Genomic DNA, 60948 nt, shown 5'->3' with positions numbered 1-60948 from the left:
TAGGTAAATGATTATACTGAGAGGGAAGCATCCAGGCAAATTTGTACTTTCTAAAAGGCCCAAAGATCCTGAGAGACCAGGAAGGGGAACTTGACCTGAGTGCCCAGAATGGCAGTGGCCAACAGTAAGGAAGGTATCTTTGCTGGTAATGGGTAGATGCACACAGCATGGATATATTCAGGGAGTGTGATTCTTCATGGTGGAGAGAAGTGCCAGCTTTGTACTCAAGAAAGGCACAGAACCTTGGAGCCTGACTGAACTCCCTTCATACTAAAACTGAACCTAAGGAGAAATTTGTAATGAAAGAAAGCATTTCCAGTCCTAGGATCTGTTACTCTTTTCGTCACGTGTATTCCCTATATATGTGCCTCACTACTCTTGAGTTCAATCTTCCTGTAGATACAGTGTGTATTTGTGAGAGTGAGTCCCAAATTTAGGGGGGAGGAGAGATGTTTTAGAACAATCATCTTAAGAAAGGCCTTTGCTGAAGGTTTATTAAGTCAGCTGATGAATTTAATTATCAGCACGAAGGTAGGGGCTCAGGAGATGTATTAGTATCCACAGATTACTCCTAGAACCCCGAGCGTTGGACCCCAAACCTCAGGTTTAAATGTTAAGACTGGAAGTGACCCAGAGTGGGTGTTAACGATCTCTGTTCCAAGGGATGGCTTTCTAGGTAGGAGATGGGAGTATATATTCCGAAATGGTGATGTAAAATCAAAAGGTGTCAATAAAAAGGTTTATAAAATAGGTATTTTCTATATATAGTGTTTGTCTTAACATAAACTTGAGACTTGCAGTCCACACCCTTCTTCCCCGCCAAAAAAGAAAAAAAAAAGGCTTTCTAGCTAAAATAGATTAACCCCCTGAAGTATTCAAAGAACCAATTCATTTTTCTGTTTACTCTGAATGACAGGAGTTGAAATGTAAGACTAAGACGAGGAAGGTAGCCCGACAGCTTCCGGATCGTAATTTATTCCGCAGTGAGGGGGCGGGGCTTTCCGGACTCCTCTTTTTCCCGTTGGCAGCCGGGGAAGAGAAAAACGGGGCGGGCGCCGTTACCTGTAGGAGCAGCTGACCGGAACCGGAAGCTGAACTTGTAAAGTGAAGAAAAACCGGAGCGCCCCGCCTCCACGGTTGTTTTATCTTCTGCTGTGCACCGAGGCTGACAGCTCCGTGTAGGAGCAGCTGCTGTCACCATGGCTCTTAGCGACGCCGACGTCCAAAAGCAGGTACGTAGCCCACATTCTCGATCCAGCTTCAGCTTTCCGGGTGTTGGGTTGAATAAGTGGTTCTGCGAACGCGAGGACGAGGGGATCTGCATAGCCTCCGTGGCCTTTCTCCCTGGGTCCTTGGGGTCGCCTGATGTGGGGGAGGTCACTGACTGCAGTAATTCTCCCACCTCCCGTGACCTCTTAGCCCCTATCCTGCCCGGGATCTGAGTTTCTGGGACCGAGGATGACCCTTCTCTCGGCGAACGCAAGGCCCCTTTTGCTTAGTAGGGGTAGAGGGAGGGGAAGGGGTGTTCTCCTCAGGGATTAGAAATTCGCCCTTTTCATCTCCGATTGGATTTTTTAGCTTTGCTGGGGCTTTAAATGTGATTCTGTGAAATTTATCGGGTTTCCCGGTAGAGCAATCCTAAAGTGTTCCGCCGTGGTTACACTTAATTTGCAAGAAAAAAGGAAGTATTGTGGGAAGAGCGCTAGACTGGGAGTCAGGAGACCTGGGTTCTGTTTTTCTCTCTGCCCCGTGATCTTGGGCAAGACACTTTCCTTCTAGGACTATTTGGTTTTCAGTACGATGTGAAGATTGGTTTAGATAGAAGAGTCTTAACTTTAATGAAATTGGTTTCCTTTGTAATCCTACGTGTTTTATTTTATGAATTTAAAAACATTCTGAGAAAGGTCGGTCAGTAAGCTTCACTAGGCTGCCAAAGGGGAGCTATGGCACGAAAAAAGATTAAGAATGACTTCCAAGGTCCCTTCTATTCATAACATTCTCTGATTCTATTAAAACCTACCTTGTGGGTTCAAAAACAACACTTAAGAATATTTGCCTTGCCTTTTTAAATGTTTGTATCATTTGGTGATTTCTTTTGAAAAAAAGGATAGACCTATAAGTAATTTCCATTTGAGTTCATAGCAGTGAGAAACCAGTATCCTTTCAGTTAAGTACTCTTGCCAAAGGAGTTTTTACAGACAAAGAAACTAAGATCATATTAGCAGGTAATGGTAGAAACAAATTTAGAGCTAAGCCCCTGAGTTGCCATATTTTGAGGTAGTTGGAGGATTATCTGACTAATATTCACAGATTGGTGAATCTGCTGGATGAGGAACGGCTAAAATCACACTGGAATATGGAATTTTTTTCTCTCAGGCTTGGAAATAACACTATATATTCTTTACTATCTTGATTGTTACTCCATTAAGTAAGAGGGAGAGCAATCTTTTTTAGCTTTAACTGCTGCTGATTTCTAATTAAAATTTAGTTGAGAAAAACTTACAGGAAATCTTGTATTGGTTTGCATTGAAAATGAATTGAAAAATTGAAAATGAAAATGAAGGGGGTATATAGAGTAAAGGTAACAAGGGGAATGTGTTTTCTTCATTACTGAAGGGAGCCAAAAATCTTTGAATCTTTAATTAATTAAACCTAAGACTCGAAGGCTGTTCTCCCCTCTTCCCCCAGATCCCCAGAAGTCTCTCTAGTTAAAGTAGATTTACTCCCAGAATTATCCAAAGAATCAATTAATTTTCCTATTTGTTTCTGCCAAATGACAGGTGTTGAAATGTAAAGGTATTTGGATACAAAGAATCTAGTTAGTTGTCTATAAACTTAATTACTTGGGGGGAAAAGGGGAAGGGAATAAGCATATATATAGTGCCTACTGTGTGCCAGGCTAAGTGCTAAATACTTCATAAATGTTATTTCATTTGATCTTATAATAAATTATTCATTTATAATTCAGCCAACATTTATGATTTATTGGGTGTTAAATTTATATTCTAATTGTGTAATGCTTTTTTGAGTAATTTTTTAAAAGATTGCTATTATACTAAAATACTTTGTTGTTAAAATATAACAAATTCTATTTTGCATATTTTGTTTAGGCAGCCTCTTTTTGCTTAGGAAAATATCTGTTGTCTAGGTTTATTCTACAGTGAATTTATGTTTGTGTAGAGAGAAGAGGTTTGTTATCTTTCAGAAGGCCAGAATTTTCTGCTTTGAGGCTAGAATGTATTCATCCCTTTGGCTAAACTTTCTTTCCAACAAATCTCTGAGATAGAACACATTGTCCTCTTGACAGTCCCCTGGACTCTTAAGAGATCTGCACTGATCTAGTCAGAACCAGTTGCAGAGTCCCTCAGATAATGAAGGCAGATAATGCAGGTTTGAGCCAGGGGACAATATTATGTTAAACAAGGTTTCTGTAGCATTTATAAATACCTACTTTTTTTTTTTTCTTTTTTTTTGCTGTTTTAGTTAAGGCAGTTTAAAGCCTCAGGAACAAGCAGGCTGAACAAGTTGCTTCAAATTGCATAATACCAATCATATCCTCAAGGTCCTTTGAAGAGGTCCCTCTTACAGTCACAGTATTTTTCCACAAGTATAATAAACTTAAGAGTAATGATATTGTAATCCTGAAAATTCTAAGACTTGGAACTTAAAGTCTTTTGTTCATGTTTAAGGTACAAAATTTCATACATAGATCTTTATAGATTTTTTAGATATATGAAAAACCTACTTTTAAAGATATCTGTTTACTAAGACTTAGGATCCCTTGGGTAGTATTCCTGGTTTACTTCAATATGCAGGAATGGTATTATATTCAGATGGTCAAAATATATTCATAATGTATTCTTTGTAGAACATGCCTTAAGAAATAAGTAGTGTGACACTATTTCCAGAGTTAAATCCACAAGGGTTCCCTGGCTACCTTGTACTTCTACAAAGTATTTATGTCATAGGACATAATGATCTAGGAAAAAAAAAATAGTAGGTAATTTCTTTTTTAATTTTTAATTTACCAGTTACTGGTTTTAGGCCCAATTGTTATCAATAAATTTGATTAAATGGGTTGGCCTAGAGTCTCACCCAAGACTGTAAAGAGTTATTTAAAGTGTTTCAGATTTGGATGTGAAAGGAAAGTTGCTGTACTTTAAAGTATTTCTAGAGCCAAAAGAAAATCTGATTTTTTCTTCTTATAGATCAAACACATGATGGCTTTCATTGAACAGGAAGCAAATGAGAAGGCTGAAGAAATAGACGCAAAGGTAAAATTAATGCTTTTTAGTGCAGTATAAGTACGTTTTTATTCTTTATACAACTAGTTGATTTAGGGGAAATAAGCATTTATGCTGTTAAGTGTCAGTGAAGTTCAGAAATCACCTTACTAGAAATTCTCAGTTGCAGATGCTCTGATAAGGCCATCAGAGAGGAGTAATTTTCCTATGGAAACTTGGAATTTAGACATTTAATGCCTTTGAATAGATCATAGCCTATAGGGCCAGGAAAAATGTGGTCTTTGTATACAGAAAACAGTCAGTTTTGTAAGCACTATCTTTTTTTTCCTCGAAAATTAATTTAGGCTATGAGAAATACCTTAGGATTCCTCTAATGGAAATTAGATAAATGTAGATTTTTCACTTCTGAAAACCAGAAACGAACAGCCATGCTTGCAGTATGAATATTTTGTTTCTATTTCAATATAATTGGTTTACTTGGTAATCCTATGAAACTTACTGAAATTATTTTTTCCAGGTCAAACAATATTATAAACATGAATAATGCATAAAGGTTCCATGTGGAAAGTATACAAATAAAATGATGAAAATGAGCCACCTGATAAATATTGTATGATTAGTAACATAAAAGACAGCTTTTTTTTTTCCTTCTATAAACAAGAAACATCTGAAATTAAATTGCCATGATAAGGTCTCATTAAAAAACAAAACAAACCCCCAAAAAAACATTCTGAGAAAGAGTCCATAGGTTTCACCAGCTTGCCAAGGGAGTCCATGACATACAAAAAAGGTTAAGAACCCTTGCTTTAATCAACCAACAAGCATTTATTAAGTGCTTACAAAATACCAAGTGCTAAGCCAAGCTGAGGTTACAAAGAAAAAGCAAAAAAAAAAGATTCTGCCTTCAACATAAATTAATCAGAATATAAATGTATAGTAGATGGATGCTAAGAGGGAATGTCACTAGCAGCTGGGGTGACCAGGAAAGTCTTCCTGGAGTAGGTGACCCTTGAGCTAAACCTAAAAGGAAACCATGGATTCTAAGAATCACATGATGAGAAACATCAAGTAAGCCAGTATAGCTAGATAGGAGAGTTTGCAGACAGGAATAGAATATATGAAGATTGGAAAAGTAGAAAGGGGCTAGGTTATAAAGAGCTTTCAATGCCAAACAAAGGGCTTTATATTTGATCCTGAAAGTAGGAGAAAGCAACTGGAATTTATTTGGTGGGGGAGAGTGACATCTTTAGATCTACACTTCAGAAAAATCACTTTAGTATCTAGGTGGAAGATGGATTGGAGAGGGAGAAAACTTGAGGAAGGGAATTTAATTAGAAGACTATTATAGCTGAGGTGAGAGCTGTTGAGAGCCTGCGCTAGAGTGTGAGTGGAGAGAATGACACATGTTCAAGAGATGTTAGTTATGAAGGTAGAAAGATTTGGCAGTGGATTGTGGGGTGAGTACAAGTGAAGAGTTGAGGATGATACCTAACAATAATTGGGAACTTCAAACCACTGGAGGATTTTGGGGAGGAAATCTCACTTTTGGACATTTTTGAATTTGACATACATATGAGATATCCAGTTTGAAATGTCATACTGGATGTTGGTGATGCAAGATTGGAGCCATGGAGAAAAATTGGGCTGGATAAATAGATCTGGTAATTGTGTGTTTTAGGATGAAACAATGGGAAGTGATAAGATTATCTAGTGAGAAAACACTGAAAGAAAAGAGGGGACTGAGTCTTATTTAAACATACTGTCTGCTAGCCACTTACTAAATTCCTTACAAGTTTATCTCATTTGATTTTCACAATAACCATGTGAGGTAGCTGCCATTATTATCCCGATTTTACTATTGAGACACTAACCTTTAGTGAGCATTCTGGGTGATATTGAGGAAAAGAAAAGGAATGATCAGACAAAAAAGAAAGTAGGGAGTAGTGTCAAAACCTTGGGCCACAGAAAGTATCTAGGAGTTGAAGGTGGTTTGTAGTGTCAAATATTGGCAGAGAAGTATGGGAATTAAGAAGAGGTCATTATATGTGTCAGTTTAAGAGATCAGTGGTAACTTTGGAGAGCACAGTTTCAGTCGAAGTCAGAAGCCAGAGTTTAAAAGAGAGTTTGAAAAGAGACAGTAGAGGCACAGATAGGTTGCTTTTTCAAGGACTGTAGTTGAGAAGAGCAGGAAAGAGAAATGGTTAGCTGGTGGGTATGATCACATCTAGCAAAGGTGTTTTGAAGAGGGGGGAGATAGTAGGTATATTGGAAGAGACTAAAGAGGAGAATAGTAAATGAAGAAATAGAGATGATGGTGGAGGTAGTTGGCTAGAGAAGATGAGGGAATAGGATCAAAGGTACATTTTGGTGCATTGGCCTTGGCTTTAATTATTTAAAGTTGACTTCCCAATATTTTTTTGTGCTCAGGGAATTCCTGCTGTGAATTCCACCTATAATTTCTGTAATTAGTCTTAGAATGTTTTCTGGCACACTGAGCTTAAGTATCACAGATAGTATGTGTCAGAGGCAGGACATAAATCTATATCTTCCCAACTCCAAGGCCAACCATTGACTACATCATCTATATCACTGTCCCAACATACAGATGCAGCCTTAAAATTGGCCATGTTGGGTTTTATAGACACGAGAAAAAGAAAATCACTCTAAAACTTTGACACATATGACTAACTCAATTTTACAATTTTAGGAAAAGATTTTTTTTGTTGTGTGATGGTGTTTTGATGATCACACGTGCTACGCCCTTTTATATTTTACTGATTACAATGTTCATTTCTTCTTGGACCATTATCTATCTGATGTTCTTCAGATATAGAAATCTCAGGATCATCTGCAACATCTTCATCTACCATGATGGGAAAGGAGATAAGCTGTTGTTTTTTTGTTTGATTGTTTCAGAATGTGAAGACTCCATTGCTATTTTTAAATACTAAGCCATTTTAATTATAAATTTTAGCTCATTTTTTCAAATCTTCAATTTCAGTTGTTAATCATAGACTTCTGGTAGACAGAATAGGAGGAAAAATCAGAATTTTATGGCCTTATATGAGAAAAGTAAATTTGAATTCGAACTTTTAACATTTTACTTTTTTTTTTTTTTTTTTTTGGCTAGACAATGGGGTTAAGTGATTTGCCCAGGACCGCACAGCTAGTAAGTGTTATGTGTCTGAGGCTGGATAACTCAAGTCCTCCTGAATCTAGGGCCAGTGCTCTATCCACTGTGCCATCTAGCTGCCCCATTTTACTTTTCTTGAAAGAAAATTCATCTCTTCTCTGGAAAGAATGTTTTGCAGCCTAATTTGCATGCAGATTCTTGATCAAATATTTTTAGTTTCTCGGGGTCAGTTATCTTTGTCCTTAATAATAACTGATATTTATGTATCTTAAGGTTTGCAAAGCAATGGACATACATTTTTCATTTGATCCTCATAATTTTATAAGGTAAATGCTTATAAATATTATTGTCTCCATTTTACAGATGTAGAAACTAAAGTTCAGAAGTTAATTAGTAAAGTGTTAGAAGCAGAATCTGAACCCCAGTCTCACTTAAGTTCAATGTTTCTTCCTGCCTTACACTGTCTTTCCTGTATGTATTTGAGAATTTTTTTCAGATATTAAAACTAAAAAAGCAGATTCTAATGAGATTAGCAGAGTAAATTTCAAGTTTTCCACATGGAATGACGTAGTTATGACAAAACACACATTACTCAGGAGTTTGGACAACAAGTTTGCTGCTGTGTTGGAACTTTTTTTGTCAGTGATTAGTGCCTCTTATCTGAATGTAAATTGGTTCCATATAGGCAGAAGAAGAGTTCAACATTGAGAAAGGTCGTCTTGTGCAAACGCAGAGACTGAAGATAATGGAGTATTATGAGAAGAAGGAGAAACAAATTGAGCAGCAAAAGAAAATGTAAGTAGCTTCTACTTCCTGGTCTATTGAGTAAAGAACTTGAGTAATGGCACTCACTGAAATCATTGGGCAAAACATAGGTAAATCTTAGCTCCAGTAAAGCGTAGGGTGGTCTTTAATAGTGAGAAAAGCATTTACTCTTTGTCCAGAATGTATAGCAGCTTCTGCTGCTGTTAAAAGCACTCTGTACTGACTCTTATATTTCCATGCAACTTCCAGTCAGATGTCCAACTTGATGAATCAGGCAAGATTGAAAGTCCTCAGAGCCAGAGACGACCTTATTACAGTGAGTATCTAGCCCCATGGTAATTTTTTTTTTAAAGGTAATTTTTTTTTTAAAGGTACTTTGCTTTGATAGGGATTGAATTGACCCGGTTTATTCCATTAAATAGTTGATGATTTGATTTTTAAACAGATAGAATGTCAAATATGTTTAGGTCAAATATAAGTAACTTAGCAAAAGAATTTCTATAATTGCTATTCAAATTATAGAGAACAGCTCTTAAATTAGAATCCTTTATCACTGGCTTGCTGACCAGTTATTAAATTGGATAATTCATCCTTTCTGCTGCTGAGCTCAGAGGATGGGAAGAAATTTATGATTAATTTAGTTTGTCTAATGGAACAGAAATACAAAATGTTCATAGCTCCAACCAGCTGATAATTTATGTCTTAAACAATTTTTAGCCTTCTGTGAATAATGGTACTTTCCCCCTAGAAGAGAATTCCTTTATCAAATTAGATTGATTGACTCACCTAGTTCATTAACTACTTTCAAGAATAGTAATCCTTTTTGGTTATAGTTAATGTAGTTAGTTACAGTATTCTCCAGTATCACAAAAGGTGTAACTTTATTGCAGGTGCCATTTACAAAAATCAAAGTGTTAGAGGTTTGTGAATTTATTACAAATGAAGAATTGTGCAAAAGATGTGTCAAAAGATAACAAAGAAAGGCACTAGCAGAAATGATCAGTCATACAGCAAGAGTGGAGAATAACATGGATAGCGTGCATACTTCATTGGTACCCATGCGTCGTCAAGAGATGTTGAGGAAGACCTAGTACTTTGGGAGGAAATGGACAAGAGTATTACAAGATGAAAAGGCATGAATGGTTTGTACTTTGCAGCATTGGAAGGAGTAATCACAAATCTATACTATAAAGTATCAAAGAAGTTTATGATATAAATGCCATAACATTTTTTATGTTTTGTTTTGTTTAGTATTAGTGCCAAGTGTTTTACCACATTCATATAGTTATGATCAAATACTAGTTTTTATAATTTGAAACATCTAGTTTATTTCTTTGTTCTATTTATTGAACACAATCTTCTTAGAAGTGGAAAATGCTGAAAAAGATCTAGTTTATTCTAGAAATACTTTTCATAACATATCCTTTAATAACTTAATTGTTTTAGATGGTAGAGTGTGTGTGTATACACACATATATATGCATATATATGTATATGTTATATGTACATAAAAATCAAGAACCTTTTCTCAGTAGATTCAATTGATTATGAACAAGCAGCTCTAAAAAGAAGAGAAGCAAGGTATCAACCATATGTAAAAATGTTCCCAGTTATTAATGAAATATAGAAATTGGAATATGCCTCAAGTCATTAAATTGTGCGTACCCTTTAACCCAGCAATACCACTACTTGTCACCTACCTCAAAGAAGAAAAGGGAGAGTGTTGTGTGTGTTGTGTATGTATGTGTGTATTCCACCAACAGTGCACCAGTGTGCCTATTTTCCTACAATCTCTCCAACATTAGTCATTCCCATCTTTTGTCATAAGTGCTTACTATGTATCAGGCACCATGCTAATTGATAAAAATATAAAGAAAGACAAAAGACAGTTCCTGCTCTCCAATAACTTGCTGTCTAATAGTGGAAACAAAATACAAAAAACAACTTGCAAATAAGATATGATAAACTGGAGATAACACAGGGAAGATGTGAGCATTGAGGGGGAATTGGGAAAGGTTTCTTTTAGAAGGTGGGATTTTAGCTGGTTCTTGAAGGAAACCAGGAGGAAGAAATGAGGAGGGAGCAGAGAATTGGCAATAAAGTGAGTACCCTGTCAATTGGGGGATGACTCAGCAAGTTTTGTATATGAATGTAGTGGAATATTACTATTGTGTGGTAAGAAATGGCAAAAAGGATGGTGATTAACTGATGAAGAATGAAATGAACATAACCTCAAGAACAATGTATAACATAACATAAAGAAAAACAACTAAAGAAAGATGTAAGAATTTGGATCAGTTCAGTTGCCAGCCTGTATTCTAAAGGATGAAACATGTTCCTTATTTCTTGACAAGGAGATAATGGACCATAGATGCAAAACCATATACTCTCAGATGTAGTCAGTTTGTGAATTTGTTTTGCTTGACTGTCCTTCAGGGGAGGGCTTTTATTTTGAAGGGAGAAAAGATTTGTGAGTCAGGGGAATAGGTAGTAATTATGATAATGCAAAAAAAAAGAAATATCAGTGAAGCCTTAAATACATGGAAGAAAGTAGAAGGAAGGTCAGAATGGAACTCAAGACAGTCTGGACAATGTTGGTACTATTGTCTTAAATTTAAAATATGCTTTTTTTAAAAATATATACTTTTTTTTGTTTTGTATGCCGAAATAGTACCTGTCTTTTTTTCTTATAGTATTTTATTTTTTCCAATTACATGTAAAGACAATTTCTATTATTTTAAAAATTTTTTGAGTTTCAAATTTTCTTCCTCCCTCCCCTCCTTAAAAAGGTAAGAGTTTTAAATTATTTTTATATATGTGCAGTCATGTAAAACGTATTCGTTGTGTTGTGAAAGAAGAAACAAACCAAAAGGAAAAAGTAACCAAAAATAAAGCAGGTAAAAATAGTATGTTTCAATCTGTTTTCAGGCTTCATCAGTTCTTTCTCTGAATGTGGTTTGTATTTTCCATCATGAGTCCTTAGGAATTGTCTTGGAAAAATATACTTTAAAAAAGAGCAAGATGTAGATAATAGAAACTCATTGTTTTATATATAAACCTGTTCTCTGTTCCTGTTCTCTGTATATGGAAATGTTTGTGTCTGTCATTAAGTTCTTAATTAAAAAAAGAAAAAGGATAATGTCCACAGATTAGGGAAGTAGTAGTCTTATTGTACTTTGTCTTGAACATCTGGCCTATTGTGTTCAGTTCTGGTTGACATGTGTTAGGAAGTAAATTGATGTGCTGGAGATAATCTAGAGAAGATGAAAATCTTGATTCCATGCCTTGTGAGGATTTTAATAGAAGTGGGGGATGGGAGGAAGGGAAGGGTGACCTGAGGAAGAGAAGCCTTTGGGGGAGGGGAGATAAGGCAGGAGAGAGAGCTTTATGAAGCACTGTCATTTGGAAGAGTGGTTATACTTATTCTCCTTGCTAAGAGCAATGGGTAGAAATTGAAGAGATAAAATTTTGCTTTACAAGGAAGTCTTATGTATGATCAGAGCTCTCCCAAAGTGGAATAAACTGCTGTGGGACATTGTATTTTTAATTCAGTTCAACAAGCATTTATTAAATTGCTCTGTGCAAGGCACTGTCCTAGTTGCTGGAAACACACAGATAAAAATGAAAAAATATCTCTTATGCAGCTTACAAACAAGTAAACAGATAAATACAAGAAAATTTGAGAAGAGAACATTACTGTATGACGTGACAAGAAGCTAGGGATTCTTTGAAGTAAGGGAGAAGAAGACAGTACATTCTAAGCATTAATGATAGTTTGTGTAAAGGCATGACAGTGACAAGGTAAGATGTTAAATCTGGTTAACAGCAAGTAGGCAGTTTGGTGGGAATGTGAGAAGAGTCATATGAAACAAATATGGGAATATTCACTGTAGCCTAATTAAGGAGGGCTTTAAATGCCAAACTGAGGAATCTGTATTTTTATCTTAGAGGCAGTTAGGGATCCACAAAAGATTCTTGTTCAGAGGAGTGGTAACACAGTCATATGGCAACTGATTGATTATGGAGAATGAGGAAGAAGGAAGAATTTAGGTTTCTGAGGTTACAAAACTGAGTGACTTTCAGGATGGTTTTGTTGTTCAATTGTGTCCTGTGAGGGACTGTCTGATGTTGGCAGCTACCAGGTTGGGCGCTGTGACAAGAGTAGGGTAAGATCTGGGTATTTTGGAAGTCGAGGCAGGGGCTGTGGTAGGCAGAGTCGTGGTGAACTGGGATGGGCTGGATACGGAGAAGCCCTGAGGCAGTGGGCAGTGCTATGTGAGATAAGCTGGGTGCAAGGAAGTAGCAGGAGCTTGAGCTCCTGAGGCAAGGGGCGGTGCCACGTGGGAGTGGGACGGCAGAGGACTGAGTTCCCTTTGCTTAGTCCCCTCCCTTTATGCAACGTCATCCCCAGACGCCTCTTGTGACCTTCCTGACTTCCTGGGTCCCTTTGTGCAGCACTGACCCTAGACCCCTCCTCCCAGTGTCTGAGTCTGACTTCCTAGGTCACGTACTCTGTCTATGCACTAATCCCAGATGCCTCCACCCTGTATCCGGTCCTAGCCTCCTACGTCACTCCCTCCCCCTTGGTGTGCTAAACTCAGACAGCCCCTTCCGGTATCTGACCCTACAATCATTGGCTAGTAAGCGGGCTGGGGAGGAGGGGCTAGGTAGGTATTTTGGAACGAGCGTGGTCAGAACACGCGCTCTCTCTCCTGGCTCCTGTTCTGTTGCTCTGGCCTTGCTGCTTGGGCTTGCTGTGATGGCTTGCTGTGATGGCCTCTGAATAAAGCTCTGGTGTTGGCGCCTCCCGATGGCTCATCTCTGTGTGTTTATCCGGCTGAGGACCAAAGACTCGGAAGTGAGTATGACTCTGGTAGCCTGCTCCTTATAGGAGGAGAAGGTACGGCATGCGGCCGGCAGAAGGTCGGCTCGGCCAGTACAAGTGGCGCCCAACGTGGGGCGGAGGAAATAGGCCAGAGGCCCCGTGGATCAGCTGGTCTGGTCACGGGAAGAGAGGCGAGACCCTTAGCCGATAGGGCGAAGGAAGAAAGATGGGACAATTGTTTGTTAAGGTCCCGGATCGGGAGGTGCAAGGGAAAGAAGTGTATAAAAGAGTGAAAGAAGCAGAAATCAGTAGTGAGGAAGAATCAAGGAGTGAGACAGACTCAGGGAGTGAGACAGAGGACACTGGAAACAGCGAATGGGAAAATAAGCAAGAGAAAAGAAAGCAAGGCCGGGCAGGGGGGCGGGAGCGGGAGGGCAGGAGCCGAGAGAGAGCAAGAAACCGTAGCAAGGAAAGCTACGCGGAGGGGTGGCCCCCTCCCCCAGACTTCCCTTTTGAGGAGAACGGCTCATCCGCTCCTCCGGCTCCCTCTTATGGGGCCATGGGGGACCCCCCAACCAGGCTAGGACAAATGCTCCAGAAGGCAGTGGCAGAAGGAGATATGGACGCCAAGGCATGGCTAGATGCCTGCCCGGTGTTTGAATCCGACAGAGGGAGGACCTGGGCCCCTTTAGAATGGAAGAAGTTTAAGGAATTAAAGGAGGCAGTTAGTACTTATGGAATTGAATCCCCTATGTCAGGGAATTGATGGCCCTTCTGGCCGATAGTCAGGTACTGACCCCGAATGACTGGAAAACCATTGCCAAGGTATGCCTTAAGCCAGGAGAAACCCTGCAATGGATGACTTTGTTTGCAGATATCGCAAAGAGCTTTGTTAGAGATATGCAGAGTCGCACTCCCCTAGATGACTTTCATAAGATAGTGGGGGCAGGGAAATATGAGAAAAATGAAGATCAGATGCGATATGAGGTGACAGTATATGCAGCTGTCTCCCAATGTGCCCTACGGGCTTTTGGTAGGATTCAGGTTTCGGGGAAACAAAGACCCTCCATGATTAAACAAGGTCCTGATGAACCCTTCCCGGATTTCGTGGCCCGCCTACAGGTGGCTATTGAGAGATCCGTGGGCAGGGGAGAAGCCGCAAGCCTCATTATACAGAGGCTAGCACGGGACAATGCCAGTGCAAATTGCCAGAAGGCCATGCTTACATTAGATAATGATGCTGGCCTAGAGGAAATGATAAAGAGATGTGAACATGTGGGATCCAGTGCCTTTCAAATGGACGCCCTCGCTGCGGCTTTTTCGAAAGGGCTATCAGAGGTGCTGAAAACAAAACAGACTAAATTGTGTTATCAATGCGGAAAAGCCTCCAGAAACCTAGTGGAGCCTGCCCTAAGGTAATTTGTTACAATTGTAACAAATCCGGCCATTATGCTAAGGAATGCCGTAAGCCAAAGTCGGGAAACGGGGAAAGGGGCCCCTCGAGGGCCCCTCAACAAGCTTACCAGATGGAAGCCCAACCCCCTCAGAATGCGCCCTCGGGGCTGCATCAGGAGTACCTCCGACTTCTACCCAGTGGTTCGTATTTCCCCTTCTAAGCAAAGGGAACTCAGTCCTCTGCCGTCCCACTCCCACGTGGCACCGCCCCTTGCCTCAGGAGCTCAAGCTCTGGCTACTTCCTTGCACCCAGCTTATCTCACATAGCACTGCCCACTGCCTCAGGGCTTCTCCGTATCCAGCCCATCCCAGTTCACCACGACTCTGCCTACCACAGCCCCTGCCTCGACTTCCAAAATACCCAGATCTTACCCTACTCTTGCCACAGCGCCCAACCTGGTAGCTGCCAACATCAGACAGTCCCTCACATACATACATACAAAATAAAATCTTAAGACAGCAAAAGCAGTCTTAATTGCAGGTTTATCAAACACTATGCTATTGTATTTGTTTGATTCTGTTTGTTGTAAACCTAAATTCTTCCACTAATCACCTCCCTCTTTTTTGAAATAGTACTAAATCATTTTAATAATTACTGCTTTGTAGACATCTGGTATTTTTTATAACTTCCTTCCCACAGCTTTTCACTATTAACTGTGAGATTCTTGGTCTTTTCTTCTTCCATATGAATTTTATTTTTTTTTCTAGCTCTATGAAATATTCTTCTGTGAATTTAGGTAGCATTCTTATTTTTATTATATTGGCTAGACCTACATATGAAGAATTATGATATCCCCAATTATATAGGTCTGTATTTAATTCTGCAATGAGTGTTTTATAGTTAAATTTATATAATACCTGAATTAATCTTGGTAGATACATTCCCAAACATTTTATAGGTTATTATTTTAAATGGATCTTCTTCTAGCCATTTCTGCTGGGTTTTATTGGTTATATATAGGAATGCTGATATTTTATGTGGATTTATCTTGTATCTTACAACTTGGCTAAAAATTATTTCAATTAATTTTTAGTTGATTCTAGAGTTGTTTTAAGTATATCATCTCAATTTTCTTCTTTGACTATGCTTATTCCATTTATTTTTCTTGTTTTGTTGTTATGGCTAGCATTCCTATCTAGCACTACGTTAACTAGTAGTGGTGATACTTACTGGATTCCTTACTGGAAAGTCCTCTAATTTTACTCTTATTATATAAAATATTTGTTCTTAGTTTTAGGTAAATATTATTTACTATAGTAAGAAAAAGCCTTTTTATTCCTATGAGTTCTGAAAATCAACGGTGAATTTTGTCAAAACCTTTTTCACTATCTATTGGTATAATCATATGTTTTTTTAAAAAATTATTTGTTATATTCTTTCTTATATTGAACCAACTGGGCAGAGCAGTCTTGGTGTAAACCAAACCTGACCATAGTGAATAATCTTTTTAATATGCTGTCACAGCTTACTAGCTAATATTTTATCTGAAAATTTCTGCATCAAATGTTCTTTGGGAATACTGGTCTGTATTTTCTTTTCTATGTTTTGTCTCTCCCTGCCTTTGGTATCAAGACCATATTTAATATTTACATCAAAGAAAGGGACTAGAAATATGCCTTATTTTCTTATTACTGTAAAACAGCTTACATAATATTGGAATCAATTGTTCTTTGAATGTTTGATACTCACTTATAAATCCATCTATTCCTGATTTTCTTCTTTGGTAGTTCATTTATGGCTTATTCAATTTCTTTTGGGTTAAATAGTATATTTCTTTTGTTGAATATTTTATATTTTTGTTAGTATTCATCCATTTTCTCCCCACCAGCTTTGACAGTAGGGCAAAAATCATTTCTGATTATTTCCTCTTGAATCGTTCTAAGTGCTCTTCTTGACATGAAAAATTTGGCTTTTTTTTATTATCAGGTTGGATAGCTGCTTATCTATTTTACTAGTCTCCTCCCACCAAAAAAAACCCCAACAGATTCTAGATTTATCAATTCAATGGACTTTTTGCTTTTTGCTTTATTAAACTCTTTAACTTTCAGATTTTTCTACTTTGTTACTTAGTTGAGGATTTTTTGATGTTTTTAAGTTTTTTAAATTTCGTACCCAATTCATTTTTTTCCCTTTTGTTGATAAAAATACTTTAGATATACATTTTCTTCTAAAAACTGCTTTAGCTGCATCAATCTAATGTGTTCTCTCATTGTCATATTATTTGATGAAATTTTCTATACTTTTTTCTTTGATCCCATCAGTTCTTTGTATATTTAGTCTCCAATTTCTTTTTAGTTCTTTAAGGACTTTTTATTCAATCTAATTTAATTGCCTAAAGAAATAAAGACTTGGGGCAGCTATAGGTAGCGCAGTGAATACAGCACCAGCCCTGGAGTCAGAAGACCTGAGTTCAAATCCAGCCTCAGACACTTGACACTTACTAGGTGTGTGACCCTAGTGGGCAAATCACTTAACCCCACTGCCTAGCAAAAATCAAAAACAAACAAATAAAAAAGAAATGAAGGCTTTAGTATTTCTGTTTTTCTATATTTTCATGAAGTCTTCATGGGATAGCTAGGTGGCACAGTGGAGAAGAGCACTGGGCCTGAAATCAAGAAGACTCATTTCCCTGAGTTAAAATTCAGCCCCAGACACTTACTTACTAGTTGTATGAGCCTAGGCAAGTCACTTAACATTGTCTGCCTCAGTTTCCTCATCTGTAAAATGAAGTAGAGATGGAAATAGCTAACCACTCCCATATCTTTGCCAAGAAATCCCCAAATGGAGTCATGAGGAGTTGGACACTGTACTGGCTGCGCCGACCTTCTGCCGGCCGCACGCCGTACCTTCTCCTCCTATAAGGAGCAGGCTACCAGAGTCATACTCACTTCCAAGTCTTCGGTCCTCAGCCGGATAAACACACAGAGACGAGCCATCGGGAGGTGCCAACACCAGAGCTTTATTCAGAGGCCATCACAGCAAGCCATCACAGCAAGCCCAAGCAGCAAGGCCAGAGCAACAGAACAGGAGCCAGGAGAGAGAGCGCGTGTTCTGACCACGCTCGTTCCAAAATACCTACCTAGCCCCTCCTCCCCAGCCCGCTTACTAGCCAATGATTGTAGGGTCAGATACCGGAAGGGGCTGTCTGAGTTTAGCACACCAAGGGGGAGGGAGTGACGTAGGAGGCTAGGACCGGATACAGGGAGGAGGCATCTGGGATTAGTGCATAGACAGAGTACGTGACCTAGGAAGTCAGACTCAGACACTGGGAGGAGGGGTCTAGGGTCAGTGCTGCACAAAGGGACCCAGGAAGTCAGGAAGGTCACAAGAGGCGTCTGGGGATGACGTTGCATAAAGGGAGGGGACTAAGCAAAGGGAACTCAGTCCTCTGCCGTCCCACTCCCACGTGGCACCGCCCCTTGCCTCAGGAGCTCAAGCTCCTGCTACTTCCTTGCACCCAGCTTATCTCACATAGCACTGCCTACTGCCTCAGGGCTTCTCCGTATCCAGCCCATCCCAGTTCACCACGACTCTGCCTACCACAGCCCCTGCCTCGACTTCCAAAATACCCAGATCTTACCCTACTCTTGCCACAGCGCCCAACCTGGTAGCTGCCAACATCAGACAGTCCCTCACATATGTATATATGAAATTATACCAAGATAAGCTCTAAAATGGATACAGGAACAAATTAGAGGAATAAGGAAGACTTTGCCTTTCAGATTTTTTAGATAGAGGAAGACCGTGATAAAATGAACAGGGTTTTCGAAGAAAGAAATCCAAGCTTTCAATAATCATGAAAAAATACTGTCACTAATAATTATAGGAATCCAAATTAAAGCAACTTTTAAGAATCCACCTCATACCTGCCTATGACAGTGGCAGAGATGACAAAAGAGGAAAATGACAAATGTTGTTAGGGCTACGGGAAAAAAGGGTACACTGTTGGTGGAGCTGTGAATTGGTGCAGCCAATTTGGAGCTATGCCCCAGAAAGTTAACAAACTGTATATATATACCCTTTCACCCAGGTATAACCCTACTGAGCCTATGAAAGAAAGAGACAAAAATTTTGATAGCAACTAATTTTGTGGTAGCCAAAAATTGAAAACAAAGAGGACTTCCTATTTGGAGAATAACTAAACAAATCATGATGTATGAATATAATGGATTGTTGTTGTGCTGTCATAAATGATAAAATGAATAATTTTAATGAAAACTGAGAAGACCTTTTTGAACTGATTAAAAGTGAAAAAAGTTGAAGTAAGAACAATTTATGAAATTGGGCAGTAGCAGGAGGAAGAAATTTTTAAAAATACTTACTAAAAACTGAAAATAAACTATTCTTTAAAAGAGGATTGTTATTGAGTCGTTTCAGACATGTCCAGCTCTCCATAACTCCATTTGGGATTTTCCATTTCCTTCTCCAGCTCATTTTACAGATGAGGAAACCGATAAACAGAGTTAAGTGACTGGCCCAAGCGCACACAGTTACAAAGTGTTTGAGGCTCGACTTGACCTCAAGCCCTCCTGACTCCAGGGCCAGCACTCTATGCACTGTGCCACCCAGCTGCCTCATCTTCAAGCATGTGGATTTGAAAATGACTTTCCCCTTTCCTTTATTCTTTCTCTTCAGGACTTATTAACTGAAGCGAAGCAGAGACTCTCCAAGGTAGTAAAAGACACCACCAGATATCAGGTGCTTTTGGATGGTCTGGTCCTTCAGGTAATTTTGTCTACTATATAATATGGCCAGAGGCCCCACCCTTTCTAGTAAACATTTCCTACTAAGTATTACCTCCTTTAGTATTAGAACTTATTAATCATGAAATAATCTCATTTCCATCAGCTTTCTTTTAATAAAGCTTTCCTTTAATTGATTTTTTTTCTCTTCCTTATCTAGTATGGAAATCTGTGCTATCTAGCCTAATAATGGACCTCATGGGCATTTTTCTACAAATTTATCCTAAGGCCTTACTATAAATGTGGCCTTTTGACAATTTGACCAAAGAATCTATGTGCTTATTCATTGTCTGACACTATATCATGTAATTATCTTAATTATATTAAGGTATCTTAATTACAGTAAGACTTATTCTTTCATTGCCTCTAGCCAGTAAAAAACAAAAACTGGGTTTTGTTTTAACCTGACTCTCTTATCTGCATTTTTATGTTACCAAATAAAATTTTAACTTCACTTTTATTGTTTATGTAAATACTGTTATCTCTTGGAAACTTTCATTTATCTTTTTTCCTAAGCTATATGAAATAAGTGCCAGAAAAACTTTCTTCTCCTGCTTTTGCTGTCTTAAGATTTTATTTTGTATTTTCTGCCAGTTCTGTCTATTCTTATCTTGCACAGGGTTTATACCAATTGCTGGAGCCACGCATGATTGTCCGTTGCAAGAAAGAGGATCTCCCTCTGGTCAAGGTAAACAATATGATGCTTATAAGAGAAGAACACTTCCATTCTTTAAGAGGGAATTGTTCGGACTTCTGGCTGCCCTTAATCAGGGGAGTTGAAACATGGCATGTAGAAAGTATTTGTATTTACTATCATCTCTGGGGAAAAAACTATATATTCATTTTTCTGGAGCATTCAATTATTACGAATGACTGCTCCTCTAAGATGGGTTTAATTTAGCAGTGGGATTGAGTCAGTCTGTTACAGAAAAATATGAAATTCGAAAAATCAGTATGTAGGAGGGCTCGCTCATGCAAAACAAACAGTTAAAAATATAAAGGTTTATTGGTGCCCTACAATGGAGTGGTCCTAAAAATCTAACTGCATATTGATCTCCTACTGTTTAGTATCTTTTTCACAGAAAGTAGATTACTTACAAAAATAAGCAATACATGTAAGTTAACATAAAATCAATAAAAATATCGCAACAGTTTATATCTTTATTCTATAATTAATAACTGAAATTTCAGATTCAAAAGTAGAATGGTAAAATCTCTGACATCTCCAACCTAGTACACAGTGTTCACTTAATTCTTAAAGAAAATGGAGAGGTTGCTTGAGTGGAGGTGTTTCTCACTGTGCTTCTTACACTTTGAGCTTTTGATGTGTAAAAACAGTAGCATTTATTCATCACTTTACAATCACCGTGAACATTCACATGTTTTCTTATTTGTGTATACTCCAAAGTTGCTGCCAAAACCTTTATCAGTATTCAATATTGTCTTTTGTTTTCTAGGCTGCAGTGCAAAAAGCAATCCCTATGTACAAGATTGCAACCACAAAAGATGTTGAGGTCCAAGTTGATCAGGAGGCCTATCTGCCAGAGGAAATGTAAGGAGCATTATTATTGCTTTAATATCTAACTTCCTAGATTAAGGACTAAAGATGAATCCTTTTGCTTAACATTTATTATGGTATCATTTCTCCAAGACACTTAAAACCCCATGGGAGAATTGGACAGTGAGCTTACAACTAACAATGCTGTGACTTTTCTTTGTATGCTTTTTTATATTCCTCTCCTGTGTTCATTACTTGAAAGATGTCCCAAAAGTCAGCTTCCTAGGGAATAAACTGTGGATGTTATCCAGCAGAGAAGTGTGTGTCAAATGTGCCTTAAACAGAGCTCCAAGCAGAAGTAGAAATCAAGTAGCTACTGTATACTAAATGCTAATACTGTGTGCACTAGGTGCTAGAAGGAATAAAAAAGAGAAATAAATAACACAATCTCTACCCTTGAGCAGTATATCATAAAAGAAAATCAGATCACTGTGGTGGCCCTTTCTGCCAGCAAGCAGTTGGACTGGACCACAAGATGTGCCTGGATAAAGACAATGGAGCCTGATTCATTGCCTTCACCGCCTTTGTAGTATGGGATGCTGATATGGCAAGGACAGTCTTGAGGTGTAGTCAGCATTGTGATCCCCACTGCTATAAAGCAGGTCTTGGGGACTTAAACTCATTCCACATTCTTTGTTAGAACTGTCTCTGCGATTACAGTTGAGAGCCCTCCATTGTACATAGCAGTAAAAAATAAAGGATATATCTTTCATTCTCAGGGAATTCAATCTAATCAGGGTGACCAAATGCAGATGAAATAAATAACTAAAAGACAATTATAAGACAATAGATTAAAACATTTTCAAGATAATATTCAGATTAAATTCCATTAAAACCTAATTATTACAAAATAAAGGCTTGTAAAACAAAAATTTCCAAGTCCCAGCTTATATTTGATATTAAAGAATTTTTGTGCACCAAAAGAATTTTTGCCCTTGGGTTTCTTTATAACAATATTTGATCTCCAGCCTATGTAGGGAGGTGCTACGGTCCTGAGGGCTTGGGAGTGATCAAAGTGGAATGTTGGGGGAGGAAGTGGGTTTGAAGTCAGGACTCATTGTTCCACTGCAGTCCAGCCCCTAGGGCCCTTCCTGTTCTGCTTGCTTGGCAATGGACAACACTATTTTCACTGAATCAGGTGTTACATTATCAAGCGAAATCCTACTTGTACTGTAATTTTATACCCATTGTGTGCTTTTTTTGCACTAACTTACTATTATATTATTATTTATTGCTTAGAAGAGCAGGGTTCTCTTAAAGTGCTGGTATTTTATGCCCAAATACTATCTTGTCAAGAATATTTTTTGTACGTCTTGAATCTGAAAATTATTACTATCTTTTTTCCAGAGCGGGAGGTGTTGAAGTTTATAATGGGGATCGTAAAATAAAAGTTTCTAATACCCTCGAAAGTAGATTGGATCTTATAGCCCAACAGGTAAGCAGAAGTAGTCATTGATATTCACTTTTCCTATTTACCAAATTCAAGCTTTGGTGGGGAGGGGTATAGAGAACAAATGTCCTCGGCATGTCTGGAAACGAGGAACACTGATATTTGGGGTTTTGTCACTTTGTTTCTAGAATAGGTCAGTATAGAAGGGTCTCTGGAGCTGTATCTAGCCAGTGATCTTGAAGAGAATAATTATCAGGCACTGGGTCACATGTACTGAGGTGATATTTCTCACATAAAAGAGGATTTGAGGTCAAAGTAAGAACTCTTGAGCTCTATTGTATTTTGCTTTGTGTAGCAAATACTAATCAAAGTCCCCCTCTTGTAGGAATGAAAGGAAATAAATATTCCTTTAAGAGTGGCTGCTGCAATCATTCTATTAGGGAGTTTTGAGCAGCGCGCTTGGGAGTGAGAGGAGTTGTTTGGGAAGTATCTGTTTCCCAAAAATCAATAGTATTCAGGCTTGAATGATTACCACAAAACCAGCTGGGAATATGTCTGTGCTCCTGGACACTTTGCAGTTTGCAGTAGTGGCAGAGGCCTGTTCCTCATCCAGGAATGCAAGTTGCTCTCCAGTCAAATACTTGTCTTCCTCACTGTGCTAGAGTACTGCATTAGGGAGTAGCTCAGGATGACCTTACAGGTATTTGCTAAGCACCTGCTAAACCTGGGCAACACGTCTGAAAACATCATGCTAAAAAGCACTTTTGAGAACTTTGGAATTAATTGTGTGACATGGGAGACTGGCAGAGGACTGCCCAGCATGGTGTGCCCTCATCAGAGAAGGTGCTGTGCTCTCAGAGCGAAGCAGAATTGAAGTAGCTCAGAAAAAAACACGAGATGCATAAATATAGAGAATCCACCACAAATATTCACATGGACTATTTGTGCCTGACCCGTGTTAGAGCATTTAGAGCTCCTATTGGTCTGATCAGCCACAGGCAGACCCATTGTAACTTGACTCTAACATAGTCCTCTTTGAGAACAAAGAGCAGAAAAAAGAACAACCAGCCAACCAACTAAACCTGGGAATTCAAAGATAAAAATGAGACTGTTCTGTCTTCCGGGTGTTTAGGAAGATGAGTCTGGTATGAAGGATGAGTTGGGGTGGAGGGGTAGAAGATAGAGACAGAAAGGTTTATTAGGAGTCTGTGGTAGTTTAGGGGTGTGGTAAGAAGGGCAAGAAAGCAAAAGCAAGAAAGATGAGTCTAGGGGCAGTTAGGTGGTGCAGTAGATAGAGCACTGGCCCTGGAGTCAGGAGGACCTGAGTGCAGATCTGGCCTCAGACACATAATACTCACTAGCTGTGTGACTCTGGGCAAGTCACTTAACCCAAATTGCCTCACATAAGAAAAAAAAACAACAACACGCTAAAAAAAAAACAAAAAAAGATGGGAGTCTAATCCTTTGACAACTAAAATGCTTCTCTAAAGGTTTCTCAAATGAGTTAATGGAAGCATTAACAATGTTGGACATGCTTTATCATTCTATTATCCTGCACATTAAACCTTCTTGCACTTGTAAGCATTTGTAAGGTGACCTGGGCCTACAGTAGGAAAATTTCTTGGTAGGAGAATAGTCCAAATTTTGCTAATGAAGTCTTTTTAGTGCTAATGGGTACGTAATACACTTAGCTGAATTATGATGTGTGGAAGATCTATTAAATAATAGTTTGGGGGAATGGAGTGACTGTCTTTGAGAATAACAATTTGGGAGCTGGAAAAAACTTCTTAAAAAAATTAAAAATTAAAAAAAATAGTCCAGCCTCACTATTTGACAAATGATCGTCCAGCCTCTGATTGAAGACGGACCCAACCCATCACTATTCCAATTTTATATAGCTCTGATTGTTAGGAAGTTTTCCCTAACATCAAGTAAATGTGCCTCTTTGCCACTCATTTCCCCTGTTCAGACTGTCACCTCCTTATTCCTTGAAGTTATGCCCCTCACTGCAACACAAGAATCTCATAAGCTTTTTTGCCTGCCACATCACACTCCTGATTCATATTGAGCTTGCAGTCCATGTAACCCCAAGATCTTTTCAGAACAACTATCTGTACATGCTTCCTCCATCAGTACCGAGAACAAATCCGTTAGGTACTCCCCTGGAGAAGGCCGATAATGTTTACATTGAACCATTTAGTCTGGCAATCCAATCAGTTCCAAAATTCATCCAGTTAAATTATCTGAACCATATCTTTCCATCTTCTCCCAAAGAATAGGTTGAGATACTTTATCAAATGTTTTATAAGTAAACTATATCCACAGCATTCCTCACATCTAGTTTTGTAATCCTTTCGAAAAAGGAAATGAGGTTAGTTTGTCATGACTTGTTTTTGAAGAAGCCTCTACTGGCAAGAAGTTTTTGTTTCTTCAGTTTCTTTTTGAATATCTTTTTTGGGGGGAGAAGCAGGGGGGAGTAACTTTCTGGCTTAGGAACAGTTCATTTTCAGTATGATCTCAATATGGCAAGGGCAACTTGTAAAGTTTGATTTGACCATGAGCCTTATAAGTATTTCTGCTCATTTTGGGAATTACACTAACCAGAGGGTGGTATTATTCTTGGTATAAGGATGACTGGCTTAGGATGGCCAAAGAATCCCGCAATCTTTTCTCATCCTCCCTCTGTTACCACAAAAGGGCCATGGAACGAGGCCTTGTTTTCACTGGGCTGAGACATGAATTCTAAGGGTAGGCTGGGATAGCCTGTTCCTTCTAGGTGGCCCACAAGAAACCCAGGCTGGCTCTTGTAATCACTGCCTGTTTTTCTAAATGTTTGCCAAACAAAATCAAGCTCACTGGCATATATTTGGCATACTGTTCTCTTCCTGCTTTTGAAAACTAGGATATTTGTCCCTTTTCAATTTGTAGTACCTTCTCTTTAGGACGTGTGTGTACGTGTACACTCACAATATATATACACACACAGTGGTATAACTTATGAGCCAGGTGGCTTGGATTCATTTAGGGCAGCTCTCTCCTCCTGTAGCTTGAGGCAACTACCTGTTGGTCTTTTTTTTGTTTTTGTTTTTGTTTTTTGTTTTTTGTCATTTCCATTCTCCTTAGTAGAAAAAAAAACAGAAACCAAGAACTGAGCAACTTTTTTCCCTTTGTTTTCAGTTAGCAATATCTCATTTGCCCCAAACAAAATAGAGTTCTAATTCACCAGGTTTTGCATGCAAGAGATCTTTATTTTATTCAAATCTTTGCATACTTGTCAATCAAGGGCAGATTTTTATGTTTACCACTTGTTACACCTCACCAGCTCCTTATAGGACCAACAGCTTGGTTGAGATGGATAGGTTTTGGTTTTATTTAGGGTAGCTTGCAAATTCTGCTTTCCTATTCCTTTTTCCTCTACTCAATTCAAGCTCTTACCATCTCTTGCCTGAACTATTATAATAGCTTCCTAATTGGCTTCTCTGTCTCTATTCTCTACCTTCTCCAGTCTATTTCTCACAGCTGCCAAAATGATATTCCTAAAACAAGTTTTACCATATCACTCTTGTCGAAATTTCCAGTGGTTCACCATTACTTGTAGGATAAAATGCAAACTCTCCAGCATTTAAAGCCCTTCAGAGTATGCCTCTAACCTAAGCTTATTAGATATTACATAACTTACATTACATTACATTACATTAGATATTACATAACTTCCTTTTATGCATACTTTCATCCATCCCCATGGCTGGAATGCATTCACTCATCTCCTTAGAATTTTCCTTCAAAGCCCAGCTAAAGTGCCACTTTCTAAAAGAAGCTTTTCCTGATTTTCCTGAGCAGCACCCTCGCCTCCACCCCAAGTTCGTAGTGCTCTCAGTCACCCAAAATTAACATAAATATTCCTTCTCCAGCTGATTTTGTAGATAAGGAAACTGAGGCAAACAGAATTAAGTGACTTGCCCAGGGTCACACAGCTAGTGAGTATCTGAGGTCAGATTTGAACTCAGAGATGAGTCTAATTCTAAACTCATTGCTTTATCCACAGTGCCACCTAGCTGTCCCATTTCTACCTAAAATTACTTTGTATTTATTTATATGTTAATATATTTTCCTCTAAGTATAATGTGAAAGCCCTTAAGGGCAAGGACTGTTTCATTTTTGTCTTTATATCCTCAGTGTGTGCCTGGCTTGTTGTTCAGTTGTTTCAGTTGTGTCCAACTCTTTGAAAACCCATTTAGGGTTTTCTTGGCAAAGATACTGGAATTTTACAGATGAGGAAACTGAGGCAAACAGGGTTAAGTGACTTGCCCAAGTTCACACAGCTAGTAAGTATCTGAGGCCAGATTTGAACTCACAAAGATGAGTCTGGACACTGTATCCACTGCACCAACTAGCTGCCCATCTGGCATATGGCAGGCACTGAAAAAAAAAAGTAGTTACTGAATGCTGTATGGGTTAATGGACAGGAACTGAAGGGGGAAATTAAAGGGGGGAAAAACCCTGTTCTTTCTCTTCACAGATGATGCCAGAAGTCCGTGGGGCCTTGTTTGGTGCTAATGCCAACAGGAAATTTTTGGACTAAGCCTCTGATGAGGTGGGATCCATTCCATCTGCTGTATTGATGAGTTATGTGTCTAAAACTGAAGAAACAACTATCAATGTTCCTCCTTTCTGATGCTCTGACATTGTCTTATGTTCTTAAGTGGAGTAGCCTTTGTATAGAATACCATTAGCCTAAATGTTAACTTTGGGAGAGAATTTATGGACTTAAATTGTCAACAAGTAACCTAGTTCGTCTAGACGTGACTAAATTCTGATCTCTACATTCTGGGGACAAGGGGATTACATATCAGTTGCATGGTTTTCACTGAGAATCCTTCTGTGATCTGCCTTAGGTTGGAGGGAGCTGTGTATGTGAGGTATCTTATAGCCTCTTTGTATTGTATTTCTATAGGTTACTTTAATACACATAAGGAGCATGCATTCACTCCAGCATTAATAGTATTACCCCTGTTAACTATTTGGGCTTAGAGGCTTTCCTCAGTTGTATCTGTGATTCAAAAACCCAAGCTATGAATATGCTTTATTTATTAAAATAAAAAATATGTGGATCAAACTATAATAATCTCTTATTCAGGACATTCACAGATTTGAGAGTTAGGTGAGTTGAGGGTGTTATTTAAGAAAGAATAGCCTACCTACTTTGGAGCATTTACTTCACAAATTACTACATTTCCTGTTAACCTTTATTTTTTTTAAAGTCTGTACCAGATCTGTGATTACTGTCTGATCTCATATGCTATAGTAATGTGGTACATCCTATTTAGAATTCTAAGACATTTGATAGGAAAATACTTTTATTCATTTAGGCTAAAATTGTGAGTTATGGTGGATTTGCAGTCACGAGCATGTTACCACCATCCTCTACAATCTTTCTCCTGCTACAGTAGTCTTGGGATGTGTGGGAAAGACTTGGCTTTTGTGTTCCTTTCTTCTTGGGAAATGAAAACATTTGTAAGCTCATTTTTTTCTTATAGTGTACTTAGGGAATTCTGAACAATTATGACTAAAGCAAGGCTAAATGACTTCTCCAAGATCTATCTTATTGATAGCAGAAGAACTGAAAACCCAATACAGTGCTCATTCATTGATAAAAAGTAATTAATGATAAAAAGAAACTGGTAACAATTCTTTGTTCATTGCTTGTTTTAATGTTTATTTTGTTCAGATAAGATACAGAGATTGTTGGCTTTAAAAAAAAACAGCCAGTATTCACTCTAGTTTTGTTTAGTTCTCTCAAGCTTTTCATAGAATGAGATCTTAAGTATTTTTTTTAACCTCTTAATATTAATTATCAAGAGTGCCGAGACTTGATCTCAGTGACTGCTTTAAGGATTGTCATGCATATAGCTGAACTGACTTTTTCCTAGAAAATGGTCATCAGCTGTAGTCATTCTGATCCTTGAACTGGCCATGGTCTAGAGTTGGTATAGTTAGTTACACAGGTTCCTATAATTATCTCTTAAGCTTCTGATTTTTCTTTGCCCCAATGTCTGGAATTAATTCCTAGCTTCATAACTAGGAATTAATGTGACCAGGTCCGTTTCTCAGTGTTTAGCAACTATTAAATTAAAAGAGTATTGTTATATCTGCTGGAGAGTCCTTTTTTAGCTTGAACTAAAGAAAAATGTTAAGATGGTTTCCCCAATACCGAGGTAATAGACACCTTGGGCAATACCAAAAAGAGGTGCTATGACTAGGGCCCGGCAACCAGCCCCTTTCATAAAGGCAACAGGTCCCTCATGAGTCCAGATTTTCCTGGAGAGAAAGAAGATCCTGGTTAAGCCGAAGAACAAAAATACAATATAATACAAGCATAATTCAGTGAATTCTATCCCTGTATTACTGTTTCTTGTGGTAGGTAATTTCCCTTGGGTTAGGCGGAGCCTAAGCAGGAAACCTTGTTCCACAGGCTAATATCAGCAAATTAGTGATTCACCAGTCATACCCTGTATACTTGAGGTCATCCTGAATTACTGTTTAGAGGAAACTGGCTAAAAGATCTTCCCACTGACTACCTTTGGCAGTCAAAGGCAGCAAAAATAATTGTTTTCTTCCCTTGGAGTTGAAAGGGAGAAGGAGAATGGGTAGGTCCCAGCATTTTTTTAATAAGACAGATTATTCAGGTGGGAAGAAATGAGGAAATGCTAAGCCTTAACAGGGCAAAGCAATGACTGGTCTCTAGGCTGGTTCTTAGGAAAACATATTCTCTATATGTTCAGCTAAATGTTTAAGGCATTATGTGCCTATTATGTGCAAGGCATTGTGTTAGGTACCAGGGAAACAACGATGAAAAAGTGACAGATTATCAGGCTCCCTGGGGGTAGGAATTACTGGGGATAAGATATGCAAAAATTAGAATATACAATTCAAGTCAAATTACAGAATTAATCCAGTCTCAGTTGATAAAGGAAAACAGTCCTCACCTGGCACAGTCTATGATCCCATTATAGGCTTCGTCCCCCACACCTTTCTTGAGAGTTTGAATTCGAGTTTTCAAAACTAAAACAAATAGAAAAAGAAGTCACAAACTTCTTGCCTCTGATGTTGGGTTTCCCTACCTCCATGATCCAATGAACAAGAAAGAATCATGACAGTTGACCCAAGGCACTTCCTCAGAAGAGCCATAACTAACCACAGCCCTAAAGCCGAAGGAAATACTGCTGGAAGCCCATTATTTTGCTTGTTACATTAACCAGAGACTAATAATTTTCAGGTTATTTTTTTTTCCTGATCTATACTAGTCTATTGAGAGGTAATAAGTTGATGAAACCAAGGCAGAAAAGGATCTGTCATTGGCTGAAAGTAAAACACAGCTCTTAATTCCAGTGCCTAACAAGTCTCTCCAGTAGTTCTAAGTGGGATATTGGTGTCATCCTTTATGGAGTGTGGAATGTATATTCTATGTATATTAAATTCCCTATTACCCTAATTTTTATTGTAATTTTTTTCTAATCTGATGCTGCAGTATTAGGCTGTTCAGTATTGTTACCCTAAAAACATTTTTAAAATGTCCCTTAAAGTTGACTTACCCTTCACCCTAGAGACCTACTCCTGTCTCTTAAGCCACCAGTTTAACCCAGACTCTTACCATCCAAGGGTGTCTGCTAAACAACCAGATGCAAATGAGTGGGCAAAAGGGGCCTTCCCAGTAGCTTCATTGATCCCTAGATTGTTGAGGTTGGCAAAAAAAGGAAAATAGATGACCAAGAAAGGAATGTCCCTGTAGGAGAGGAGGGGAAATAGCTTATACCACAAACCAAAAAAGACCAATATCCTAGAAACACATGGGTCCAGTCAGTAGGCAGAGGTTCTTTAAATTGTCTTGGGGCTCTGGGGTGGGATCCTGCCAGACCTTTTGCAAACACATGGAGCGTAAGGACAATCAGCTATCCCAATGTGGAACTGGGGGTAAGGGAAACTGAGGAAAACACTTGACATGGCCTACCAAAGATCCCTTTGAATGGCCCTATCCCTCTGATCAGTTCAGTTGCTGGGAAATCGAGCCTGATATGTTCAAACCAGAAGATGACTTCAACTCTTACCTTAGGAGAGTAGCACCAAAACCCCTATAAAGGCCACTCAGGCCTTGAGTATGAAAGACTTCCCAGGCAATGATGGTGGCAGAAGGACGCTTAGGGGTGGAGTCTGTGGTATAGGGCCTGACAGGGGAAGCTGTTGATGTGCATGTCCTGTGCTGCTGACCAACTGGAAAAGATGGGAGAAGCAGGCAGGCTTCCTTTTACTCCCTGCCTGACTTCCCCTTCTATGCACACTCACAAGCCTCTCCTTGGTGGTAAGGGAATAAGAATGGCCACACTGGGCTACATCTAAGATTCACTGAACCAAGTATTCCATATTTGATAGAAATTTTCCAAAAGAGAGCACTGGAAAATCCATTTATGACTGATGTTAAAGAGATAGGAATATATCCCATGTGTTCCTTAAATGCAATCATTCATTAATTCATCTTTTTTTTTCAGCCTATATAACTTTCATACATATACTATTTCCTCAGTAGCATTTCCTTTTATTCTAAAACTTTCAGCCCTCATTCTTCCATACTAAAGAGTCCCATTTTTTAAGTCACTCATAATCATCCATCCCACTATCCCTTTGACCACGTTAGTAGCACTCTTAATCTACTCCATTTTCTTTGGTAGCAAACACTATTCCAGATGCAAGCATACCATATTCCATATCTTTTGGATTGTTTCTAATATCTCACTTGTAACGCCTAATGCTTGCTGGTCTTTTTTTGTTATGACAGCACACTAATTTGAAATTTTCACGGAAATCATTAGTTGATAGTGCCACCCAGGATACATTCCTAAGTCATAAATAGTAATTTAGAGCCTTTGGAGCACAGCTTAGATATAAGTAGTTTGGATGATTTCTCCTAATACACTTTACCCACTGAAATTAATTTGCTAATTTTCTGCCCACTGCTACAGCCTTGTGAGGTATCTGTACAGTTTATCCTCGACAGTTTGGCACTCTACTACTTATAAGAACTGTCACCTACAATTTAGGGAATTTCACAGTACTTCCTTTTCCAGATTATGGCTCAGATTGTATTCCTGCCTTGAAACCTGAAGGCTCCCACTTTGGCAACTACATTGCACCCATCTTAAGTATGACAAATTTTTGAGGCTGCAGTCAGCTCACTTAGAAGGGCCTGAGATTAACATATAAATTAATAACAAGCACTTATTATTTAATACATATGCATAAAAATCTCCAGTAATGACCACAGCATTTATCAAGAAAAATTATAAAGTTAACTGATTTTGTCATGCTTCTCTTAAGTTTTGTCTTAATTATGAGTTCCTAGTAAAAAATCGTAATTCACAGGTTGTTTGAATTCAAGGTGCCAGGCCCCAAATGAATTAGCTTTGAGAATATAGGTGTACACAGAAGCAAAATTATTTAATCACTATTTTGATCCTTATAACATATTCTTAACCTAAAATGGTCAAAGTCATAAAGTACTGGGAATTCCCCCAGTTTAGCTAGAACTGTATAGAACCTTAAATCAGGTTTCTGATTGACATTAACTCAGGCTGGTTTGGATCTGCCTGGGAGAAAAAAAAAACCAGCTAGATGAATTCTAGTTTGGCATACTAAATATTTAGCCTGAGGATCCAGTCCCCCCCAAAAAGAGGAAGATGCTTTTTTGTGTCCCTCCCTGGTTCCTTTCTTCTGGCCCCCTTTCCTTAGGAGTAGGGAGTCTTTGTTTGCATGTCTGAATGGGCTGAAAGACCTTTTCCACCTGCCAAAAGGACATGAACAACCTACTCAATCTTCTACCCTGTCCAAGCTTCACCCAGTCGTCCAGCGTCCTGCAGCTGTATCTTCAGCATTTCCATGGGAGAGGTAACCACCGCCTGGCACACCCCAGCTCCACACCCAGCCAGCATCTCCCTTATCAGATTCTGTTTTGACCTGCAGGGCCAGCCCAGACAAGCCCCAGAGAGACCAGATGGACAGTCAGACTCCTTTATCATATATGGATGGCCATCCTCACTCTCTGAAATGGGGTAAATTAAAGTGGTCAATGGCCAAGATGCTTCTACTCAGCTCTGCTCCCAATGACTGCCACTCATGTCTGAATAAAATTAACCCGTGGTTGGGGTTCCCTGGGGCCAAATTGGGGTGTTAGGATAAAAGAATTTGAAACAAAAGTTGAAGCCACTGACAGTTCCTGCTGCTCCCTACTGCCTGAGATTCAAGGAGAAGGGCTAGATTTTTTTCTGTGTTTGTTTTAAAGAAATTTCAAGGCTGGTAGACATTGTCCTAGAATTAAGCCTTCTCACTTCATTCTTCCACCTATTCCCAATTCCTACCAACACTTCTCTAACCCCTAGCCATGTGTGTAAACTTAGGTACACACAGACACATGCACACGAAAGGGAGTTTCAAAGCCACCCTTTTGCCCATTACCCATCTTGTAAGAGCTGCTCTCGGAAGAAGTCATTGGCTGCCAGCTTGATAGCTTTCTCTGGAGTGACTAAGGTTAGGTTCACTGCTGCCCCTGGGAATTGATAGGAAAATAAAAGGATTGATCCAGTGCCAGAGGTAACAAGATATATAAACCACTGTGCATTTTTTAAAATTTGCAGATTCATTTAATGTTTTCTGCTAGTCCTGTGTTCTTGTCTCTTCTGCCTCTTAGAAAACAAACCAACCCCTAGAGGACAGGGAATTTGCTATGGCTTTGTAGGCATTTTGTTTTATATTTTTTTTATGCCCGAGTATCATTCTCTGCCTAATTTAGTCTTAACTCCAAAGAGACTAGAAGTATATTGCCTACAATATATGATTTTTCCAGTGCTGATCAGAGAGACAGTGATCCAGGAAGAGGTGGGAAAGGTACAAGAGGAGTGCCAGGAAGATCCAGTTATGAGTCTAAGTCTGAATTCTGAACATTAGGGCAAATTCTGTGAAGTCTGGATTCAGTCAAAGGGCCACACTTGAGGCCCTAGAGGGTTACATGTGGCCTCGGTGCTACAAGTTCCTCACCCCTGCAACTATGTTGACTCCTAATTTCATTGAGTGGGATGCTTTTTTAAAAATCTTACAGAAAATCTATAAATGAGTTTCTGGGAAACCCTATAAAATTAAGCTCCAACTCTGGTCAATATCCTATTTTTAGCTCTTCTAAAAGGCTGCATTAACTTCGTTTCATAATACTACATATGTACTTGGTGAGGCAGTAACACCCTCTGACCTTAAATCTGGCTTCCTGGTCCTGAAGCCAATGGATGGAGAGCAGGCTTGGAACCAGGAAAACCTGGGTTCAAGTTCTACACACACTGGCTTGGGACTCTGGAAGTGTCACTTCTCAATATACAAAGAAGGTGCTGGACCTGATTGTTAGAGGGAGTTTTCTCATCTGGGAATTCCCTAGAAGAGTGAAATCACATCTCCCTTCCCTATCCTAATACCATGTAATTAGTAATAATAATCTCATACCATAATGATACCCTCTCTTTTAACTGCTTAAATTATATATGGACCTTTTAAAAAATAGCCTTTTGACAACATTAGTTTAATAACTACATTTTTAAAAAAGTCAATGTTATCCTTAATAACATAGATTAAGAAGGATTTTCTGTGCCACTTTTGGAATCAGCTTATGTCACTTCACCCCCTAAGCCTCAGTTTCTACTTCTGGAAAATGACCTCCAGATCTCTTCCAAGCTTAAGGTATCTACACTTCTACCATCTGCAAAATGGTGGGGTTAAAACTGATAACCTATAATCCTATGATCTTTAATGGCCTTTTTAGCTCTCACTATCTACAATCTCTACAGCATTTACTATCATTTACTACTCCAAGGGTAGCTAGGTGGTGCAATGGATAGTGCCAGGTCTGGAGTCAGGAAGACTAATCTTTGTGAGTTCAAATCTGGCTTCAGACAGTAGCTGTGTGACTCTGGACAAGTCACTTAACCCTGTTTGCCTCAGTGGACCATCCTCATCTATAAAATGAGCTGGAGAAGAAAACAGCAAACCACTCCAGTACCTCTGTCAAGAAAACCCCAAATGAGGTCACAAAGGGGCACAACTCAACAACTACTCCATTTACTCTTATGCTGTTATATGTAACTGTCACCACAGCTTGGGAGGGGAAGGTGGAGCAGATGGGTTGGGTTGCATAAAATGGGAATTATCTTCTGTTTATTTTTGTTTCTTTATTTTTTTTTGGTGAGGCAATCGGGGTTAAGTGACTTGCCCAAGGTCACACAGCTAGTACGCGTCAAGTGTTTGGTCTGAGGCTGGATTTGAACTCAGGTCTTCCTGACTTCAGGGCCGGTGCTCTATCCACTGCACCACCTAGCTGCCACCATGGGAATTATCTTTTCATGAGGACCAAAGACGTCTGGCAAATTTGGGGTCAGAACTACAAAGTCTCCTAATTCAGCCTAGGACTCTACCTAGTTTACAAGCCTTCATACTATATTCATTTAACTCTAGAGCTAGTTGCATGAAACATCCCTAGCTTGGCCTCCATTTTAAAGGACACAGTTGTTGCCACAAATAGGCTGATAATTTATCTGCCCACCTCACACGCTCTAGATCACTCTCCAGAAAGGAGGTTTAGGTTGTAAAATAACCCCAGAGGTTCTATTCATATCCTCAAAGTCTGAAAGCCCCTGTGCTAAATCCACAACCCTGACCCACTGTGCCTTGCCATTCCCTGGGGTCCCAATTAAGCCCACCTCTGTACATGCCACAAAAGCTATCTGTGTGGGCTGTCTTCACCAGGCATCTATCCTAGAAGAGAAAGAGATAGGGGACATGTCTTGTTTCTCTCCTGCCCTGCCATTCTAGCCCATAGCTGGGATGACTGCTCTTCTCTGTCCTGTCTTGGCCCCAAATCCTAGGGTCCAAACCTTAGTAAGATGCCAGGTGCAGGAGAGGGGCAGTGTCCTCCCTCCAGCTCCTCCTCCTCTGCCTGCTCACCCCCCCCCTCCAGCTCCTCCTCCTGCCCTCCCTGGTTCTCCCCCCACCCCCTGGCACCCGCTCAGCCCTGCAGCCTTCACCTACATTCCTTTGTAGGCCATCTTTCCATGCTGGTTCTGCAGCCGAGTCTTGGCCAAGTCAATGGGGAACACACAGGTCACCCCCACCAGCCCTGCCACTCCACCATTGGTCAGTTTCGCTGGGACACTGGGAGCAAGGAGAGAGAAGAGGCGAAGAGGGGGCAGGTCCGCGTCAGTCCCCAGGGGACCCCCCCATGGAGACCCCCCCAGGGGGAGGGGGTGATCCTTCCGGGGTTGGGTGGGGCAGGCAGCAGGAGGCCCACGAGGAAAGCTGCCCCACTTCCAATGCCGCGGGGGCATAGGGCTGCTTCCCCCCAACCCCTGCCTCCTCCCACCCATACTCTCCACTTCGAGGGTGGGAATGGAGCCCCAAGTCTCACCGGATTTGGTCCCCATCTTCCCAACAGCTCTGCATAGCCCCCATGATGCCTTGCGCCTGACAGCACCTCTGGGGAAAGGGGCGGAGCTTCCCTGGGGGGGACAGTCCAAGGATGCCCCGCCCCTTTTAGGGGGTGGGGAGGGAGAGGGGATCCGCAGGGGAGGCTTTGGGGACCCAACTCAGCACTTACCTGAGATTAGTGAGATTAGTCTTATTAGCCATCACCATCCCCTGGGTGGGGCCCAAGGGTACCCCTTGAGGAGAAGGGATCCCACGGGATTCAGCTGTGAGGGTAGAGAGAGCATCCTGCATAACTTATTGCCTAGAGCCCAAGGAATTGATTCAGTCCACTGACCCCATTGACCCACCCCCACTGCAGCAAGATCATAATTCTGACCAATCTTTAATCTACAAATTCCCTCTCACCCACATATGGATGCTGTTGAATTCCTGGAACTACTTTAATCAGGATATCAGAAATTCTACCAATGAGATGTTCATTCGGGTTAGCAAACTGGAGTTGTTTTCAACTTCATATAAATTAATTTACTATGTTGACTTTCTGCCTAATTTCTAAAATGAGAACATAGAAAAGAGCAGCTGGGAGTTTTGACCATGGAAGGGAGAGGTAATTGAGCAGCAGGGTATAATTTAGGTCAAAGGCTGGCCTGGTTAGGACGGAGCAATGGGGAATTTTGGGCAGGGCGGGGAAGGACTTTGCTCACATCACAACTTTGCTGAAGGAGAGCCTTGGAAGTTGGGTTTGCAAAATTTCAGTAGAGACATCTCCAGTTTCCATTGTAGCTCATGGTTAGGGATCCCATGGCCTGAAATTGTTCACAGGTAGTCAGCCCAGGAGGGATGAGGAGTTTTCAAAATTAAATTTCTAAAGACACAGAGAGAAAGAATTGTGATGAGAAAGGGGGGAGTTGTCAAAAGAGACTGATGTAGATGCACAGATAACAAACTATAGAAAGTAAAAAATTGGGATAGGTAATGGAAGATGACCACAAAAGCTTGGCAAAATATGTAAATAATGATGACAGGCATGCTAAGTGATGGGGTGCTTGCGTGCCTGTACTCAATTCCAATACCATATTTCTCTCTAGACTCAAAACACTATCTCTGACAATTTTCTCCCCAGTTCAAAGACCCTATCTCTGGCAGTAACTCAGGAGTGGGCCCAGTGAGGCAAACTATCTCACTATCTCTCTCTATGTTAACAAGAACAAGCCAACCTCTATAGAATTGCTCTTGTATGAATGAGACTCTCTTGTATCAACAAAACTATCATGTACTGAATCCCACAGTTATCATATACAATCCAGAGATCAAGTTATAGACATTAACTCCCAAAGCTATTTTGTTACACACAAAACAGACCGAAAATACATGTTAGGAACCTTCCTCCCTGGTTTCCAGTAGTAAATAACGCCTGTGAGTAGGGTTGTATGTTATCACCTAATTAGCATACTTGGCACAAAATCTACTACTTTTCCTATATAAGCTTTAGCATCATTCTTGTTAGGTTGCAGAATCCCTTAAGGAGCTCTGCCCACCATATTAGTGTTAGGATAAACCTTTGCCAACTTGACTTAAAGAATGCTTGAGTCCATGAATTCATTCCAGACGATCTTGTCCTGTACTTTGGTCTGTGAGGGGTCCCTGAACCTCTCAAACCACATCACTAAGGACAGCAAAAAAAAACTTTTTAAAAAAAAGTTATCAAAGGAAAGAGATAGAGGATCAAGGAAGGAATGGATAATCTGCTGGTTGGAATGATGCCAATAGATAAGAGAGAAGGCAGAAATATTCAATTCTTATTTTGATTCTGTCTTCTCAGCTAAGGAGTATGATATCGGAACTGGAAAAGGCAAAACAAAATAGTTCGACAGAGAGTTAAAATAAAAAATAAGCAAGGAGATAATAAAAGAATACCTGGATGAGTCTGTCGCCAAGCTCAGATGAACTGCATCACAGTGTACTGAAAGAACTGGCAAATGTGATTGCTGAACCCTTGTCTGGGATCACTGAAAGATTCTGGAGAACTAGAGGTACTATGTGTCTAGTGAAGGTCAAATGTCATTCTGCTTTTTGAAAAAGGAAAGAGCAATCTACAAACTATAGGCCAGTGACCTTGATGTTAATTCCTGGCAAAAAAAAATGTATATATATATATTATTTTTAAAAAATAATTTTCATCAATGCCTTCTATCTCCTCAGCACAGTTATTTCCAGACATCCCTTCCTCACCCCAAAACTGACCCTCCTTTGCACAAAAGAAAAAATCAAGCAAAAGCAAATAATACTGTGACCATATCAAAAAATCTGGGTAACATTTTGCCCCCCACAGTACCCTGACTTTTCACTGAGAGAACAGAAGCATGCTTGACCATCTGTCTAAAACAGTAAAGCAGTAAAAAACCAAATATTGACACTTCAGAAGTTAAATTATCTCTATTTGCAGTCATCATGATTGTATACCTTAAAAACCCAAAACAGCCAATAGAAAAATTTTTGGAGGTAACAAAAGTAGTAGGATGTGAGATAAATGTACAAAAATAATCTGTGCTACTACTAAAAGTTAAGAGAAAATGATAAATACCCTTTATAATAACAGCAAAATTAGCAAATACTTAAAGTTTTGGTGATTTCAACCTCATTCTCCTCTTCTTTCCCCCATCTTTTCATTCTCTTTCTAGGAAAAATGAATCTGCTTTACTGATCTTTATTAAGAGAGTTTTGGGGGGTTTTTTTGCTTTCTGTTTTGTCACTTGCTTTAAAGAAACCTATTTTCTCTAAGTATGTGGCCAATGTTACATACAGATTCATTTGTGTATCCTGGGGTGTGGAGAGAGGAAGGGGAAGAGTGTATAAAAAGAGAGCACTTTTTGTAATTTTACTGGCAAACAAGACTGCCTCACAAACAAGAAATTACCATCTCACCTCCAGGCATTTTCTCAGGCTCTCCCAGGTGCTTGGAAAGCTCTCCCTCTCCAACTATACTACTGACCTCCCTGGCTTCCTTTAAATCTCAACTAAAATCTTACCTTCTACAGGAAGTCTTCGAATCCCTCTTAATTCCAGTCTTCCCTCTTTTTAATTAATTCCTATTTATTTTATTTTATATTTATTTATTTCCTATTTATCCTGTATACATCTCACTTTGTATATATTTGTTTGCATGTTGTCTCCCCCACTAGCTTGTAAACTGCTCGAAGGCAGGGACTATCTTTTGCCTTTTTTTTGTATCCCCAGTGCTTAGCAGAGTGCCTGGCATAAAATAAATGCTTAATAAATATTTATTGATTAATTGATTGAACATTCCTAGTTTAGGAGCTCAGCACTAGACTGAAGGCATATTTTTAAAATTCATATTTTATAACTTTCCAAACTCAGAGAAAGTTCAAGTAAATCTGTTCTAAAAGATTGTTGTTTGTCCCTCGTTTTCAAAGAGGACCGATGACATCACAGGCAATGTCTTAATTTGGCATGTAAAATGGATTTAAGTGAGGCAGAGTTGCACAAAGTTGTCAGCCTCATTCTCTCTTCCAGTCATCAAAGTTCAGTATCAAGACAAAATTGAAGACTACTGGTGATGGTCTGGGATGCAGTGGATGACCTTGGCATCTTCAATGTCTGACCAAGCTCTGAGTGCTCCACAGCTCCTGCTTCAGCCACCTTCATGGCCATTAGAACAAATTATTCTTATCTGCCCATTCCACCAGGGGAAGTCTTCCTATGCTTGGGGTAGACACTCCCCCAACTTACTGATGGGTTTGAGGTCTGTTGGGTTACCCTTAACCTGGTTTAGCCTGTCTGCTGAGATGGTTTATTGTGGTGTGGCTACTGTGCATGCTAATGCTTCTCAGAGCTACAGGTGAAAGTTGAGTGGCAGGTAGACACCAACAGTGGATAAGTAGCCCTGAAAAGGGCTTGGCAAGCCCTCACACCAAAGGTGCTAGTTTTCCTTGAACACTCTGTATGCCCCTGGCCTTGGATTATAGAACATTGGAAGAACCAAGAGGTCAGAGGCTCTCAGACAGAGCTCAGAAAACAACAGCATCAAAAATCTGAAGCCTGAGACATTATCCCCCACACCCCAGGAACAGAGTCTGACTCTAACATAAAGTTAGAAGCTAAGAAATAGACCATTAAGAAATAAGTAAATAAACAGACCATAGATAGCTACTATGGTGATAGAGAAGATCAGGGTTCAAACTCAGGAGAAGACAAAACAGCTTCTTTTAAAGCTTCAAAGAAAAATGTAAAATGATCACAAGCCCAAAAAGAGTTATTGGAAAAGCTTAAAAAGAACTTTAAAAATAAAGTAAGAGAGGTTGAAGAAAAATGGAAAAAGAAATGAGTAAAGTAAGAAAAGCAAGAAAATCATGAAAAGAAGGTCAATTGGAAAAAGAGATGCAAAAACTTACCAAAGAAAATAATTCCTTAAAAGTTAAAATTGGGCAAGGGGAAGCTAATGATTTTATAAGATATCAGGAAATAATAAAATAAAATCAAAAGAATGAAAAATAGAAGAAAATGTGAAACATCTCATTAGAAAAACAACTGAAAAACAGATCAAAAAGAGATAATATGAGAATTATCAGATTACCTGAAAATTATGATTAAAAAAAGTCTAGGGACTTCTGCAATAAATAAATTGCTTCAATAAATTATTAAGGAAAATTGCCCTGAAGTTCTTTTAACTAGAGGGTAAAATAGAAATAGAAAAAATCCACTTATGACCACCTGAAAAAGATCCCCAAATGAAAACTTATAGGAACATTATAGCTAAGTTTCAAAGCTTCCAGGTCAAGGAGAAAATATTACAAGCAATTAGAAAAAAAATTCAAACATTGTGGAGCCACAGTCAGGCTAACACAAGATTTAGCAGCTTCTACATCAAAAAACTGAAGGGCACAGAATATAATACTCTGAGGAGCAAACGAGCTGGGTTTGCAATCAAGAATAATCTACTCAGCTAAACTGAGTGTAATCCTGCAAGGGAAAAATGAATATTTAATGAACCAAATTACTCAGGTATTCTTGAGGAAAAAATCAGAACTGAACAGAAAATTTGACTTACACAAATCAGGAGAAACACATGAAGGTGAACATGAAAGACAAAATATAAGGGATTTAATAAGGTTAAACTATTTACTTCTTTTATGGGAAGATAATATTTGTAACTCTTAAGAATATTATCATTTATTTCTAATGTTATTGACTTGAAACCAGTCTGGTATGTTCTCACCAAGAGAAATCACCAGTGCTATTTACTATGTAGTCCCAATATCATTTAACTAATTAGCAAAGCTAATTTATTTACTAAGATACAGTAAGAACGAAAGTACAAATTCATCTCCACCAACTGGGCACACACTCCTATACTACTTTAGTCCCGTTTACTTTAAAGCATTTGTTCTCTTCCTAATGTGGCATAGCCAGTGGGCAAAGTCCCTGTAGTTCAAACTAAACCCTATAGCAGTCCCTGTGAGGGAAGAGCTAGAATTAAGTTTGCTCAGGCTGGTGGCTTCAAGTATCTTTAATATTTTTGTTCTGCGTTCAAAAACTCATCATCTGAGTGAGAGTATTGACTAAAGAAGAAAGCCACAACTGAAGGGAGAATTGATGGTGCGGCCCACACAAGTCTGGGGACCAGTCAAGTGGGAGTGTAACTAATTTGCATGTTCACCAACCCTTCACCTTCTATTACACACATGGCTAGAAGCACAGATAGCCATTATTAAAAATGGTAGACTGAAAATCATAATTTCATAATCATAAATTCATGAGGAAAATAAGATAAACAAGGATATCAAGAATATTTAAAAAATAAAGTCTGCAAAGGAAAAAGTTTTAAACTCTCTTACTGAGAAAAAGAAAAGCGAAATAGGTCAATGGAATAGCACAGAGAACCCAGAAGTAAAACCAAAAGAAAATAAGACTGATGTTTGATAGACACACATTAAAAAACACTGAAGATGGAACATTATAATACAATTAAGATGGAGAAGTATGAGGGTATGAGGAATCCAAAGAAATCTGGAAATACTTTTATGGAGTAATATAAAGCAAAAAAAAAAAAGCAGAGCCAGAAGTACAGTACATACTAACTATCATAATATGAGGAAAAGTGAATGAGCACGAACAAAGAATCCTGATACTTTCTGTGCTAGAACTGTCATTTAGAAGCAAATAGTTCCTAAGCAAGTTTGATTGTTTCTACTGATGTTTTATGTTATAATAAAATTTTTAATTAAAAAAACATTGGGGAATGGAATCACTATTAAAGCAAAATTGCTGGGAAAATTATAGCTCTGGCTAAAAAAAAAAAGTTTGGATCCATCTGCTAAAGTAAAATCTAACTAGTTCGGTAATCTAAATATTTTTAAAACAGAAAAGCAATACTATAACAAATCTTCAACCATGATGAGGAAGGACATTTTTATCAAATAAAAGAAAACATTGGGAACAAAAATGAGGGGTTTGGTTATACAAAGATAAAAGTTTGGGTTTTGTTTTTTTTTTTTCACAAGAAGCCATATCTCTAAAATGGCAACAGATTAACAAAAATATTTGCAAAAAATATATCAGCTGAATGACATCCAAAATCTGTAAGCCAATTTACACATATCTTCAAGACTAATAAGGCATCCTCCCCAGTGGAATACTGAAAGGATATGAACAAGCAATCATTTATTGAACCCCTACTATGAGCCAGGCACTGTGTTAGATGCTGGAGATATGAAGACAAAAATAAGGAGCTTACATTCTATTGGGGGAGATAATATGTATATGTGTGTGTGTGTACACACACATACATATATATAAATGTGAGATATATATTTATATACATACGTATATGTGTGCATATATATATGTATATATGTGTAGGTGTATACACACACACCTATACAAATTCAGCAAGGGGCTAGCCATTGACACCCCAGTCCGTGCAAGCATGCACAGCATGCTCTGTGTGATAACAATCTCCCAAATGGACTTTGAAGCATAAGTATTCTATAGCATTCTATGGTTGGTTCCTGTTCCTTACTAAGCGGTGAAGAAAGGAGACTCTTCAATTGGTTTCTGATCTGGAACTGAATGTGCTTTATACAAAAGACTCCCACAGGGGCATCTACTTCTCTGTCCTGATGGTAAGCAAGGCAAAGACTGTTACCAGTCTTATATGTGTGGGGAAAGTCATAGCAGTGGTGGTAGCAGCCTCCTGCTGCCCGCTGCCTATCTCCCTTCCTGGGCCAGTAGATGCATGGTTGTGAACATGTGGTATCTCTTTTTCTTTGCCTCTTTCCATTTGTTCATTATTGCTCTTAGGTCCATGAGTAAAGATATCACACACCAAGCTATGATCTTGTGAGACCACAAAAGGTCTAGGAAGTAGAGTTCATACCAGAGTTCACTGGCAGATGAGTCCCATTGCCAGAATAAGGAATCCAGCCCAACAGTGAATTGGACCTGTAGTCAAGATGCCAGTTTTAAGTGACTTTGCCCACTGGCTATGCCACATTAGGAAGAGAACAAATGCTTTAAAGTAAATGGGACTAAAGTAGTATAGGAGCGTGTGCCCAGTTGGAGGAGATGAATTTGTACTTTCGTTCTTACTGTATCTTAGTAAATAAATTAGCTTTGCTAATTAGTTAAATGATATTGGGACTACATAGTAAACAGCACTGGTGATTTCTCTTGGTGAGAACATACCAGACTGGTTTCAAGTCAATAACATTAGAAATAAACCCCCAAACGGCAGGCATACCCTTAGAACCTTTAGAGGGGGTTCCTCCCTCTGGGGACCTGACTCGTCAGTGTGAGTGTGAGTCCTTATTCCTATTGGAATAAAGATTCCTAGGGTTTATATAGGTTACACATGTGTATATAAAACATGGATACTATAAATACATGATAATTTTTTGGGGGGGGGGAGGGTACTAGCAACTGGAGAGATTTCATGTAGGAGGTAACACTTGAGCTGAATTTTGACAGAAGCAAAAGTTTCTAAGAATGGAAGTTGAGAAGAGAATATACTCCAGGCATAGGGCCAGCCAGTACAAAGGCACCAAGATAGCTGATCAAAGTGTCATACCTACAAAGTGAGGAACAGCCAGGCCGAATTAGCTGGACCGTCATTTGTTGGATAGAGAGTAACAGGTAACAAGGCTGTCTCTCTCACATATGCACTCAGAATTAGGGGTCTGATGATGTTTAAAATATGTTTTGCATGTAGTAAATTGTTAGAGAGAAAAAAACCTCAGTTCTTTTCAAACCAAATTAACCCTAAATACACGCCATCTCATATAAACTTGTCTGGACATAGACAAGACAATTATTTAACACCAGATCAAAAAAGTCTTTTAAAAAAACATTCATCAACTGTGGGGTTGTGGCAGGTCTCCCAAACCTTATTAAAGCCAAGATGAAATTTAGCAAGTCTTCCTGGATTCATACCAGGTCTTCAAATTTTCCTTGGGTTTGATTTCCCTTTTTCCACCCCCCCCACCCCTTTCCATACTCAAGGAGGTAGGGGAGAGGTTTCAGAAGGGAAAAGATTTACAGAATCACAGTGTTAAAACTAAGAGATTTCATAGTTCTTCTACTTCAATATTCACATTTGTTCATGATCATGAAGAATGTAAACCCAAAGTATGTTTATCTGTGAAGATAATGCCTTGATCCCTTTGCACTGTGTGAACATTCCCTGAGAGAATTAAAGGGAACAACCTCACTATGAGCAAACATTAGACAAGACCTTTATAGGCTTTGAAGAAACAGCTCATGGTTCAAGCCTGAGGAGCATTTTGTGGAAGAGACCCCCACAATGGGGGAATGAAGTTTCTCTCTCTTCCTTTATCCTATTTGTCACGGCATCTAGCAGTGATTTGCCCAGAGGAAGCTGCCCTATCCGGGAGTTTGAGAGTACAATAGTTGGAGGCATAGTTGAGAGAGTTGGAGAAGGATACTCCAGACACAGATACAGAAAATCACAGAGGGGAACCAGGAGCTCTGAGAAGTGAGAGCCCTACCAGCAGAGAAGAGAGCTGACTATGGAGCAGAGCAGACCCTGGGGACAGGCTAAAGAGCCTGCTCAGCAGAGATGTTGTTTGATTTCCCTAGTTGTTAATGGTTCCCCCATCCCCTAATCACTTTGTGAATAGACTATCTCTACTTATCTGGAAGCTCCTGGAGGGCAGAGTCAATCCTGACTTTTTCCTTTGTATTTCTAGCCTCTAGCACAGTGCCTGTCACATAGGAAGCACTTAAAAATGCTTATTGGTCGACTGATTGATGGTCTCTGTGGTCCCTTTCAATTCTGAGGTTCTGTAAAGATAGCTTATATAAAGAATTTTGTAAAGTATAAAGTTCTGTATAATTGTCAGCTAAATGAGTTTCAGATCCTTTCTGAGAACCAGCAGGGAGGAATAGTGTTGAAAGATGCTGGTGACAGAAGACAGCAAACAGGAAGGACATTGCCATCAAAAGAAACAAAGGTGGAGAATGATGGGAAATAGTCCCTAAAAGGAGAGGCCAATGACCTTGACGATCTTGTTAACTTGGCTACTTCATACTTCTGTCTGGAGTTGGCTTCTAGCTTCTTTTCTCCTCCTTGGTTTAAAGCCTTCACAACCCTTCTGGGTCCTTTCCATCCCGATCCAGCAGTCCTTCTCTTCTTCAGCCTGGCTCTGTCTCTTTCCCTCATTCCCAACCAGGAGACCCATATGTAAAAGAGCAGTATTGGTTTGGGGTTCTGACAGAAGCCGCTATTTCAGGACAATGCTGGAGAACCAGGATCATCAGAAATGTTTCTAGGAAGTAACTGCTTCTTCACCTCTCAAATGATGACATGCCAAACCATTCCGTGCTATATCACAGGGCTACAAAAATACCCTGGTTCATGTTTATTTTTATTTGTACCTCCATACCCCAAAGATCTTTGATTTCATTTAAAGAAGTTTCTTGAAGCACATACTAGTGAAATGACTCATGCTGGGTCACACAACCCTTTATTCGCCAAATGACAATGTTGCTTCTATTTTTGTTAGTGATGATTTATATTATTATTATTAATATGTTTATTTTCTAGACTTATATCTAAACTAGTAGAGCTAAAATGAGCCTTGGAGATCCAGTTAAACCCCCTCATTTTACAGATGATGAAACTCAGACCCACAGTGGTGAAATATTTTAAGTACTCAAGTTGAGAGTAGGACTCAGTTCTCCTCACTCCAGGTCCCAGGGCTTTTCCCTATTACACTACAGTGGGCATCAGATATCATTTTAACCCATATGATAAAGGATAGGGGCAAAAGCGACCCTGGAGCTATCCACTTTTAGTAGTACCAAGAAAACTGAAACGTGAGACACAGAATAAAGTTTCATTTAACTCCAGATATGAATAAAGCATAAATAGGTTTTTTTGCCCGAATGTGACTTTTGCCTCACTCTTCAAGGAACCTTTGTCCTGTATTCTTTGTTCTTTGTTAGTGTTACCACCACTAATTAAAATAATTCAGAATTCTTGAATTTACTCAGTGTTTTTCTTCAGAGGACCTTGAAATACATCACAGATGTGCCTCCCCAGTGGGAGCAGGGTAATGGGTAGAACTGTACCTTCTGTTTTACAGAAGGAGAAAAAGAAACAAAGAAATGTTAGGTGACTTGCTCAAGGTCACATAGAAAAAAGAACTGGGACTAGAACCAAAGTTTTTTTCAATTCCCAGGTTCATATTTGCTTCCTTAGGTCATGTGACACCACCTATCTCATACCCTATTCACCCTGGAAACTCTCAGGGTCCCTAGCTAGCTGGATCCCCTGTTTAAGGGAGTTGGAGGTTTTGGAGGAAAGTTTCCTTCAGGGCAAGTGCAGCCATTGTTCAAGGACAGCTTTCTCAAAGCCCAGAAATGGAAAACGAGAACAGGGGATGTGCCTGGACTTTTAGGGAGCAGACAGAGTTACAAGAATCCACAGGGTGGGCCATTGAGAGGGAGTTTTCCCCAGGCAAAACTGTAAAATGTGTTTTCAATGTGGCCCCAAGGTGTCTCCTGCCAGGATCCTGGTTCTTTCCTTCTTGCCATCCAGGCCTATATCCCACGTAGTAGATTCTTATTTCTATCTCCTTCAGTGTTGACTGTATTCATAGCCCCTCTCTGGGCTAGGAAGCAGCTAGTTTTCCCAGAAACTCACCTGATCAAAGGTGTTAATGGTTAAAAATTTAGTATGACAAGCTCCTCAGAAGATAACTACGTTTTGATAGGGACTTTCTAGAGATACTGCCTTAATTTTTTTTTCTTTTCTGTCTTAAATTTTAAAAGTAACTCAAATGGTAGGAAATTCAGATATCAGGACAGGCCAATCAGTCAGTGGTGGGTGCATCTGTGTGTGTATTTGGTAGATGGGGCAGAGATTTCCAGGGCCCCTTAAGCCATCTGCTTGTAGCGCTTCAATGTTTTGTAAAGGGGCATCCTCTAAAATTTCTCCCTTCAGTATCATCCATTATCCATCCTCCCTAGATTTTTCTGTTACTCTACTGTAAAGGTTAGGAGGTGGTGGAAAAGTGGAAGACTATCAGGGTGCTCCCTCGTCCTCTGGCTCCTGTCCTTAGCTTTAGGAATCCTATTACCTCTAACCTAGATTATTAACTTATTTTTAGTTTTCAACATTCCCTTCCATAAGCTTTTGAGTTTTAAATTTTCTCTCCCTCCTTTCCCGCCTCACTCCCCAAGACAGCGTCCAGTCTGATATAGGCTTACATATACATTCCTATTAAACATTTTCACATTAGTCATATTGTAAAGAAGAATTAGAACCAATAGGAGGAACCACAAGAAAGAAGAAACAAAACAGAAGGAAAAAAAAAGCAAATAGTATGCTTTGATCTGCATTCAGACTCCATAGTTCTTTTTCTGAATGTGGGTAGCATTTTCCATCATGAGACTTTTGGAGATGTGTTAGATCCTTACATTGTCTAGCCTAGATTATTACAAGAGTTTTCTAACTGCCTGACCTCCCTCCAGTCCTTTGCCTAACTAATACACCCGGAACATCAGATTAGTCTTCCTAAAAAACAGCCTTGACTGAAACCTTCAAAGGCAAGAGGATTTCTGACTGCTTACAGTCAAAATCCTTATCTTTTTCTTAAGGAAATAATTTCCTTATTATCCCAAGTGCTACGTAATTCCCAACATCATGAGAAGTCTCCCAACTTTCGTAACTCTTTCTGTTTTCTTACTGTGTATGGGAGACACAGGGGAGAGCAATATAGTCCATTATTCAATCACTGCCCCACTTTTTTTTTAACTAAAAGGCAGTCTCCCAGCACCTGTGAGCACAGGTGATCAAACCGAAAACTTACCTCCTTTTTATCTTCTACTGGGTGCCTAGAGCTTCTTCCGGACCCCAAGTTGTAGGCAGGATGCCTTTTCCATGCAACTACAGATGCAAGCTTACAAACTCATGTCCCTTCTGGACCAAGGGCAGAGTTTCCCCCCTCTTCTCTCACCCCTGGGGGCAGCTTATTTACTCGGAGTCATCAGGGCTGGGTAGAGCTCTTCCAGGTCCTCCTCATTCTCCACCCCAGACCTTAACCTCCCTCTGCCATCTGCTTGTCCCTTTAAGTAAGTTTAGTTTGCCCTAGTAACCAAAAGCGGTTATCCACTTACCTGAGCCAACTCCCACCTGCCCAAGTGAAAAGCAGATAGATGCTCATTTGGTGACCAATGCTTGGATCAAAGGCTCAGTATGGGAGAGGATCTCAGCCAGGCTGCTGACCACACAATCACAATCTGCAGTGCCAGAGAGAACTGAAGGGAGAGCAGGAGGGGGAGGAGGAGCTGGAAATCAGTGAAAATTCAAATCAAGCAGTCACTTCCCAAGGAGAAGCTAGTCTAGGCTCCACCTCCCAATCTGATACATTTATAAACTGCAGGTAGTTTGTTTTAATGGATTTTGTATTTTCTTTTATGTGGGAAGACAGGATGCTAATTTCCTGCTCTTAGGTCTGTGAATTGGTTCAACAGTTCTGATAAACACTTTGTACTTATGAAAGAAAAGTTAGTAATTGTTCAGGTCTGTTAACAGAGAGCTCCAGAACTAGGACTATCTCACAAAGAGGTTGTTGACATAAATAAACCTCAAAGGACCCACGTAGACAAAAATGTTCACAGAAGCATTATTTGTGATGACAAAAATCGAGAAACAAAATGCATGCCCAATGATTGGCAAGGGATGGAACAAATTATGATATGCAATGGAAGATCACTGTGCTGGAATGATGAAAATTTTAAATTCACAGGAACATGAGATGTGTAGGAAGTGATGCCAGCTGAAGAAAGTGGAGCTGATAGAACAATAAACACGATGACCAACAAGGTAAACAAAGACAACACTTTGGGTGTTGTCCACAAACTCTGGGTCTAGTACAACGGGTAACGCTGATACAAAGTTCAAGTGTTCATTCTTCCTTTCCATTAATAACTGGTAAACGATGAAGGGAAAAATGACATGGCTGCAATTATGCTAGGGGGTTTTGCTTAACTGTTTACACAGAATATATTCTGTATTAAGGAAGGAACAAAAATGGGTAAACTTATCCATTAAAAACAATCAGGTTCTAGTTCCAACAATGGTACCAACTAGCTGTGAAACCTTGGACAAATCCTTAAGCCTCTTTGCTTCTGTTTCCTCATCTGTAAAATGAGAAGCTTGGACTACATGATCTCTAATAGTCCTAATTATTCTATTTTAATGTTTAAAAGAAATCAACCAGGGATTCATTTGACTTAATTAGTGCTTCTTTTAAGATGGAAACATCCTTATTAGTCATGAACACCTCAGTGAGATAATAAAATTTCTCTCTTCTGAATAATTAGGGAATGAAATCAGGGAATGAAAGTTTGTGTGTGAAAATAAGGGAATTTAAGCACTGAGAATTTGGGGAGGTGAGTTAACAACGAGAGAATCTGAGGAAGAAGAGGGCAGTATAAAGGTATTGGGAGTACACAGGATTCCTTACACAGGTCTTAATAGCAGCAATTGTGTTCAACTGTGACTGTCTACAGAAAATCATCAGCTTGGGCTAGAATAGGGGAACAAAATCTGGGCATTACCTGTTAATGTCAATGATCTTCACTACTTGAGTAACTTTGATGGAGCTCTGTTCTTACCAAGATGAGTGCTATCTCCATTGATGCAAAGTGCAACCCATCCCCAGGTGTTCATCCTGTGCAACATCTGTCCCCATTCTTTTATAACTTCTCCAAAGAGTATTTTTACCTAATGTACTGGAGTGATCTTTAGGTCACTCAGTCAGCAGATAAAAATTTATTGAGAGCCTACTACATTCCAGGCACTGTACTAAGCACTTGAGATACAACTACAAAAAAAAAAAGACAGTCCTTGCCTCAAAAAGCTCACAATCTAACGGGGGAAGACAACACACAAAAGGAAGAATAAAGGGGTGGAGGAAGGGAAGGTACCTAGTGCAAAGGCCAGGATAAAGAAGTCGAGTGCAGCTAGGTGGGAAATGAAGAGATGGCTGGCCTGGGGGTGAAGGTGTTGTGACCTTTCTGCTCCAACTTTCAATTAGAGGGGCCCCCAGGGCCAGAGGGTACTGAGGGGTATGAGGACCAGGGTTGATTTTGCCAGATGATAATGTTCCTGGGGTATGATGGAGAAGTCCAAATAAAGGTCTTTTAATATTTAGCGAACACCAATTCAACATTTAGGCTGTCCATCTTGTCATCCTTTGCTCTCACTATATGACTGGTCCACATCATTTTTTCCTGTGTGAATTGCTTGACTGAGCTCTTTTGAACGACTGTGGATCTCACTTAGGAAGCCCAGTAGTGTTCTGTGGCTTGTTATAGTCAACACAATGCCATCCAAAAATAGTACCATTTGGAAGTCCTCACTCTCTACAGAGAATCCCTCATCCATTTGTTCTCTCTGCAGGGCATTGTCCACGACACTAGCAAATAAGCATCTCCTTATTTTAGGCCTCATTTGACATTTAAAAAAAAAACCAAAGTATATTGTTATGGTTACATCTTTCAAATAATCTTAATATGAGAAGTAATTTAAGCTTCAATAGCTTAAAGCTGCACTAAGACTTATAGGACAGGCTATATATTCCTGGGAGGCACCTAATTGCTGGAGAGTCTTTAAGGCTGTATTTTATTCTTTTTTGTAATCAACAAACAATAGACAGAGAAGAACCTTGTCTCATTTATGCCTCTCAGTCAAATGTGTGGCTGTTAAGAGGTTGTCTGCTGAGGGGTGGCTAGGTGGTGCGGTAGATAGAGCACTGGCCCCAAAGTCAGGAGGACCTGAGTTCAAATCCGGTCTCAGACCAAACACTTGACACTTACTAGCTGTGTGACCCTGGGCAAGTCACTTAACCCCAATTGCCTTAAAAAAAAAAAGTCTGTTGTAGAAATGAATCTGTGGAAAAATTATCTATCCCCTTTTAATATTCTCATTAAGGATACTTTCAATATAAGAAGGAAGATAGTGGGATTCCTCCTCGTTAAAAGCCTCCAAGAGAAAGATGGATGATCCCTTGTTAGGCATAGCTAACAAAATGACTTTTTTGAGGTCTCTATCGGACTATTGTTCAAAGAAGACCAATGACATCATGAGGATGATGTCTTGACTTGTCAGTGGATTGGATTTAAGTGAGGCAGAGTTGTGCAAAGTCATCAGCCTCACTCTCTCCTCCAAAGTCATCTGAATCCAGTGGCAAAACATAAGTCAAGATGACTGGCAATGATCCAGCTCCATTAGACTAGATGTCCATTGAGTCCCTTACATCTCTTGAGATTCTCTCTATAATCTACTGACACTGGTTTTCTTGCTGTTCCTCACACAGGGCACTCTATTTCCCAACACCATGCTTTTCATTGAACTGCAGGCCTGGAATGTTCTCCCTTCTCACCTCTGCTTTCTGACCTCCTTGGCCTCTTTCAGCAATTGTCTCAATTCAGCAATTGGGAATGCCTTCCCCCTGAGACTGGTTGAGAGGAGGGCTGTGACATTTGGTTGCTAGTATTTCCCTCCACACAGTAGCAGTCGTAATGATGAAAAGGCTGTAAAATCTGATTTTCTCATACAGCATATCCATCTGAATCATGAGATTCTTCGGCTTTCTGTTTCAGGAAGGTACGGCCTCAGAGGTGGAGAAGAGCACAGGCTAATCGGACACAGGTCATCATACCAGACAGTTGGTTTCACACTTTGGGATGCTGTTGTTTGCTTGCTGATATATTCAGTACCTTCTGATTCTATTCTTGCTTCCTTAGTCTTATCCAACATACTTTTGCCAGCTTTCCTTGAGTACCCCTTCAAAATGAAGTAACCCAATTACCTAGGGATACGATGACTTGCTTTATTCACTCCTGGTTCCCCCCATTGCCACTTCCAGGCCCTCTATAACATCCCTCAGTGACCTCTCCATCTTTGAAGTTCACTCAATCCACATCTAAGACCCAATCAAGCTTCTAATGGCTTTTGTCTATCAATCCCCAGGTCATTTCCTTTCTTTCTCATTGAATTCAGTGTCTAATTCACTGTTTTCTTCTCCATCATCTCTAGCCTTCATTATAAGAAACTTTAACATACACATTGATATTTCCTCAAATACCCTAATTTCCCAATCCTTTGATCTACTCAGTTTTCATTCCAAATCCATCACTCCACCTCAGTTTTGAGAAAATGATAATTCTGAAATTTATCATAATTTTTTTTACCATTTCATATTTCTCTCTGCCACATGACCTAAATAAACCATTCTTTCCTTCCCCTATCACACTCACCGCCCCCCCCCCCACCTCCTGCCTTCTTCGCTGAGGACCACACCTTATATGCAACTGAAAAAAATTGAGGCCATTCACATAAAGGTCCTTCTTGTTCCCTCTCCCTCATATCACTCATCTCCTTCACCTCTATCACACACGAAGAAGTAGGTCCTTTCCATGTACACTCTTATTCCATCCTAATTTCTCTAAAAAAGAGACCCCCAATCCCTTCCCGATCATTCCCACTCTCTTACTAATCTATCCCTACCAGTTCCTTCCCTGCTGCCTACAAACACATCCGGTTGTCCCCTGCACTTAAAAATCAAAAGCCAAGACCAAAGCCTCATTTGATACTCCAGCTTCCTCTCACTCTCTTCTAAACCCTCTGCCATCTAGCTTCCAACACCATCATTCAATTGAAACTACACTCTTCAAAGTTACTAAAGATCTGATGATCTTCCTTGACTGCCCCGTAAGGGTAGACAACCCTCTTCTGAATACTTTCTTCTCCCCCCCCCACACAAGTTTTTGTGACACTACTCTTCTCTTTCCTGGATCCTCTCCCACCTGCCTAAGTCTCCTCTGCTGGATCTTCGGTCACACCCACTGATCCTTGGTGTTCACTAAGGAGCTATCCCAGGCCCTCGTCTACCTTCATACTCACTGCATCAACTCCTATGGATTCAGTGATCTCTGTCATTTCACTGGCTATTCCTCTGGGCTGGAATGCTTTCCCTCCTCACTTCTAACTTCCCTCAAGGTTGAGCTCAAAATCCACCTTCTGTAAGAGGCCTTTCCTGGTAGTCTTTCTCTTCACTCCCTCCTATCCCCCTGCTGGTGACTTCCCTCTGAGATTTAACTTCCATCTATACTGTCTCTATCGTGTACATGCACAACTGTTTGCATTTTGTCTCCCTCTGCTGAAGTCCCTGAGGTATACGCAGAAGGAAGAAAGCACAAATTCACTCTCCCACAATAGTGACTTAGATTAGGTTAGGACAGTCCAGGTTTTTGGAGGATCCCGACTTGATCTCCAGGAATTATGCTTATCAGCCTTTGTACTTTTGCTGACATTCTGTGATGGGAGGGAAATGGCAAAGCACCGACTTGCCCAGGGTCACACAGCTAGTAAACAGCAAGTGTCTGAGGCCAAATTTGTACTCAGGTCCTCCTGACACCAAGGCCACAGCTCCAGCATATTTTTCTTTAATTTTATCCAAGAAGCAGTAGGAAGTCAATGAAGATTTTTGAAGATGGGGGATATTGTGGTCAAATCCTATTTTTCCTATGTTCTAAGAATGTCAGCGTGTCACTCACATGGGACAATGTTCTAGAGACAAAGGATAGACTAGATAACAATGTTCTTAACCTTTTTTGGTGTAAATCCCATCTTTGACAGGCAGTCTTTCACAACCCCTTCTAAATCAAGTGTTTTTCCTGTGACTCATTTCTGATTTATCCCGTATAGAGCTTGCTTTGTATGCATTCATTTGTGTATCGTCTCCTCCGTTAGACTATAAGCTCCTTGAGAGTAGAGGCCTTTTTATCCTTCTTTGGTAAACCCAACAAGTAGCACAGTGCCTGGCACATGGTAGGTACTTAATAAATATTGCTGGATTGAAAAAAATATAAGTAGGGAATTGTAGCCCAGAAGTTAGTGAGACAAAAGTCCCAAAAGTCAGGGACTTATCTATGGTGTGTATTTACATTTCCCAAATAGGGATTTAGTACAAATAAAGCAAGTTCAGTACTTGCCTAGTTTCACTTATTAGTATGACAAAATTACCTTTCTATGGAAGGTATCCACTGGGAGGGCATTGCTTAGCAAGCTGCACATTTATGTTGCCATGAGAAACCCCATGTATATTGGACATTGCTGTGGATAGTGAACCTTTGGGCCAAGTTACTTGTGAGCCGTTTGTGGACACAGGTGTAAAGACAACAAAAAATTTAAGAGCTTTGAGCCCTGGAGGGAAGGGATATGGCTACAAGGGATCTTGCTTTCACAAAATCGTTGCTGGGTTCACATGCCAGGGTAACTGCACATGCCATAATGGCACTGGTGGCTAATCTGTTTATATCTGTTTATAGGGAGGATGTGGCTGATGGTCACTTCACCATGCAGCAAACAGATTCTAGCTTCCTGTTCATGAAGAACGCTGGTCAAACGCAAAAGGCTCGGACTTTTTCATTTGTACTGCTAACACTGATTGGTTGGATAACAAGGAAGCATGCACTCTTTGGCCAGGTGATAGCAAGCACTTATCTAACCAAAGCCATGGAGTGCTTTGGCTCCTGGGATAGCAAGACCACTATTACTGACGGGGGGCAGCTTTTTATTGTGTTCTGCTAGTGTCTCCCCACTTTCGATTACTTCATTCTGTATGTATCTTGTTTGTACCAAGTTGTTTGCATGGTGTCTCCCCAAATAGACTATGAACTCCTTGAAGGTACAGATGATCTTCTGCTCTTCTTTGTATTCCTAGCTTAAGCATAATGCCTGGCACATAGTAGAAATTTAATAAATGTGCATTTACATCACACAACTCTTCAACCTCTCAAACCCATTTCTGGAAACAATAGCCTAAGGCGAAGGCATCTAAGAGTTTTCAGTAGCAAATGCATCCCTGTGTGCCCACTTCTATTACCACTTGTTTGAAGACTCCAGTATAACGCTTGGTAGTAGTTGTTTCGTACAGTGGAAAAAATGTTGAATTCAGAGTCAGGGGATGAGCACAAATCACAGTTCCAAAATTCACCAGCTCTTAAGAGCATAGCCAAATCCATTTACCTTTTTGACTTAGTTTTCAGCATGTGTATTTTACTTGTACTACCTATTTCATGTGTTTCTTACTGGGAAGGTGCTTTTAAATTATAAATTACTAAATAAATATGATTACATATTTTTCAATTTTATTATTGTGGCATTTTTAATCTATCCTTCCCACTGCCAAATTGAGCCAACCCAAACCTGAAAAATAAATCCTTATCCGCAAATATGCATAGGCCAGCAAAACAAATTCCCACGTTTGCCATCTCCAAAAAATGTATGTCTCTGGCAGTAGGTGAGTGGCATGCTTCACCTTCAATCTTCTGGACTCCTGGTTTATCATGTCATTGATCAGAGCACTAAAGTCTTTCAAAGTTGTTTTTCTCTATGTCATTGTATAATTTTTTTCCTAATTCTGTTCACTTCACTCTACTGTAGTTCATAGGGGTCTTTCCAGTTTCCTCTGAAACTGTCCATTTTGTCATTTCTTATTGCACTTTTCCAATGAGGTGGTATAATTAGGCAGACTTCAAATAACCAATTGTTTAATTTTCCACGGTGACATCTGTAACCCTTGCAAATGCAGGTCATTTTGTAACCAGTGTGGCTGTATTGGAAACCATGGGCAAATAATTTCCATTTGCTTTCAGGGCTGATTAGTGATTCAAAAAGTAAAAAAAAAAGTATTAAAAGAGAGTCCTGGTTTATAAATCTACTTACTGTGTAATTAGGGATGTTTATTCACTGTCCTTTCATGCTTTTTTTCTTACTTATATAACTCCAGTTTAACTACCTTTAAGAGAGAGGAACTTGCATCACTATGAATGGTAGATACTTAACTGTGGTGATAAAAGGGCTGAAAATTTCTTTCCTGAGGAAAGTAAGTTAACTGTAGTGAAGAAAGTATGACAGACTTGGATAGTTAACTGTCATTTTGGAGATAGTCTTTGTAAGGCATTGAGAAGGGCCTAAAAGAATATTTTTCTTGAGATCTGGGAACTTAACAGTGACAGCAAAACTCTGTGATTCAATGAATATTAACTGCCACTCAAGAATCACAGACATAAGTCTATGAAAGGCTTGGCATCTCTGAGAGAGTGTGAAGAGCTGTTCTGTGAAAACTGAACGTAACACATTTTGTGGAAAAGTCCTACAAGAAAATTGTTGGCATGGTTCCAATGTTTTGGAGGATTCACAAGTTTCAGCCATTGGTGAAAGGGTGCAGCTCTTCCTCACAGCTAATACAATGCTGAAATATCTGTAGATGTTATCTGTTAATGTTAACAAAATTATGTTGCCTATAACACTGAGTTTATAAGATAAGACAGAGAAGAGAGAAGGCTAAAGGGAAAAGAGGTCTCCCCTATTTTTATAAAATGGTGTGGTGGCTAAAAGCTAACTGAGAGACTTTATATTTTTACAAATTTGAGGAAATGTCAGACTATATCCCTTGACTGCTTATTAATAAAGTAATCTTTATTGCATTTAATGGTTCACAAATATCTCAATGAATTCTAAACCTAAGCCTGAATAATTAGAGTAGCCTGAATTAGGCATGGCCCAGAATATTCCCCTTCTACAAAGAGCAGCTGGCCTCAGACATGGCTTCCCCATTCTTCTTTTGCTCCTTATATTCTGCTGGATGATGTAGGAAAGGTTTATCACATTCTGAACGGCTAACCCATTATCCACGATAAAACAGAAAAAGACACAAAGGTATTTCCCAATGACACTCAAGTACATGTAAATCCAACTCCATGGACTTTTGTGAATTTTTTTTTCCAGATGGCAAGTGAACCCCATGCCCAAACATATACACACCAGAGCCTTGCTATTTTAAGAATGTACTTTATACAAAATAACCAATTCATATGGAAATAAATCTACAGACCTCCAAGGATCAAAAAGCTTTTAAAAAGTTCTTTAAAAAAAGTATTCAACACAGTATTGAACTAACTATTGAGGTAAGTGTCGCTCTCAGGGTAAAAGGGAATCAGCAGACCAAGACAAAATATACACAAATATAAAAATAAATAGCATTCCCCTTTTCAGTACTGGCCAGGAAAGTTCACACAGTTTTTGCAGAAGGAGCAAAGAATCCCTGACACTGTGTGCCACAGGCTGGTTGGTGGATCCTGAACCAGGCTACCAGGAACAGTGTAGAAGGCAGTAGAGTGAGGTGCCTGAGCCCAAGCTCGGGGCAAAGAAGAGGTCGCTACATGAAGAGAAAGGGGGTTCAGCATTTCAATAACTTACTTGATACCCTCACCTCTGTTCCCACCCCAATACCTTTCAAAAAACATGCAGGACAATGAGCTTGTTCCCAGTCTTTTTATACATCAGTAAAAGTAAGTCCATTGGAGTACAGCAGTAAAAAGAGATCAGTTAAGTTTCCATCACACGGACTGGTGGCAAAAGTTGCTTTCCCAATTTAAGTCTGACAGCTGGAAAACAGCAACAAAGGATTTAAGAACTATTTCTGCCCAAGTTACAATGATGGGTTTCATGGAAGGCAGGGTCAATCAACGTACCTTTAGGTTTCAAGGAACAAAGAGAGAAACCCAGTCTCAATCTGTAAAAGAAAGACTATACTTTCCCATCAGCAAGTCTAAAATCACATTTCTCTCTTAACTGGACAATGATGCCTTGACTAGACCAGTATGTTTAGGATATAGGAAACTGAAAACACGAAAGTTGATTTTTAAGCTGTCACTAGGACAAGCTTGGTTTGAAAACACATACACCCTTAGTCTCCTGGTGACTGGAGAGCAAGGAAGGCACTGCATCCCAGTATCACACGAAGGTGCCCTAGAGCATGCGATTTGCTCACATGCTACTGTGGAAGTGAGATCTTCCACAAGTATCTGTCAGAAATCTGTGCAAGGGTGTATAGGCTCTTAAGTAGGCACTGAACATAGCGTAATGCTGGGATAAAGCCCAGGCTCCACCCCTGGACTATAGGGCATTTTCGTAGGGAGAGTCGAGCACATTCTATGATTCCACTTGCCTCAGAACTGTGAGGACAGGGAAAAGTTCATCTCAAGGGAACTTTCAAACCAGGGTTGCCCCAAAGAGGAAGGCTACAGGCCTGAGCAGAGTGGTGAATCATTCTTGGACGCTGAGTTCCATATAGGCATAAACATAATTAGGTTTGACCAAGTCTGCCAGACAAGAGGGCTTGCTCCTGGCTTGATAGGGATGTATTTTATGTGCTTGTGTAATACTAAGCATACAGTGGAGACCCAAGCAGGCAGGGATTACCATGAATAATAAGTAATACCATAGGCAAAACCACACAATAGTGGCACCTACTGGTAAGTCACCAAAAGTATTATTAGGTGTTTAAGGCAGCACAAGTAGAACTTTCTTTTAATAAAGGAAGCTATTCTCAAACATAAAACCTTTTCTATGAATAAGTCCTGGCATGGACACTGTGGCCACAAAACATGGGTTTTAATATGCTTCACAAAAGTGCAGAGTAAACACAAAAGTCTCCTTCATATGCGTACTTGGCTTGCTCTGGAAGTTGACAATTAAGATCAAGAAGAAACTAAAAGGATTACTTTACATTTGAAGGAATAGGTGAAAAAGGGCTAAGAAAGAAAAGTGCCCATATCCGGCTACTTTTGCTTGAAAAAGAAAAGCACAGTAAGAATCTGTGAAAATTACCTCCCTAGGTATTATACTTCCATGTCTTGGGAAAATTTATCTGGGTAATTTTCTGCAACTTTGATAAAGTCTGACAAAGAAGGATTCCAATAATTTTCTAGGCTAGGTCACTAGGAACTGGCTATATTGAAAGGGAAGCATTTACCAAAGCTTGGATAGTTCTTTAAGACATTGCATCTGCTTAAGACACTATGAAAAGTGCTAGAAAAAGCCGAGTTAAGTGAAACAAAGCCTCAACTTCACCTTAAATGATTTAGCCATTCAACATGGCTTGAAACACAGATGCTCAAGTAGGAGTGTTTCTGCACTTAAAGGATGGCCTTATGTGATCTCTAACAGCTCAGGAACTACCCAACATCAGAATGTGATACTAACACCTAACGTACACAACTAAAATCTCAAAGAGGACACAATTAGGTTATTCACATATATTTAAGATGAGTCAACAATGTGGCTGTTCTAACATATCCTATTGTACTGCCGCCCATGTTCACAGTGTAACAATTTTAATACAGTAGTTCAGTTTTCTATTGCTTGTTTCAGACTAGTCGACTTCACATTGCAAGAAGAGGCTAGAATTTCTCTTCCTTGTATTATTCACAGAATCTGCTAAAAGAGACATGGGGGGGACACAACATGCTCATCATGTCATTTTGTATACAGAACTGCTCAGACATGAATAGGGGGTGTGTGTGTGTGTGTGTGTGTGTAGGAAAAGATAGAAATTCTGCTTATTATTGCTTGGGGTTCTTTTTTGTTTTGCAGAATCATTAGAGACAAAGAACCCTTACACAGCTTTAAGAAAGCTTTTGCTACATTTCTACTTAAGGAGGACTCAAGTGATCCTCATATTACACATTCCAAACCTGACTTAAGGAAGAGACTGACTGTGAGTGCTTCATGATGGCTAAGAATCTTGGAAGTTGACTGGCCTGCACCACTAAATAGACCTTTTCACTCCCTCAGTAGTACCATTTAAGCCAGTTTACACCAGCTTGAGAGCAAATGGATGTTTTCAGGCAACCAAGTGCATTACATGACCTGTTGTGTTCTTGCATTAAGAATACCCCTGACAGCTTGATCACTTTTCTAGTTCGAACCATTGTATCAGCGGTGGAGCACTAACACAAATAAGCATTAAATGAGGACTATGTTTAAATTCTAAATGTGACTAAAACAAAGGTTAACACAGTTCAGTTGGAGAAAGAAGCATCACTACCAGAATCTTCAGCACTTCCTATCTACCCATTCCCTTTCAATCTTGACTATGTCCCAAGTGTCACTGCCTTTCACTAGCTTTTGTCATGGAGCTGGTTCCAGGTGTATTATGTGGCCACAAAATAACAAAATAAAACAATTTCACTACGGGCTCTGTGAGTGGGAGAAAGGGGATATGAACTATTTCTTAGACGTGAATTTTCGTAAGGACCTGGGAAGATTCAGATTTTGTGAAAGTGGATATTGTCTTAAATATATTTTAGTAGATAACATTCTTCTGTTCAAACCAAACCAAACCCTGTGATTTCAGTATTTTTTTTCCTAGAGTTAGTCTTCATGGAAAATATATTTAAACATATAGGCATTAATTTGGGAGGCAGTGCAGCTGTAACAGGATCTACAACGTAAATCCAAAAAAATCGAGTAGAGTACATATTCTAAGGCTGAAATGACAAAATTAATTCAATACTGTAATGCTGAATCCTACCACTGATACACTGATGGGCAAAAGATTCCCAACACCTTGCTCTTGATAACTCCTAAATTATGGTGTGACTAGTTTTGCTATGATTTGCTTTATGTGATGAATTAAACTATATATGGAATCACTCCTAAATTTAAACTGTAAGTCTACACTTTTTCTATTCAAAACACACAAGTTCCTTATTGATACTACCATGTACAAACCTGAGTAGTCACTTCCCACAAAATAGGATTAAATGCTCACAAGCTTTTAGTGACGCTTTCTACCATCCGTCTTGGTAGGTCCATCACTAAAGGACAATCCAGTTTTGTCTTCTAATGAGTGAAACATTGCAGTGATCCCCATTCCTGATATCCATTTCTAGACAACTGAAAAGCCTATCAAACAGTGTTTCTTA

The 60948-nt window shown here is 39.5% G+C and overlaps 3 protein-coding genes across 3 annotated transcripts in view; 1 reads left to right on the top strand and 2 right to left on the bottom strand.

Annotated features, from left to right (window-relative positions):
• The first annotated feature begins 1105 nt into the window (after positions 1–1105).
• Positions 1106–27801, top strand: ATP6V1E1 (ATPase H+ transporting V1 subunit E1). The gene is made up of 9 exons (XM_027857283.1): positions 1106–1232; positions 4209–4274; positions 8063–8172; positions 8392–8458; positions 19059–19148; positions 19785–19853; positions 20623–20717; positions 22071–22158; positions 26633–27801. Exons 1-9 carry the CDS (start codon positions 1200–1202, stop codon positions 26693–26695), a joined length of 681 nt encoding a protein of 226 aa, XP_027713084.1. The 5' UTR covers positions 1106–1199; the 3' UTR covers positions 26696–27801.
• A 463-nt stretch (positions 27802–28264) lies between these two features.
• Positions 28265–35913, bottom strand: SLC25A18 (solute carrier family 25 member 18). The gene is given in 10 exon segments (XM_027857344.1): positions 28265–28431; positions 29100–29204; positions 29765–29896; positions 30219–30381; positions 32000–32118; positions 32617–32707; positions 34899–34953; positions 35223–35349; positions 35603–35724; positions 35827–35913. Coding segments are annotated over 10 exon segments (1152 nt in total). The 3' UTR covers positions 28265–28280.
• A 20722-nt stretch (positions 35914–56635) lies between these two features.
• The window catches only part of LOC114039562 (cat eye syndrome critical region protein 2), a 146874-nt gene continuing 142561 nt past the window's right edge, over positions 56636–60948 (bottom strand). Inside the window, exon 19 of the mRNA XM_027857355.1 lies at positions 56636–60948. This exon is cut by the window's right edge and continues 890 nt beyond it. The gene's annotated coding sequence lies outside the window, so the exon portion shown is untranslated.

This window comes from Vombatus ursinus, unplaced genomic scaffold, assembly GCF_900497805.2.
Source record: "Vombatus ursinus unplaced genomic scaffold, bare-nosed wombat genome assembly UNPS02012082.1, whole genome shotgun sequence".
NCBI classification, from domain to species: domain Eukaryota; kingdom Metazoa; phylum Chordata; class Mammalia; order Diprotodontia; family Vombatidae; genus Vombatus; species Vombatus ursinus.
This window is presented reverse-complemented; position numbering and strand designations above follow the sequence as displayed.

Excerpts from the sequence above, each read along its gene's own strand:
- ATP6V1E1 (XM_027857283.1), top strand. The coding sequence starts at position 1,200 with ATGGCTCTTAGCGACGCCGACGTCCAAAAGCAG. Across the intron at positions 1,233-4,208 it reads ACGCCGACGTCCAAAAGCAG|ATCAAACACATGATGGCTTT; the intron begins GTACGTAGCCCA and ends TTCTTCTTATAG. Across the intron at positions 22,159-26,632 it reads TGGATCTTATAGCCCAACAG|ATGATGCCAGAAGTCCGTGG; the intron begins GTAAGCAGAAGT and ends TTCTCTTCACAG.